General features: G+C 45.1%; 1 long non-coding RNA gene across 2 annotated transcripts; it reads left to right on the plus strand.

Annotated features, from left to right (window-relative positions):
* Positions 1 to 1,497: 1,497 nt before the first annotated feature.
* Positions 1,498 to 42,170, plus strand: LOC149863501 (uncharacterized). 2 transcript variants are annotated; one of them, XR_016442539.1, is made up of 3 exons: positions 1,498 to 1,630; positions 31,647 to 31,849; positions 40,740 to 42,170. It is a non-coding gene; the product is annotated as an uncharacterized LOC149863501 (long non-coding RNA). The 2 variants fall into 2 exon arrangements; XR_016442538.1 differs by lacking the exon at positions 1,498 to 1,630 and adding an exon at positions 12,051 to 12,185.
* Positions 42,171 to 72,089: the final 29,919 nt, after the last annotated feature.

Here is a 72,089-nt window from a genome sequence, read left to right on the forward strand (position 1 = left end):
TCACTACCTCTGTGAGCTGACCCAAGAATTCCTGGTCAAGCTCTTCTCCCTGGTTGGGAGGTCTGTAGTAGACCCCCACCACTGAGTCTCTTTCCCCTCGACTGCCTTGTACTCTAACCCAAAGCACTTCAGAGTGCCCCTCCCCTGACTTCTTTCTAATTGATGAGGATGTGTATTCCTCCTTAATATAGAGTGCCACGCCCCCACCTCTCTTTCCTATTCTGTCCCTCCTGTACAGCCTATAGTCCTTCACATTCACCACCCAATCATGTGTTGTGTCTCACCATGTTTCTGTAATCCCCACTATGTCCAGGCTGGTGTTAGCCAGCAGGAGGGTGAGTTCCTTCTGCTTGTTGCCCATACAACGAGCGTTTGTATAGAGGCATTTGAGGCCTCCCGTGGATGTGTGTACTGAACCCCTAGTCCCAGCGTTGCCCTGGCCCCTATCTCTTACCTGTTTATTCGCTTCGCTCGTTGGTCTGGGCTGGGCTGTAGTTGTGGGTGCTGTTTGGTCTGGCAGTCTCATGTTTCTTCCGCCCTCATCTTCCCCTTCCCCCAACGAGCGTAGTTTAAAGTAGTTTAATGTAGCTGTACAGAGAAATTTGGATGGGTGAATCTTACTGCCACTTGCCTCCTTTCACAGACTAATTAGGCAAGGCATGGTCAGGTTTCTGGGAATATTCCAATACCAGCACCTCTGGGTATTAGCTGACTAAAGAGATTTGAGATTTATAGTTTATTTTAATGAATTCCTGAAGAAAAACTATGTTCCCAATACTGCTTCAGTTTTTTATGAAGTCAAACTCAGACAAACTCAAATCCAGCAATGTCTATGAAACTATTGTGCATTTCCAGTAGGGCAAGTGAGGATAGAATGTGGAATTTGCCTCAGAAAATGGCCTCACCAGGGCAGGAGAGACAACACATAAGTGTCAGAATTAATACAAGCTCCAAAAAGCTTCACAGAAGCAAAGTGCTTCCAGAAGTACAGAAAGAGAATAGGGACCTACAGCCCTTGGGCATTTGTACACGCCACGAGATTTCCCGTTTACACTGACGTAACTGCGTTTGTGTTTGCACGAGTGGGATTTCCAGCTGCTTTAAAAGCTTGCCAAAATAAGGCTGTTTGCAGCACATGGACAGGAGTCATGCCATGAGTAGCACCATTAGCCTCACAGTCTTCTGTACCCAAGAAAAATGCAGGACTTACCACTAGGCTTGCCTCTGCATATTGAGGTAGTATGATGAGAGGGATGGGAGAAAGTGGGATGGGGGTGCTTGAGGAACTTTGCTTGGTGTAGCACAGGCTAAAGATGGCCAGGATGCAGAGAAGCTTGTTTGCATGTAACATTGATATGTTTATATGCTTTAAAAAATTCGTCCTACAATCCTGTCTGCTGCATTGCTAATTGCTATGAAACCATGGCCATGTGGAAAAATAGATTTCTTGTTCTCTCTCTCTCCCTAATTTACATATCCATGAAAACGTCTCTGACAGAACTGAGCCTGGACATCTCAGATCCAAAGGAACATTGCCTCTTCATGTCTTTGGATTGAGCTTGCCTTAAATGCTGAAAATGTAAAGAAAGACTGTTGAAAGCAACAGATCCTCAGCTTTCCTGAAAACAAGGTAAAAATGTTATCTAAGCCAGTTATTCAAATAGAAAGATAGCTGATTTATAGTCAGGCCTTTTCTCATTTAAAAGATGGGCAGTGCAGCCCAATAAGATAGCAGAAGCGACCAGAAAGATGTGTGGACTTTAAAGTCAAGCCAAAGCAATGCAAAAGGGGGATGCATAGTTTTGGCATGTTGAATGGTGGGCGGGGAGGATGATGTATTTTGTTTCCGATAGGGAATACAGCAAAACAACCTTTGCCAGGTCTCTGATTTTTCTCTCCCTAATATCAAGCAACAAAATGAACTGCAAAGGCTAGGATATGAAAGCAACGGGTGTCGTTTCTTGGATGTATACAATTTGATGATTAAAATAATTGACACACATTGACAACACAGCTACAGTGAAATTCCAATAAGACTTGAAATGAAAAATAATGTATAATTGAAAGTTACAGGGGTAATCCTACAGGATTTTACTGATATGCAGTCTTACATGAAGCCAACATGTCATGGGAGTGAAGCCTGTAGTGCTGGCATTAAGCCCTAGATCCTATGATAGTCCCTTATAATAAACTGTCTATGTGCATGGTCTACTGAAGTGTCCCATCTAAGCAACACTCACAGCTATAGCACAGACCAAAGTATTGAAGACAATGAGGTTACAGGCAGGCATGCTCCTATTGCTGTCTAGGTAGGAGCACGGCACAAGTCTATATCTTAACTAACATGTTTATACAGTGCAATTAGTTCAATTGATAAATGAATAGAGATGAGAGATGATCTGCAATACTACGTGTAATACACTTTGGCAATGCATCATTCAGAAGGTGGCATATTTTCTTAATCAACCTTAGAACAGCTGTTTTTCTCACTCTTGCACTATTTTATTGTTTTAAAGTGAGACTGTTGATTTAGCATGAAAACTTACATTTTTCTAAAGAGAGTCAGGTTTTGCCAAATCCAGCAGGAATGGAAATTGAAAACTTTTCATTTATAAATATTCTTCAATGAATATTTCACATGCTTGTTTAGCAGTTCCCTATCTAACCCTGGACTAATGCACCAGAACCAGAATGCAAAGCCATTTGCATCTGTAAAGTGAAAATGATCAATGCCATTTTATTGAGCAAAGTGCAAAAATCAAACTAATGGCAGAAACTGTGAAATGTAAGTGAAGGGGGAGAAAGGGTGATTGTATGGGATATTTTTATCTTGATACTGTCATTTGAAGTCAGATTTTTGAAAGATCTTTGGCTTGTCACTACTTACTTAATTTTGTGGCACTTTTTGACTATAGCCTATCACTGGCACTGAAAAACTGGAACAAACTTGTGTTTCCTCCATTATTTCTGTTGTAATCATTTTCTATTTGTTTGGCTATTGGCATGTTAGAAGACAAAAGCGGAGCAATCATTTGGAACACCAGAAAGCTTGCATTTCCCGTTCTTGTTTGTCACCCAGGCACTTCGGGAAGCGCCGAATGAATTGCATTATTATTATTTTATAACTAAATAGGGTATTGTCTTTTAACCAAAACAAGCAGTCCTTCCCCAGTACTTGGCGAAATAACCAGACATGTCACGGGCCAAATAAGGGTCAAAGCATTACCTTTTCTTTCAAACAACATTGCCTCGACCCTGTTGTGTTCAGTGTTTTCATTTATTGCTCTTGAAGCTGAAATACATTCCAGATGTGCCTTGCAAGAGCTCCCGCAAGGTCATAGCCAAGTTGAGGTGCTCTGGATGACTCTTGGTGACCTCAAGGTGTCCTATAATAGAGAGGCCCCACTCCCTGCTGCCTTAGTTGAGCTGGGACTGTCATTACAGATAAATTCTAACTTCTCCTTCTGCTGAAAGCTCCTAATTTTTTTTTTTTTTTTTTAATATTACAGGCTTCCCTGCCACCACCTGGTTCGTTCCTTAATGAGCATACTGAAACCAAGGTGGTTAAAAAGGGTTCCAGTTCTCTCACATTTCCCAGTCTTACCTCGGTCTCTGAATACTATGGGTAGGGGATGTTTGTACTTGGGTGAAAGGACAGAGCAAACAAGATTTATACAGCTGAGGTACAGTATTTGTGGGGGAGGATGGGAAGGGAGAAGTGACTTCTTTGTAGCTCTACTTCAGGCTTCTTAATGAATAAAAAATGGAATTACTTCAGTGGCAACTCACCAACTCACCAACAAAGCCAATTTCTGTAAAAGGATAGTCCTCTGGTCAAACGGCTTCCTTATAACTGCCCTAAATACAAGCTCATGACTGGTGGGATTTTTCTAAGGTACTGAGTACTTGCAGCTCCCATTGCAGTCAAGAATGGGTAGGGGTGCTTAGCACCTTGGATAATCAAGTAGCAAATTTGTAGTTCTACACACACTTGCAGAAGGATGTTTCAGCCTGGCTACCTGTATGTGTACAGCAGGGTACATGCACAGCTGTTTGCAGGACTGAGGGTTAAACCTTCAACAGTGTCAGTGTGCAATGATGCTTTGGCCACTCCTGGCCCTCTTTCACAGCTGATGCATTGCCCAAGGTGACCCTATGCATGCCAATTTAAGGCGCTTTAGCCAATTTAAGGTGCATTAAGGGCACACGTCTACATATGGGTGCCCTTAATGTGCCTTAAAATGGTGATTTTAGGCTATTTGCACCTAAATTTTATAACTGCAAAACCAGGTGTCAAATTTAGGCATGAATAGCTAAAGTGCATTAATGTAAGTGGAGATGCATTAAGGCACATTAACGCTGTGTATGAACTGACTTGGGACCAACTTTAGTCCATGAGTCTGCACACATGGCGTTAATACGCTTTAATGCGTGCATGTGTAGATGTGAGCCTAAATTGTCTTAATGCCTGTTAAGCTAATGTACATTAAATTTAGGTGTGCCTAAATGCATGTGTAGACATGCCCACAGAATCCCGCCATTGGCTAATGCCATACTTTGTGAGAGGACTTTGTTCCCATGGATTAGGAGCATGTCCACCAAACAGTTGGGGCTGCATCAGAGGGCAGGACAATGATGCGCTAAAATGTACAGATTCCTAATTATCCATCTTATTACACAATATATTTCTATAGTTCTGACTGCAGAGCACCAGCGTCTCTCTGAATGCACAGGAAAAACAAGATCCTAGTGATTGGTTTCCAACCTACAGCTGACCCGTTTTATATTAAGTGAATGCTAGAAAATATTTGCAATAAGCAGATTTAGACTTCTTATATGTGCCGTTTTGTACCAAAGTTCAACCTAGAAATAAAAAACAAATGTTGGGCAAGCAGGGTTCAGTTCTATCGATCTTTGGGACAGGTGACCAAAGTCATACTTAACCTTCCATGGTTAAAGTCTTGAAACCATGACTGAATGCCTTTCTAAAATAACCCTGCATAATAAGAATGATTAAACTGTGATCACTATGAAACTGGAGGCAAAAGAGGTTATCTTAATAGTCCTTTATTGATTTAAGATTGACCCAAAAACATTGTTTCTGAGAGAGGCATTAATCCAATTAGGGAACCAGAAACCAATACCTTGTGACTTGTCTAACCCATCAGAACTAGTCAATGCCGAGCAAACTTCTTGAATGTTGACAGGGGGCCGGTACTGAACAAGGCACAGTATAAATAGTGACTGTACTGGTTGCGACTCATATCTGCTCTGTGGTCCAGGACTAGAGGGAGGAGGTGGCCACAACTGGTGATTAGTGTGATGAGATTGGTGTAATTAACCAGCATGCAATCTGCCACACCCATTGCTGTAGCCCTTTTAATATTCTGTTTTCTATTCTGAAATCACCCTGTCTCTTCCATGCCACCAACATGAATTTTCCTTTTTCTTGAGAACTGCTCCCTTACCCTCTGTTTTTGTATGTTGAATTTTGATATGAAAAATCTAGCTGTGTTGGTTTCTGAACATAAGCTGGAGAAAATGATTCTCAAGAAATTATCAGCAAACTTTACCAACGTAGCAGCCAGCTGTGCACAATAGAGAAGTGGAGAATCTTTCTTGGGATTTTTTTAATGGTTTACTGGACATTATAGACTTGTGGCTATGAACCTCCTGGGTCTTTTCCATCTCTATCTTGTCTACCTCCTGCTAATGCAGGATTGCTCCCTGTAGCATTTCTCTCAAGCCCTCCATCCAGTCTAGTTTGAAATGACCCAAGCAATTTGGAGTGAGGGGCTGCCACAGATTCCTCTGAATGAAAAATAGCTTTGCATCTGTGAAGAGTTTAAAGCTGCACCCCAGCAATGGCAACAAATTGCACTGAGAGAGTGCAGTGGAAGGAAATGCCCTGTAGCTAAGCTTCACTTCAGTGTACAGTATTAGAACATGTGCAACCCATTATGATAAACCTCTTGCTGGAAAATGCCTAACCTATGCACTGTAAAAACCTAATTAGGGGGTTCCTTAGAAAACAAACTTACCAACCAATATCAAGGAATGGGTAATGAGAGGCTGCTTTGTGAAATCCTCCCCTTCATCTTATTCCTTAAGGGTGTCTGTGGCAAGGGCCTGTCTCGTTGTTGCTAAAATCTTTGTATTAATTACAGGCCCCTCCGGCCCAAGAACAATTCATCTAGCCCTTACAAAATTGACTGACTGTAGTTGGGTTTCTCAATACATGCAGCTGTTAATTCCTTAGTCAGGCCTGACCGGTATGACCCTAAGAATAACATTTTCAGCTTAGCACATGAGTTACAACATGCAGAAAACTGATTTTAACAATGGGCTTCAGCTCCCCCAGCCTGAAGGCAGAGAAAAGATGATGAATTTAGCTTGAGAGGGCAGGTAAGATGCTGAAAACTTCTGTAAAGGAGCTTATTTCCTTATCATCATTGGCAATCCCTCACTGTGATTGTGTTATCTTTGGGTCTGAAGATGGCTGATGAGGCCTATCTGGGATCAACAGTGTTATGCCTGTGGTTCTGATGATGGATAGGCTGCAAGCACCCTGGCTGGGCTCCCTCCCCTCCCCCCCACTCGCCTGCCACATCTTGGTTATACTAAAGATAGGAGGATTCAGTGCTGTACTCAACGGACCCCTGAAAGGGAACTCACATTACAGCGGCAACTGACTTGGGGCTCTGCCTCCCCCACACTCTTTCCACTTGCCAACTGTAGAGACAAGAGGGCAGGGAATTGCATGGAGGGGTTCTGGCCCCCCATACCTGCCCCCACAGGGACCGTGCCCCATGGGTATCACGCTGATCCAGCACCTACCAGCCCACTCTCCTACCAGGCTGCACTTGCCTGGTGTTTATGTCCCTTCACTCTGTCTCCAGCACCTCCTCAGTGCCTTTTAAACCCTGCATGGTATTGCATGGGGCTGATGTCATTTCCCAGGCACCATCCAGGCAGAAAGACAATTAGTTTGTAAAGTGATGTGGCTGCGTCTTGTGCTGTGCCAGTCTGTGCTCTCCCTCTCCAACAGGTAAGTTTTCTGGGTCCCTCACCAGTACTGGGCTGCTTTTCACAGGTCCCAGTGGGGTCCTCGGAGGGCTGGGTGGTCCTACCCAGTTCTCGTTGCCATGAACTGATTCTTGCAGCTCAGGCACATGTTTCCATGGGAGAATGGGTGGCTTCTGGGTTCTTGATTCAAACCATGACACTATTTCTACTGCTCCTGTTTTTCCATTTTTTGTTGTTGTGAGGTTTCAAAGTACTTAGATCTTTGCAGCAGACTCTTCCTCCATTTGGGGTGGTCCTGGGTGATGGTCTCCCACAAGCTGATTTTGATATTGCATTTTTTCAAGTTGGCCTTAAGGATATCCTTGATATTATTTCTCTGTCCTCCTCTTGGGAGCACACTTTGACTGAGATGAGAGAATAAAACTTGCTTCAGGAGTTGGACATCTGGGTGATGTGGCCAATAGGCCTGTGCAAAATGGCTAGTATTTGCTTTGGATTTGGATTTGGATTTGGATTTGGCCAGTTTTGGGGAACAGTGATTAAATTAGGGGATTCAAATCAGTGTCCCGGTTCATAGTTTCATAGTTTCTAGGGTCGGAAGGGACCTGAGCAGATCATCTAGTCCGACTCAGATCATCTAGTCTGGTTCAGTTCAGCTGAAACAGCCAGGCCAGGCCCATCCCCTGCCTGCTTTCCCAGCCTGGCAATGGCTGCCCCACCCACAGCAGCTCCCAGCACCAGTTAAAAAAAAAAGCCGCAACTCAGCGGGTGCTGCTGGGCAGGGAGGGGGCAATCCCTGCTGCTCCCCACTGCTCCACACTATGCAGGGGGCTCTACATGAGCCCCCTGACCCTCTCCTTGCTCCCCCAGCCCCACCATGGATGCCCTGCCAGGGCCAGCTCTGGCCCTTTAAGGAAAAAAAAACAAAATGAAAAAAACCCCAGACTCACTGATCCTGTTGGTGGGGGTGGGGCAATACCCAGTGCCCTGCACCATGTGGGGGGCTGTGCATGAGCCCCCGAAGCCCTGAGGCCACTGCAGGAGCGGTGAGTCCTGGGGCTTTGTTTGTTGTTTTTTTCTTAAAGGGCTGGAGCTGGCCCGGGCAGGGCACCAGTGAGAGGGCCAGGGGAGCAGGGGCGGGGGGGCTGGTGCAGAGCTCCTCATGCAGTGGGGATTGTCCCCCCACCTGGCAGCACCTGGTGAGCGCTGGGGCTTTTTATTAAAGTACTGAGTTGGGGGGTCAGGGCAGCTATGGTGGGGAGGGCTGGGGGGCCAGGGGAGCAGGCAGGGGTTACCCATGGTCTTTTCCTCCCTCCCCTAGCCACCCCTCCCATTCCCCTAGTACTTACCAGCTCAGAGTGGCTGCAGCTCCCTGCTGCAGCCACTGGGGACTGCCTGAATCATCAAAGGTCCACAAATCTCTTCCCTGATTCAATTGGTTCCCTGATTCAATTCAGATTTGGAGATTCGGCCACTAAATCGGGCCGAATCTCCTCCAAATTGAATCACCACCCAAAGCTTCGCACAACCCTAGTGGCCAACCCAGTGAATTTGATATTGGATGATCATTGCCTCAGTGCTCATGGTGTTTGCTTGCAAAAGGACACTAATGTTGATGCATGTGTCTATACCGGGGCAGGCAAAGTATTGCCCGCAGGGCAGATCTGGCCCACCAGGCCATTCTAATTGGCTCAAGGAGCCCCTAAAAATTTTAGTAAATTAATATTCATTTGCCCTGGCTCCCTGTCAAAGCTGACTGGAGACAGGGGCAGTAGGACCCTGCAGGCTTGAGCAGCCCAGCCCTGCCCACTCCCAGCTAGTTCCATGCTTTTCTGCCCTCACCCTGCTCCAGCACTGCCACCACCACCACCACCACCACCACCACGTGGCTGTGGCTCCCAGCTGCATCCCTGGACTGCAGAGCATGGGACTGTGCTGGTAGGGGTGTGTATGTGTGTGCATGTGTGTTGGCAGGCACAGAGGCAGAGAGTGTGTGTGTGTATGTGTCTGCAGGCACAGGGGTAGTGTGTGTGTTCGTTCATAGGGTGAGTCCCACACCCACACCCCTCCATATACACCACCTACGCCTACCCCTTGCACTGCTATATGCAGACCCCAGCCACCCTCCCCACATACCCACACACCCATAGCCCCCACAAACCTATATCCACTCCCCACAATATACAAGAATAAGATTTCATTTTAAGCTATTGTGCAGTCATCTCTGTGTACACTACACAAACGCATGTAAATCAGGGAAAAAAAATATTGTTTGAAATCAAATTAATTATGTTGTAGATGATCACTTTTTAGATTATAATTTGGTATTTTTCTAGTTCTGAGATGGAAAAACCCGTTGCTGAAAGGAGTACTTCTGGGAGCAAGGGAAAGGAGTATTTCTGTGGCAAGGTCAGGAGTTCGGGGACGGGACTTCTGGTTACAAGATGGTAACCAGGGGGCGGAGCACCTGTCAAGGGGTAGGGCTACCCATGTGGCCCTTTTACAGCTTGCCAAAACTCAGTAAGAGGCCCTCCATCCAAAATAATTGCCCGCCCCTTGTCTACACACTGGATTTGAAGGATCTTCTGCAGGCAGCATTGATGATACTTCTCCCATGACTTGAGGTGTTTCCTGTACATTGTCCGTATCTCAGCTCTTTAAACTAAGGTGGGGATCATGACTGCTTGATAAACCAGGAGCTTGGTTTCAGATCTGATGTCATGATCTTCAAACACTTGCTTCCTAAGGCGTCCAAAGGCTGCAATTGTGCATTTGAGGCGATGTTGGATTTCTTGGCTGATGTCAGCCTTCTGCGAGAGATGGCTTCTGAAATATGGGGAATATTCAACATTCTCCAGAGTTTCACCATGCTCATTGAAGCTGGGGATTGCTCATTAACAGCTTGCTGGTGGAGAACCTTAGTCTTCTGAATGTTAAACATTAGTCCCATTTTCTTGCATTCCTCAGTAAAGATGTTGATAATTGCCTAACAGTCTGCTTCCAAGTGAGCACAGAGTACAGCATCACCAGCCTACTGGAACTCAATGATTGAGCTTGGGGAGGTCTTTGTTTTGGCTCAGATTCAGCTGAGATTAAACAGTTTTACCATCCATTTGGCAGTTTAGCTCCACTCTGCTTGGATGGTTGTTGGAGGTCAGATGTAGCATCATGGTAACGAATATTAAGAAGAGTGTTGGAGCAACGATGCAGCTTTCCTTGACTGTTGTCTTAGCCTCAAAAGGATCTGTGATAGATCCATTATTGAGAACCACTGTTCTTATACTGTCATGGAGCAGGCAAAGAATGGTGATGAATTTTGGTGGGCATCCGTACTTCACATGTAGTAAGATCCTTCACAGAGCTTATCGGCTAACAGTCGAAGGCTTTCACGAGGTCAGAGAAGGCCATGTAGAGAGGTTTATGTTGTTCCTGGCATTTTTCCTGCAGCTGGCAAACAGTGAAGATCATGTCAGTTGTGCTGCTTGATGCCTGAACCCACACTGAGATTCCCGGAGGAGCTCTTCAGCAAGTGGAAGCATGAGCGGTTAAGCCGGCCACCCCGAAGGAAGGTAAAGGGAAGTAGGAAGGCTCCAAAGAAAATGAATAAGGTCAATGGCAAGCCCAACCTTTTTAAAGAGGAAATGCCATGGCTGTTGTGGCTCGTTTGCAAGGAGACACAGAAGTTTACACAGCTTAAGGAAACACGGAGGCTTTACCTCATGGAGCAGCTGTTGCCCGGCCAGTGTAGAGGAATCGCAAAAGCCAGCAAAATGGAGCACAATGCAACTTCGATGTCTATGTACTCTCCCAAGCATAAAGATTGGCTTGTGCAGTAGCAAGGAATAAAAACAGCTTTTTTGAGATGGCAGGAAAGGATATGGGGGCCTCTATCCCCACTAACAATGAGCTTCCTGCTTTCTAAGGGACAGTGCATGAACTCAATTCACCATTGGTGTGCCTCTTAACCCCTGTGTACTTGGGGCTGGACTATAGCGGCACAACAGTCCCTTTCCTGTATGCCAGTGAGCTGCTTCAAAAGACAGTGACTTTATTCATGGGCAAACCACTGAAGCAGTGATACTGGAGGTACAGGGTATGCATAATCCTATCTGTGGTAGCAGGAAGAAACAATTATTCACCCTAGCAGTAACTGTAGTTCTTCCAGATGTGTAATCCCTATATAAGCTCACCCACTGGGGCACGTGTGCTTGAGTCCGGACTCTTTTTTTTTTTGGTCATCGGTGCCTGTTGGGGTCACACCAGGGCTGTGTGCCTACAGTGGAAGATGGGCAAAGGGTGTGATCACTCCTCCATTATAATCTGGACTATATATCAGGAAATGCACTAAAGGAAGAGCCAGAATGGCTTATTACAGCAGTGAAGGAAGAGAGTGGTGCACATATGGACATTTTATTTGCTAAGCAGGTAACACGTAAATGGTCATTTTTGCAATTAAACACACCACTTTATTACAAAGAGTTTCCCATAAAGTTTACTGCAGTTAACCAAGGGATAAATCTTGAAGTCCTTCCCCGATCTCCACTCGGGCAAAATGACCATGGAAGCCAATAGGAATGAAGAACTTCAGAGCTTGGCCCTACATCAGCTTTCTGTTATCACTGTATAATCTCACGCCCTTCAAGCCCTGCAGTTCAGGCATGCTAACAGCTAAGCTTATTTTTACAATATCTGTAATTAGTCATTTTTATAGTGTACTTGTTTGCAATATTGTAGTTAGGGATCTGTCCGTGTTTCCATTACAGACTCTCCTGTTTCCAGGGGTTTATAAGTGGGCTATAAAAACTAACTCTGGGTCAAATCTTGCTGTGTACAGTCTCGGCAGAGAAGTAATTTTTTTTTTTTTAAAGATGAATGTGGCAAAAGGGATTCATTTCTTTGGGCAGCACAAGAATAAGACATCTGCTATAAGGTAAATGAAAGGCTATTTAAAAGCTAGTGCCTGAATTTAGGGTTATAGTTAACATCCACAGGCTAATTAAAGTGCTCACTGTCAACAGGGCAGTTGTATTCCCTCATCATTAACTACAACAAGGAAAATGCAGAACTTTGAACTCTACAGGCCGCAGTCACCTGCCATTTCACTGGCAGGACTCTGCAGCAGTCAATAGGAGATTCAATGTGGTCTCAGATCTGGGCACGTAAGTAGAAGATGAACTGATTTTAAAACCTTTTGCTTTCATTTGAGGTCTGTGATATTTTGGTAAAGTGCTAGGAACTTCTTTCCACTCTGAAATGAATAAAACCCAACGTCCATACAGTGCTTGAAACAAATGGGCACTGCACACTGTGAGGTTTTGAATCGTGGGACTGCTGGATCTGAAACGATTAGCCTCTACTGACTGAATGAAAAGAATGCCTTGGTTATCCTGAAGCCAGTAAGAGACTCTTATATATCTTTTGTGATGGAGTCAGTAGACCTGGGCAGAGAGACTTGATGTGTCAATGTGAGGCTAAAATAACTGGGCTGTGAGCACATGATGTTCAAGAATCTCTCCAAGCCAGTTCCTCCAGCCTGTGGGTTAGAATAGCAGGCCATAGTCAACTGAATATTAAGGCACTTGTCCTGGATAAACACACATCCTTTGGCCCCTTCCTTAACTTGCCTCTCTTGCTTTCCTCCGTGTCTGACTTCCAGCTAGCACAAAGAAGCCTTCCGTAGTTTGCAAATGGCCCTTGTGAGACTGGGCTTTGCTGGCTTCCATACACAATCCGAATGCAAGGTTTAAATGGTACAGAAGATGCTGGCCCTCCACGTGGGTGTGAATGCCTTCCCAGATGTGTAACAGATGTCTAATGATGTTGACTGGCTTGTGTGCCCACAGGCAGTTATCACAAGGTGGGCCCAGTTGTTCCTGGCACCTATGCAACTGTGAAAAGTGAAGGAAACATTGGGGAACCACCCCCCTTGTCGAGGGGGTTGGCTCAGTGGAAGCCATTCCTCCGAGATCCGGCTCCTGTTCTTGGTGAAATAAATGGTGCTGGATTCACTAGCACGCAGCACTTCTTTTCTTATTGTACTTCTTTCTGAGTAGGGCCAGATCCTTCCACCCTTTTCTCACTCAACAAGTAAACAACTAGCTCACCCAGCAGGTGGAAAGCTTATACAAACTGCCCTGTATTTTCTTTTCTTTTGATGAATTTGGTGCACAGTCTTGTATGGTTCAGTGTCTGCTGGCCTGCTCATTTCTTTTCAGAGGCCTTTCTTCATCCCTCCCTACAGCAAGCTTACCTGCTGGTTTTGCAGTCTAGTTTTTATGCTGATTGATTTGTTAAAAGCGAGGCTATTTTAAGATGCAACAGGATGTGTTTTGTTTAATAGTCATGGTGCATGGTACAAGTCACTCAGAAGTGTCGTTTCTTGTAATCAAAGGATGTATTAATAGAGCACTTACCCAATGTCCTGTTGCGTGATGTACCAGTGAGTAAATAAAAATAACCCCTAGCAGTCTGGGTCTAAACTCTTACCATACTAGAAAGTGTAACCTAGGTGAAACTGGATTAGCGTTCGCAAGAGTGACATGGAAACACTTAAATGTCATGATCCAGTATCTGCAAGCATGTCTCAATAGTCGGAGGGCTGTCTGATAGAGGTTAGGTTCTTTCAATATAGGTTGACGTGATGCATCAACTTGCCAGAGCGTGATTGAATAGGGGCAGGCTACAGCCAGCTAAATGGTGTCCCTCCTGCAGGTTTAATGAAGTGAGTGAGAACCACTTCTCCAGGACCATTTCCCTTGTCAGAGGGCAGAAATGAGTTTCATGTGACTTCTCTGAGCTAAACGTAACTAAGAGGCACTTAAAGGGAGTCCACAAAAACTCTTCTGTTTGTTGTAAAATATGCAAGAGGATAAGTTTTTTTTATCACCAGGCTGAATAAATTTCCTTAACTGTTCCCAACTAAGATAGGCACTGGGCTACAAAAGACTAGCCAGAGTCAATCTATATACATGGTTCAAATTCGTATCTCCTTCCTTTCATCTGAGCCCCATAGAATCTACTTTTTCTTGATTGAAATATAATAGCACAATTTGAGCTGTATTATCTCTGCTATATTGATTTCTTGGCATTCATGCCCTCATCTTTTAGTATTAGAAATATTATTTATTTCCTCCAATCCCCTTTATTAAATATCTCTGCCAAAAAGCTGTCTTCTAGCTCCCTATTGCATGGGCCAAGAGAGAGATTTATTGGCAAAAATAATCGTCTCTTTCTTGCTTGATCTAAGTCCAATGATTTGAACATAAAGGATGGTTTAGCAAGAAATTGCCTGGATCCATATTCATGTTGCATTTTTAACATGGAAATGAAACAAGTGGTAAATATTTTTTTTTACAGTAAAATAAAAATAGCTATGACATATTTTATTTTCCTTCAGTTTGGTAATGACATAAATGGGTTCTTTCCCCCCAAGAGAATGGGGGCTAATTTTGAGGGTAGATATGTATACGCGCGCGCGCGCGCGCGCGCGCGCGCGTGTGTGTGTATGCATGCGTGTGTGTATGAACTTTGAATTTTTAATATATATATTTAAAACTGTTTCAGATTCTGGGTTCCATACATGCAAAAATGGCACAGATGTGCACTTTATTCTTTATGACGTAAACACCTTTTTGTACTTTAACAAAAGCCTAACGTCTATGTGCACGCATTTTAGAATTGCACCCATTGGAAGTGAGCTGTACTGCGAAAACATGAGAAGGGTTTCGCATTTTTAAAATACACAGAGCTGGATTATATGATTGCTGGTGCCTGGGCATGCCCTAAAAAGATGAAGAAGGTAGCGGCTAAATGTTTCCAATTACATGCTGAATTTACGACCAGATTTAGGGGCAAACTCTGCTCTTGGCTATTCATTCACTCTCAGCTCCTAGTGAGAACGACAGAACCGTTGGTCTATGTTCAACAATACAAGATTAGTGTTTCCTTTTTACTTATCCAGGGAAGATAATAATGTACCTAGTAAGTCAGTCCACAGTGTAGCCAGAGTGGGGGAAGAACTACGATAGGATGAACAAAGACATCTTTTATTTCCATTTACAGAAGAATACAGCAGCACAGTTGAAAGACACTAGCTAAATATCTCTGTCACTTAAGTTATAACTGCCTTCTTTACTGAAACACTCACTCTTGGTCTTTTATCTATCTTGGCTTGTTCTAATGCTCTTTTAGTTGTTTTGCAAAGTGAAGTGCTGTTTAAAACCTCTAGCCTAGTGGTGACGTACTTTAGGGGGTCATTCTTACTATGCATCTTCTAGTCTAGTTCAAAGGAAAATAAACCCCTACGGTTCTCTAAGTCAATACCACTTTCATAAAATAATTTTGTCTTTCTCTCAATAAGGTACTTATTATTCTAATGATCCTAATCATCCTACTCTCTGAGTAATCTTATGTTTCTGCACTAGGGTTGTTTTGTGAGCAAAGGTTACTTGTATAGAGGCTGCATATGGGGGTTATTTAAACAAGGTATTTTGACTGAATGATTTCTGCATTTCTGTTCTCATCAAATTTGACTGTTTTCTTGGGGCCTTGGACTTGGGAGCCAAACATGAAAGCTTTTTAGGTTTTGTTTTTGCTGAAAACATGAAAAACGTTGACGCAAGTGACTGAGAAGAAAAATGTTTATTTAGATTTTTTTTCCACAGGAACAATTTGTCAAGTTCTGGCCCTGCCAAAAGTGCCCAAGTACTTTGCTAACAGAAGAACATGTGGGGAAGTCTCTGATTAGCTCAGAGGAGATGTGGGCCTTGAAGACATTCATCTATAGGTTTCCAGTTGGAAGCTTATCCCAAGTTGGTAGGAATTTGACGGTTGTTCAACGACTTATATTAACCATGCACTTAGCTTTCTGTATGCGAGGAGTTCCACCAGATTCAGTAGGAACAATGCATTTTATGCTCCCCTGGTCAGCACCTTGCACTTTGCTTTGATGCATCACCAGTTGTCCAGACAATTTGGCATGATGGAACAGTTTCTGCTGAGTGGAGAACAGTGTGCAAGAGCCAGGCGGTTGAAAGGGAGGGTTAAGGCATAGGGCTGCATGGGAAAATTTCACTTGAAAGCATTTTCAAAACCACTAAGTTAATTTGGTAATGTGGGGGAAAACCCCACAGCTGCAGTGTCAAAAATGAAAACATAAGGAAACAAGTCGCACATGAAAAAGCTCTCCTGAGATGAACCAAGGGGCATTAGACAGAAACAGATCCCTTGCCTCACTGGGATCTGTGTATGTGAGAACTGATGTTTTGTCTGATCTCGAAATGACAGACGTGATACTCGAGAGAAACGTGGGGTAACATCAGGCAGCAACAGCACTTGGGGGTGTACTTTTTTGGGAACCTAACAATAAAACGTTGTAGCTTTCTGATGTCAGTGGCAGGAGCAGGAGACTCCAGGCACGTTCCTGGCAGCTGATCGTATTTATTGAGTTCACGTTCCTCGTTTTTTAGGATATCAAGGTCTGGGAGCCACAAGATGGATGTGTTCCAGCTCAGGCCCCTTTGAGCACAGAGAAATGCATGCTGAGGGCTGCAGCAGGGACATGCTTTCTCCATGTGAGCCGGCAGAACAAACAGCAGAGTCCTCCGCTGGGGATGATTGTTGACATGTTTATGATGATGAAGTGAGGCAGAGCTCTCAAAGGAGATGCAAAAAATGAAGAAGTAAAGTGTGGCACTACTGGCGGGCCTATAGAATGCTAAATATTATAGGAAACTGCCGTTTCTTCCTATTTGTGACCTCTTTACTGAGGAGTTAAGGAGGTCCCTACCCTACCATACATCACGCATTCCCCACGTAGAGCTGCAGCTTTAACAACAACAACAACAACCCAGCAGGCGCCAGTAGTATGGAGTTACTGGGCTGAAGGTTCAGAGACTCCAGCCATAATTTATAGCCCTGCTTGGTAAGTGCAAAAGACGTGGTGCTGCATGCCTGAAAATCTGACCCAGAGGACAATTTATAAAAGCTAAGTGGGTATCAGAATACCCCAGCTAGTAGGGGCTTGTCAAACTGCTCGGGGTCATGATCCAAGCTACCGCATGACACGGAGCGTGTGTGTAACGTGGAGGGTCTTTGGGAGGCTGCTCGAGTCTAATGCCCCAGTAAACACCACCCACTTAGTATTTGAAAAGGGGGAAAGGGTGAGCGAGCCCTGGCTGAACTCACGATGGCCAAAAGGTGTCTCCCACCATGATGGCCATAAGGTGTCTCCTACCTCCAAATGGCAGAGACTTGTTGCATCCCTCCATCTCGCTCGCTCTCTGGTTCACATTTTTTTTTCTAGAGGAGGCAGTCAGAGTTTGCATTGGCTTCCTTTAGCAGAAGCCTGTCTACTTCAAAGAGACTATAGCAGCTCTAAGCTAGAGGCCCAAGGCACAGACGTGTTCTTCCTAGTGGTTCCTCTGGCGCTGAGCGCTCATTTCCTTCTCTGTTGGCTGCTTCTGTGGCACAGCAAATGTTATCCTGCTAAAATGAAGCCATCGGTAGACTACTAACATCTATCATAGATTTCCAAGTGCAACCTTAGGTTGCCATGCTATGGAGCACCGTTGCACATGGTAATGAATGCGGAGCAGAACAAAGATCAAACTCTCCAATGCTGAAATACAGATGATGCTCAAACACAGATACGCACACTGAATTTATTGGCACGTTAAAAGAAAGTAAATGAACATCTCCAGTAACCAGAAAAAAGGTCCTCTGCTTGCCTGTAGAGCACCCACATTGAAGGCTTTTAACTATCTGTTAAGTTCAACCTATGAATTTGCCTAGCGTAGCAAAAGCTGAATTAGAATTTACCAAAAGTATATGCAGAAGGCAGGGCAGGGTAGTACTTTAGAGACTAACTTGTTCAGAGAGGCAAGAGGTTTTGTAGGCGACATCCTACTTTTGCCAGATGCTATGGACATATTCCTATAAAAATATTAGGTAGAAACAATTGAAAATGTTCTGTTTTTGCATGGTTTTTCCATGGGGAAAATTAGTGTTTCAAACAACGGATTTGTGTACGTCAAAAAAAGTCTTGATTCTTCTTGTTTTTTGTTTTTTTTCAACAACAATAACCTACACTTGGATATGACCCATGCTATTAGAAAAGGTACTGATAGCCACAGTATCAGAGGATAGCAGTGCCAGTCATTTAAAAAGCTTAACTAATGCTTGAGTTGCTTCATTTAGCCAACGCTAACATATTATGATGTGGCTGGCTCCTACCTGGGGGTCTTTAAGAGGAGGTTAGATGTACACCTTGCTGGGGTCATTTGACCCCAGTACTCTTTCCTGCCTAGGGCAGGGGGTCGGACTTGATGATCTACTAAGGTCCCTTCTGACCCTAGAAACTATGAAACAAAATCCTAAAAAAAGAGTTAAAGTTTCTGATGGTTATATAAGAAATGATTGAAAGGTAGCACCCTGCCATATCCTACAAATACATGTGATCTAGTTTTGTTCCCCCCATGATGGCTGTTTTCATAAGTAAGGGGGTGGGGAATTGCATCAGCCTTGGCTTTGTGGCAAAATTACTGTACCAATAATTTAAAACAGTCTCTGCCTTGCCCCCTGAAGTTTCAACAAGATATAATAATCTTCATTTCAGGTCCCAAGTAGATGTGTTGCATATTTTCAAATAGCTCCCATAGCTCAGGTAGCTATGTTTTAGGTTACATCTACATTGACGGTTGATCTTAAGGCCATCCTGAAATCCATATCTGCCAAGTATTTGAAAAACACTTAGCTTAGGCTGCAGCCTCAGTCCAACCTGATTCTTGCTGATACTTGTACTTACAGGTAGGGGGAGGTTGACTTGCCTTCCTTTGCCTCCTCATTTTCTCCTTCTGCAGTGTGGCCTGTCAACGTAGATATAACTGGAAAACATTGGCATCTAAAGATGGGAGCTATTTGACAACATGGAGCACATCTAATTGGGACAGGAAGTTAAGACTATTGTCTTGAAACTGCCAGGGGAGTTGAGATAGTTTAAATGATTGATACAGGTATTTTTCCGCAACACAAAGACTGATACCATCAAACTTTGATGGTATGCACAGGAAGTATGCTACTAAATAACCCACGACTTCCAGGTCCTGACTTCCACCCCTTCTGCATCTAGTTCCTCCTCTTATGACCCATAAATAGAAAAAAAACCCTGGAAAGACACAGTAGCAGTTCACACCTTGGTTCCTGGAAGGGCTCCACCAGGAAATCCAAGATATGTCTTAGGGGTGCACTCAAGAAATAAGTCTAATGTAGATGCTGGCCTTGGTGTGGGTTACGAGGTATGATACAGAACTGCCTTGGTTCTGTACAGGTCTACAATGTGGGGGTTATTAGACCTGTACGAGGTATGATAGAGAGCTGACGGGAAGGGAGGCTGACTTGGTTCAGGCTGGTTGCGAGTGATTTCAAGGCCAGCCCTTAATCTTCGCATTGCCATGCACTTAGCAATGAGGGAAGAGATGCCACTGTGTTTTTTTAGTATTAAGTTCTACTCTTGGAAGATCAGGTGCCATTTGAATGGAAGAAAAAATCATAGCTTTTACGTTAAACCTCAAACATTTTTCAAGTGTTTTGACACCATTTCAGTATTCCTTTGGGAAGCAGTGCATGGCACTGTTTTGGCTCCTGATGTATTAATGTATGCCGAATGTGATCTGTGAAAAGAGCACGGAAATGTTCCACCTGGAAAATCCAGTGCGTTTACAGCTTTGTTGTCTTCATCTCCATTTTAAGAGACTTTCTCTTTCTAGCCTTTCCATAGGTCTTTAACAAAAAACCCCAACCAAACAAAACCCCCCTCCAAAATAAAAACCAAAAATCTGGAGACACTTTTTGTTTTCCTGCCCTCCTCCTCTTTCTCCTTGGCAGTGATTTCTTTTCCATCCTTTCTGTATCACTGCTCTAGGAATTTAGGGCCTGTTCCAAAAACCCATTAAAGTTGATGGCCGAGTTTTCGGGCTTTGGTGGGCTCTGAGTGAGGCCTTCAGAATGTGTTAATAATGAGGGGGTGTGAAAGCCTAGTTTAGGATGGCCACCACCTCCTAGGTTCAAACTCTTCGGCCAATAATAGGCAAAGTTAGATACCAAAGTCCATGCTTAGGCTTCTAAAAATAAGCACCTTTCTTTCAAGAGGTGCTGAGCACCTACGACTGTTACTTCCTTGAACGGCAATTATCCAGCTGACCTCAGTGGCAGCCCAGCTTATATTTGTACAGCTATGCTTTATATACTTGGCTGCTGGTTCTCATTCCATGGTTTCTGGTTTCTCCACCTGTTGCGTATTTTGTTGGTTTATTTTTCCTCCATGTAGATGAATCCACATTTTAATCTCATTTCCCTATATCCAGCCCATTTCTTCAGCCATCACTTTGTTATATTTCAGTCCATTCATTTTGTAGTGGGGTGCATGGGAAGCATTAGAGAAAGAGTAATAAACATGCTCTTTCTGGCTGTGTCCAGGCGAGCACAGGTGTTCGCTTCCCTGGGGACAAGTAGCTGCGGCATTACCGTGTGCCGCTGCTACTTGTCCCCGGAGAAAGCCCATGCCATGTGCCCTCTGGCGCTCGGCATATTACCTGAATGGGGTAGGGGAGACTGGGACCAGCAACTATGTTGGCCCCAGCAGCCTTATCTGGGGTGCTAGGGGACTGGGAGACCTGCAGCTGCCACTTCTGCAGCTAGAAGCCTGGCTGGCAGCTGGAGTGTGGCTCTGGCCAGCCAGGCTCTCATTACGGGTGGCATGCTCTGCCACCATGTGCACAGCCTGGTTTTTTTTTTGGCATGGGTTTTTTTTTGACCCTTGGATCTCCCAGGGCCAACCAAGCAAGGTAGCGCAGGGAATGCCTGCATTTGCAGTGTCTGGCACCGCGCTCATCTGGACTTGACCACTCTGTCCTCCCTGATAGTTGCAACTCCTCCCAGTTCAGTATTACCTGTCCTTCATCTCCTCTACCAGATCATTTATATAGAGGTTAATATAGAGGTCAGACCTAGTAGAGATCAGCGCGAGATGTAGTCATTTCCCTCCTCCTTTTGAAACATTTCTGCTAGGTACTCTTTGTTTAACGTCCACAAGTCCATTGAAATGCAGCGATACACTAATGTAGTTTACTGCATGCCCTGTATCCCCCCAAGGACACGATTCTCAGGATCCTGAGTGCCTCTTGGGAGGCGGTGAGAGATGTCCTGCCTATTTTAGTATCAGGCCGCAAGTTTGTAAATCTGTCAAAAAAGTATTCCAGTGCATCTGTCGTGCTCGGGTCTTTTTGCACCCCCCAGTCCTGGTGCTGATTCGATAATCTTTAGATGTTTTAAATTTTGTACCTGAGCTGCTATACCAAGTCACCAAGCTTTCTTAACAGGAAGACTGACAAGCAAAATGTGTCTAGAAAATATGTAAGATTGTAAGTGTGGGCAGTGCACAGGCTGACATTAATGGACAACATATTTGTTATCAAATCCAGTCCACATAAACCAATCTGAAACAGATGTGAAGATCAGTGGTATTAATAAATGGGCAAACTCCAGGGTTCCTGAAGGTGCAGCTTCAAGGGGGATGGGGGCACATCTTTGCTATGGCCTTGTTGCATGGATTTTACGTTCAAAGAACATTTGTTCCTATTGCTCCTTGTTTTGCATTTCCCGTTGGGCTTAGCAAATGCAGCATGCATTATGGATATGGATTGAGAATATGGAATAGATATGGAATTACAAGGATCAAACTGAAGGGGGACAGATCTGCTTTCAGAAGCTGAGAGAGAGAAGAGCCAGGGTTTGGCATAGCACTGGCTGCAAATGAATTTTCCTTCTGAGAGAAAATGTCAAGTTTTCAGATTTTGTTTTGTCCCATGTCTGGCTGCAAAGTTAAAAACCTTGAAAGCTTTTCTGAAATGGAGCATTCACAACTTATTTCTTTGACCTGTATGTGCAAGTTTCATTTTGACTTTAGTGTTTTAACTTCCTAACATAATTTATTTTTGTTACTATTATATTATAGAAATAAGTCTCCCACTCCAGTCCTACTTTCCTGGCTGAACAAGTCATAGTTAACAGCAAAACATACCTCCTTGGTATAAAGGCCACCCCACAGTTAAGTTTTAAGTCCTTGCTTTAAAATGTAGAGGCTCTGGAGCATCTCAAAGAAAAGGTTATTGGAATTTTCTAATGTTGCAAAGTGACGCATTTTCCCCATGCCGCTGTGTCTGAAACTGTCCAAAAGGAAAAAAAAAACAAACCATTCAGCCTATGGCAGATACTTGTCATGGAAAATTCCAGCCCAAGTCGGTTAATTTTCAACAAAATTATTAGCAATTGAAAACAGGGTTCTGTAACTGGAAGTGGTTGGCAAACTTAATGCTGGGCTATACTACTGGCTTTGCCTGTGAGGTGTACGTGCAACATAAACACATAAGAGGAACGTATTTTTCAGCACGTCTACACATCGCCCTCTGGTGACGTAGCGATGTGCTACATTGCTGTGCGGTGCAGTACAGCGACATAGCCATCATGCAGGTCTACATGTGATCAGCAGCTGTGTCGCCGTAGTGGCAAAATCTAACCGTGCACCACGTGCACGGTGCAGTAACCACCCATACTGTGCTGTGCTTTAGTACTTCCAGAAGGAAGCATGGTGCCATAGCAATGTTGTCATACGGCAACATGTAGATGCGCCCTATCTCGACTTCTGGAGTTCTAGCTTGCTGCATGTACATACGTGCACACAAGCATGCGTGCACAGAAACACCAAGACGTGCACATATGCTGTGTGTGACAGTAAAGCTACAACCCTTCTTTGCATTTGTGCCGTTTGTTTGTTCATGATTCCTGCTCCTTATGCCATGGATAGTATTCAGCTGCGAGCTCTTTGGAGTGAGGACCCGCCTTTCCCTCCGTATTGTAATACAGTGCCCAGTGCCCTTCTGGGAGTTGTACAGAATTTGGATTAATAACCAGTAACTGCTTTGCAGTGATAAAACACCACACTGTCAGGCTTGTGAATTTGTGCCCTCCTACCAGGGTCAGATTGATGTTTCCATGGTATCTATGTAAGGATGATACAACTCTCATTGTGGCATCCAAGCAACTATAAGGACATATGGGTAGCCTATTTGGACTGCTTCTTATTCAGTGGCATGCTCACGCCTGGTGGGCAACTCTTGCCACCCACATGTGGGCATGGAAAATATTAGACCTGGCTGTTGCTGAGTCTGCCAGTCTGATCATTTCGCAGCACCGTCAGCCTTGATTAGGGTTTTCTCCGTAGGCCTGTGGTGCTGCTCCATCAGGAGTCTCAATAAAGTTTAAACACTTGAATACCACAAGCCCTGCTGAAGCCAGGAAACTCAAGTTGAGCCGTCATATTGTTTGAATTATAGCAATATGAAAATACACGAAAGCCACAGGGAGCCAGCATTTCCCCGTATATATAAAACAGGGTTATGACCATATTAAAAAACCCAACTTTAAAAGTACATGGTGGAATTTGGAGCTTAAATATTACTGAAAGAGAAGAGCATGAAAATAATCAAACGTTAGAAAAGTCCCCACTTAGGTTTCACTTTTTCATTTGCTGTTATTTGTCACTCAGTTTTGGAACAGGGAGACAACAGAGAGTGAGCGATGCCCTTTAAACTGATGACATCTACCTTAGACTCAATACAAAACCTTGATTCCCAGACTTTGGGGGAGTTTGAAGCTGGATTTGGGTGCAAGCTTTTCAGGGTCTTTCTATGGGATCAGAGTGAATGCAACAAGTATATTGCATTCTAATAATTACATTGTAATTATGGTGTTATTACTGCTTGGTTCAAAAAAAGGGTGTCGAGAAATAAGGCCTGTTACTTTAGGGCAGGGTAGGACATAATGCCCTATACTACATAGATCCCACCAGCTATTCCTTTGGATGCCGGTTCGAAACCATAGCTTGCTGCATTGTGCTCATTGTACCTTTAGTTCCACCCTAGGCAATAGTGAAGCTTGCTTTGTCTACTGTTGTTCACAGTCATGTGTATACATGTAATGCACAAGCCAAAGGGGCAGTTGTTCGCACTGTAAGCAATGCAAACTCCCACTGAGTTCAGTACTGCAGGATCAGGCACATCATTACTCTCTGAAAATTGCTGCTGAGAGGTTTTTTTGCCCCTAACCAGTGAATGGTGTTCATCAATTGGCAACAAAACTAGAACTCGCAGAGCAGAAATGTGTCCGGAAAAGGCACTGTAAATTATCTGAGGCTCTGGATGGTAACGTGGGGAAAATACCATGAGTGATATTGTTGGGAAGAGATGGGATCCACCTGACAAAGAGAGGGAAGAGCATCTTTGCAGACAGGCTCACTAACTTAGCAAGGAAGCCTTTCAACTAGGTTTGCCAGGGGATGGAGACCAAAGCCCTGAGGTAAGTGGGGAAGCGGAAGACCAGGAGGGAGCACAGAGGAGGTGCTCTCGTACCTCCTGAGAAATCAGGGCAATCACCTAGTTAACTCAGCTGCCTGTAGACAAATGACGGAGCCTGGAAAAGAAGCAGGAAGAGTCGGTCGTCCTCGCACAGTCACGGAGGTATGACAGAATGGGAATACCAGAGACCTGGTGGAGCTTGCATGACTGGAGCATGGTCATGGATGCGTACAAACTGTTCAGGAAGGAGAGGCAGGGGACAAGAGGAGGAGGAGTTGCACTTTATGTAAAAGAGCCATATGATTCCTCAGTATAAAGCTGGAGATAGGTCTGTTGAAAGTCTCTGGGTTAAGGTTAGAGGGGAAATCACCAAAGTTAATGTCATGGTAGGGGTCTGCTATAGACCACCAGACTGGGAGGAAGTGGTGGATGAGGCTTTCTTCAAACAGCTAGAGGGAATTTCCTGATCACAGGCCCTGGTTCTCATGGGGGACTTCAATCACCCTGACATCTGTTGGAAGAACTGAGCAGTGTGCAGGCAATCCAGGAATTTTTTGGAAAGTGTTGGGGACAATTTCCTGGTGCAGGTGCTACAGCAGCCAACTAGAAGCCATGCTCTTCTCGACCCGGTGCTCACAAACAGGGCAGAATTGGTGGAGAATGTTGTAGCAGGTGGCAACTTAGGCAGCAGTGACCATGAGATGATTGAGTTTAGGATACTGAGGAAAGGAAGGATGAAGAGCAGCAGAGTAAGGACCCAGAACTTCAGAAAAGCAGATTTTGACTCACTCAGGGAACTCATGGGCAGGATCCTGTGGGAAGCCAGTCTGAGGGAGAGAGGAGTCCAGGAGAGCTGGCTGTACTTTAAAGAAGCCTTACTGAGAGTGCAGGAACAAACCATCCTGATGCACAGGAAGACCAGTAAGTATGGCAGAAGACCAGCTTGGCTTAGCAGGAAACTCTTCAGTAAACTAGATCACAAAAAGGAAGCTTATAAGAAGTGGAAACTCGGACAAATAACTAGGGAAGAATAGAAGAGCATTGCTAGGGCATGCGGGGATGAAGTCAGGAAGGCCACAGTACAACTGGAGTTGCAGCTAGCAAGCAATGTGAAGGGTAACAAGAAGGGTTTCTGCAAGTATGTCAGTAACAAGAAGACAATCAGGGAGAGTGTGGGTCCCTTACTGAATGGGGGAGGCAACCTTGTGACAGAGGATGCAGAAAAGGCTGAAAGGCTTAATGCCTTTTTTGCCTTAGCTTTCACAGGCTAAGGGCAGCTCCCAGACTACTGCACCGGGCAGCACAGTTTGGGGAGGAAGTGAGCAGCCCTCAGTGGTGAAAGAACAGATTAGGGACTACTTAGAAAGGCTGGATGTGTCCAAGTTCATGGGGCCAGATGTGATGCACCCAGGGGTGCTGAGGGAGCAGCTAATATGACTGTAGAGCCTTTGGCCATCATCTCTGAATACTCAGGGCGATCAGGAGAGGTCCCAGATGACTGAAGAAGGGGAAACATAGTGCCCACATTTAAGAAAGGGAAAAAGGAGGATCCAGGGAACTACAGACCAGTCAGGCTCACCTCAGTCCCTGGAAAAACCATGGAGCAGATCCTCAAGGAATCCATTTCTAAGTACCTGGCGGAGAAAAAGTAATTACAAACAGTCAGTATGCAGTCACCAGGGGAAAGTCATGCCTGGCTACCAAGGATGCAAGCAACTCTGAGTGCCGTAGTAATGGAAAACAACCACCTCTACACATAGTTCACATAAGATTATTAGAGAGACACCTTGTTGACATACAATAAAAAAATATATTGCTTGGGAATACAAAATGGTACTGTTGGATGATAATTAACCTAGAAATACTACAGGGTTAATACTTGAAATTCCGAAGTCTGGAAACTTGGCAGCAGGGGAGGAACAATTAACACTGCCAGCACTACCCCCCACCCTCCCACCACCACATTTCTGGCCGTGCAGGAAGACCCACATGCTGGATGACACTGGTCCAGGGACCAGGTCTGGCCAATGGACAGGGGGCTGAGCACTCCTGATTTAGACCATTTGGAGACAAGGGACTTGTTGGCTACTCTTTCAATGTACAGCAAGATGCCAGAATGCCATGCAGCTAAAGTTCATTCACTTACTGTGTATAATTAAGGAAAAGTCATGCCATACCAACCTGACTGCCTTCTGTGATGAGATGACTGGCTCTGTGGATGCAGATAGACCAGTGGATGTGGTTTACCTTGATTTTAGCAAGGCTTTTGATACAGTCTCCCACAACATTCTCACAGGCAAGCTAAGCAAGTACGGGATGGATGAATGGACTGTAAGGTGGATAGAATACTGGCTGGATCATCGGGCTCAGAGGGTAGTAATCAATGGCTCAATGTCTAGCTGGCAGCCAGTATCAAGTGGAGTGCCCCAGGAGTCAGTCCTGGGGCCAGTTTTGTTCAATGTCTTTATCAATGACCTGGAAGATGGCATAGAGTGCACCCTCAGCAAGTTCGCAGATGACACCAAGCGGGGGGGGAGAGTAGTAGATATGCTGGAGGGTAGGAGTAGGATTCAGAGAGACCTAGACAACTTGGAGGATTGGGCCAAAAAAATCTCATGAAGGTTCAACAAGGACAAGTGCAAAATCCTGCACTTAGGATGGAAGAATCCCATGCACCAGTACAGCCTGGGGGCTGACGGGCTGAGCAGCAGCTCTGCAGAAAAGGACCTGGGAGTTAAAGTAGACAATAAGCTGAATATGAGCCAGCAGTGTGCCCTTGTTGCAAAGAAGGCTAATGGCATACTGGGCTGCACTAGTAGGTGTGTTGCCAGCAGGTCAAGGGAAGTGATTATTCCCCTCTATTCAGCACTGTTGAGGCTACATCTGGAGTACTGTGTTTAGTTTTGGGTCCCCCACTACAGACAGGATGTGGGTAAACTGGAGAGAGTCCAGTGGAAGGCAACACAAATGGTTTGGGGTCAGGGACACATGACTTTTGAAAATTATGACACATGAACACATGACATAAAAATTATCCAGGAGCACATCTGTGAGGGACCAACAGGGGAGATTATGCTTAGGGGCAATCAACATGGGTTCATTAGAGGCAGGTCCTGTCAGACCAACCTGATTGCCTTCTATGACCAGGTCACAAAATCCTTGGATGCAGGTGTCGTTGTTGCAGGTGTCGCGGTGGATGTAGTCTTTCTGGACTTTAGGAAGGCCTTTGACACTGTCTTTCATACCAATCTCATTAAAAAATTAGGCGACTGTGGTGTCAATGCCTACACAGTCAGATGGGTTGCAAATTGGCTGGAGGGCCGCACCCAGAGGGTGGTGGTGGACGGGTCATTTTCGACCTGGAGGGATGTGGGCAGTGAGGTCCCCCAGGGCTCGGTCCTCGGGCCTGCACTGTTCAACATCTTCATCAGTGACTTGGATGAGAGGGTGAAAAGCACTTTATTCAAATTTGTGGATGACACTAAGCTGTAGGGAGAAGTGGGCATGCTAGAAGAGAAGGACAGGCTACAACTAGACCTGGACAGATTACGGAAGTGGGCGGATGAGAACAGGATGGGATTCAACACTGACAAGTGCAAGGTGCCGCACCTGTGGAGGAAGAACCAGCACCATACCCACAGTCTGGGGAACTCACTTTTCATCCATGCAGAGGCAGAAAAGGATCTTGGAGTCATTAATGACTCCAAGATGAACATGGGCTGCCAATGTAAGGACACAGTTAGGAAGGCTAACTGTCCCTTATCATGCATCCAGAGATGCATCTCGAGCAGGTCCAGGGAGGTGATCCTCCCCCTCTATGCGGCACTGGTCAGGCCGCAGCTGCAGTACTGAGTCCAGTTCTGGGCACCGCACTTCAGGAGGGATGTGGACAGCATGGAGAGGGTCCAGAGGAGGCCACCCGCATGATCGGGGGCAGCAGGGCAGGCCCTACGAGGAGAGGCTATGGGACCTGAACCTGTTCAGCCTCTGCAAGAGAAGGCTGAGAGGGGATCTGGTGGCCTTCTATAAATTGGCCAAGGGGACCAGCAGGCACTGGGGGAGTCCCTGTTCCCCCGAGCACTACTGGGAGTAACAAGGAATAACGGCCATAAGTTGACTGAGAGTAGATTCAGGCTAGACATCAGGAGGCGCTACTTCACTGTCAGGGTGGCTAGGATCTGGAACCAACTTCCAAGAGAAGTGGTGCTGGCTCCTACCCTGGGGGTCTTCAAAAGGAGGCTGGATAATTACCTAGCTGGGGTCGTTTGACCCCAGCATCCTTTCTTGCCCATGGCAGGGTGTCAGACTTGATGATATGCTCAGGTCCCTTCCGACCCTACCAGTTATGAAACTAAAACTTCTGAGGAGATGCTGAGAGAACTGGGCTTTTTTAGTGTAGAGAAGAGAAGATTGAGAGGGGATTTAATAGCAGCCTTCAGCTACCTGAAGAGGGTTCAACAGAGGATGGAGAGAGAGACTGTTCTCAGTAGTGGCAGATGACAGAACAAGGAGCAATAGTCTCAAGTTGCCACAAGTGAAGTTTAGGTTAGATATTAGGAAGAATTATTTCACCTGGAGGGTAGTAAAATACAGGAACAGGTCACCCAGAGAGGTGGTGGAATCTCCATCCTTGGAGGTTTTCAAGACCTGGATAGAAAAAGCTTTGGCTGGGATGATCTAGTTGGGGATGGTCCTGTTCTGACCAGGAGCTTAGATGTGATGACCTCCTGATGTCCCTTCTAACCCTAATTTTCTATGATTCTATGAGACAGAACTAGTTCTCTGGGGAAAAAACCCAAATAAACCTGAGAGCATGTCCAAAAAGATGCATTCTAGTCCCTGGGACTTCTATATGTTTAGTTGGACAATTGCAAAAGGAATACAACCATGTAGAGATGACATGACAGAACTTGTAACAATGCCCCATACTCACTTGGAGCAAGAGAGCCTTGCTGGATCCAAATTTGATGTCTATGTAACATTACTGGGAGATTGGTTGAACAAAGAAAAGTCATACTACTCTCAAGGCAAAGGGAAAGATCTCCATTTAACATGCCATAGCAATTCAAGGAGTCCAGCTGAAGCACGTAGTAAAGATATATGTGCACAGGGAAACCAGACTCAGCAAATCAACCCAAAGCTTGATTCTCCATTGCCTATTCATTGCCTTCCAGGAGTAGAAGATTTGGCTAAAAGAAAGAATGGTCTTGCTTAGTTGTCTCCTACTTTACAGCCAGGCATCATTATTGATAGTGTTGGACCACACCAGATAACACAACACCCAAATACCAAGAACTACAAAAGGAATATTGAGAAGACCTTGAGGGGATTTAATAGTAACTTTCGACTACCTGAGGGGGGATTCGAAAGAGGATGGAGCTGGCCTGTTCTCAGCGGGGACAGATGGCAGAACAAGGAGCAATGGACTCAAGTTGCAACAAGAGAAGTTGAGGTTAGATATTAGGGAGAACTTTCTCACTAGGAGGGTAATAAAGCACTGGAACAGGTTACTCAGAGAGGTGGTGGCGTCTCCATCCTTGGAGGTTTTTAAGACCCGGCTAGACAAAGCTTTGGCTGGGAGGACCTAGTTGGGGATGGTCCTGCTTTGAGCAGAGGGTTGGACTTGATGTGACCTCCTGAGGTCCCTTCCAGCCCTCGTTTTCTCTGATTTTTATGAATCACTTCTATCCCTTTTTAAAAAGGTACTTAACCCCTGAGATGCCATAGCTGTTAATAACTGGTTTAGAGCACTCACCACCATATTGTGATGTGTTCAAATGTTCTGATTTCAAGGCAAAATGATTTCTACCCAAATAAAAAGGATCTTTATCCTTCCAGGCTTTTGTTTGTCAGTGTTATTAATGGAGCTTGCAAGCTTTGTAATCATCATGGCTCATGGAGTCTTATCCCTTTGCTATTAGTAATTTTGATGTCACTACCATGCTACACTCCAAGGGGGGTGCAGCATATTTACCTCCGCATGTGTGTGTTTTCAGGAACAATTACTAATGTCAATCAAATATCCTTGCTAGATCCCCCTTTCCTCCTTTCCCGGCATCAGCCATGCAGTAAATCATTTTCACATTTACAACATGAAGGCGGCGCTTGGAGCAATCACTCTTGTGGTCAACAAACTCTTACTGCTTCTCCATTGTCTTGGGTCACTACTTAATTACTAAATTTCGCTCCCCGTTAAATCCATTAATTGCATCTCCACCAGCTTGGGCTGGGGCCCCTTGCTCTTTTATGTTTTACATTAAGTGTGTGTACAACTCCAGTCACTGCTGTTTTTCACACGTGCAGATAACCCTGATCTCTAGCAGCATTTCAGTCTATTTAAGTGACAGTGACTTGACTTGGTTTGCACAGCTACCAATACACTGCCTTATGGTAGGCTGGCACTTCAATTTTCAGAAGAAGCCAGACAGGTAGAGGGGGCACAAAATGAAAATTGAAGGGGAAAGGGAGGAGAAAACTCTGTTCTGGTGCATTGTATCTATTATGGCTAAGGCTTATTCTTCCAGGCTCTTCTGCAATTCATATGGTGGAATGAGCAGCATGGGTGTGAGGACAAACAAGAGAGGAAGGGGAGCAGGTAGAGAAGGTTGACTGTTAACTTTATTGAAATAAGGTTTTATCAGAATTTGAACTTGCCTATGAAATGTAACACCCCCCCGAACTTAACATGGTAGGATTTTAATCTTAGTGTGGATAGAAATGGGGATAGACTCTGGCCCCCAATCCTTTGTGAGCCCTCATGGGAATTCATAGGTGTTACATTAGATAGAAAAGGCTGTTGTCCGCTACATGAAATTGCAACAAAAACATATGGAGAATGACATGTCTAACATTTGAACATAAGGGCTACAGAATTCAAACAAAGCTTGTTTCATAGCCCGTATTACAATCTACGGTATGTTCACGAAAACGCCACATGAATTGCACTTAATTTGCTACAGAATGTGTTTTGCTTTTTCCGTTAAAAAAATGGAAACTGTGAAGGACAAGAATTTTTCTACAGCTCAGTTGTAAAAGTTCCATAAATATGGAGTCTATTAAAACTATTATTTGTTTATGATGTGATTGTGATTAGTTGCCTGTAAAAGTAAAAGCAAGAAACTGCCACACGCTGGAGCTGTTAGGCTCAGTTCCCAAAATTATAATTCTGTTTATAATTATTAAGAACTGAAGTATCTCCTTGCCCACACCAAGGTTAGAGCCCGATTGGTCTAATCACGGCGCACCGATATCGCAGACAGAATCCAAGTCCCGTGGAGCGTACGCTGTACATAAACCACGTTCAGAAGAAAGGAATTAGAACATCATTATTACAGCTGGGAAACCGGGATGCAGAGTGAAGAAGTGACTGGCTGCAGAATGCCCAAAGGATCTCCATGGCTGGCCTGGTGAACCTAGTAAGTATCTACCTGAGTGCAAAGGTCTTGTCAATGTGGATCCAGTTACAGCCATGGGGCCCTTTGTTAGGTTCACTCCCTGACTCGGAGACAGTCATGGGTCACTGGGTTGCATTCGATGCAGGGTCTGTTATTTCTTCCTTTAAAAACACAAAAGACTGACAGTGTCAACTAGAAACCTAGTGTCAACGAAGTATTTATTTGGGTATTTGGTTAGGTTAGCCAAACTTACCTCTGGGACCTAAATTTTACCGACTGTAAAGGGTTATAGATCTAGACCCCTTCTCCTTCACTTCCTTTCCCATTGTTCCTGCTTGCTGATATAAACCTACCTTAAAGAGCAGTTTGGGGCAATTCATTGTTTCCTACCCCACTTCTACTGGCAATTGTCACCTTGAAGTTCCAGCCGTCCTATATGTCTGCTAATCTACAGAGCTTGCAGACATACAAGGTTTATTATTTCCCATTATTCAAAGAGTTCAGGAACAAGTTGCTGCACCTATAATAGTGCATACTCCCTGTGTATTCATTCCCTCTTCATCTGTCATGTCTAACATGCTGAGCTGAGCTGCACCAAAGCTACATCCAGACTTCAGGTGAATGATACCTCAGCACTAGATAGGAACTGTTTAGTCAATGTTAAGTTTCAGTTGTATAGGATAGCATGGGGGTGGGCAAAATGCGGCCTGGGGGCTGGATGCGGCCCACCAGGCCATTCTATCCAGCCCATGGGGCCCCTAAAAAATTTAGAAAATTAATATTTATCTGCCCTGGGCTACCTGTCATGTTGCCCTCAATGGCTTGCCAAAACTCAGTAAGCAGCCCTCTGCCCAAAATAATTGCCCACCCCTGCGATAGCATGTATGTGAGATGTTTTATCAATAGGTTATCAGATGGGATATGATTTATAGGTGACAATATTGAGAAAAAGGGCAGATTGTAATAGCCCCCAGTTGTTCCTATGAATTGTCATTGGGACCTTTACAAAAATAAATCTTGGCACAGAGAATAGTTCCGAAAGTCACATCAGGCACCTTCCTTGATTATTCACAGGCCATGAGGCAGGGTCTTGAAACCTGTCCTGACAAAATGTCCTGGCTGGTTGTCATCCTCACTTTGGATTGGAACTTAGTTAAAAATCCTTCAGCATTTTCCTCTAATCCTAGCAGTAAGGATGACTTCCTTTTCTTTAGCAGGAACAGCCATGCCGGGCTTATTCACATAGTTGTAATTCCAGGCACTGCACTTGAGAAGCATAAAATTCAATTGGTTTTGCCTTGAGAGAGAGTCTCCTCGCGCCTCTGTTTGGAAGTTTGTGCTCTAAGTGCCATCAAGAAAGGAAGGTCACAGTCTTCAGGTGTCCTTTGGAATGGTTAGTAGTTCAAACAGAGCTCATCTGAAACTACGACACAGGAAATGTAGGCTTCAGCTGAACCTCCTGGGGCAGCGATTCCACTCCTCTGCTAGAGGAGGTGACCATGTCCTATAATCCCTTTCACAAAATCCTTTCACTTCATCTCTCAGCCAATTCCTGCATTTGCTCCAACTTTCATATTCAAAGACAGTTGCAGAATCTCACTCCATTGATAGTTAGAAACCTTCCTTCAATTTTCAGGTTGAATTTCATTGGGCTTGGTGAATACCAAGCACTGTCCCTTAAGTAGTTTTTTTCTTGCCCTGGTATTCACCTCCCAGCTGCATTTATAGAAGGCAAACCTGCCCTTTCTCAGCTTTCATTTTACAGAGCTAAATAAATTAACCTCTGTAGTACCCTCTCCTAGGATAGACTGACCTTTCCCTTGATCACCCTACCAGCCCTTCTCCGAAGCTGGTCCAGTGGAAATTGATTGTTCTTGAATACAGGTGACCAGAATTGAGCACTATAATACAGGAAAAGTATTTTATACAGTAGAAGTAATATTTCCCCATCTGCTGAAAATCGCTTGCTTTATAGTTGCATTGCACTGTTATCTTTATAGTCAATTAGTACATCTAAGGTCTTTTCCCATTTTTTATTTCCAAAAGATTCACTCTCAGGATACAGCAAAAGTTCTTATCAGCTCCTTAGCACATGACCTTGGACTTAGAAATTAGGTGAAATGCAATTAGTGCAATTACTTCAGTCTAATGGATCATGCAACGTGTTCTGACATCCCAGTTCTCCCATATATGGACAATGCCTCCTGTTTTATTATCAAATCTTATTAATGCATGTTGCACTTTTTCCTATTTTCCATTTACCTCTCTGCTGTTCGTTGTCCCTTTTTTTGAAAATGTGTATTTAAGACCCTGCAAATTATTACTAGCGGTTAACACGGCTCAAAGTCTGATTTACCAGCTGTTTAAAAACAGGTTAATTTCCCCCTTTCTTCCCTGGACCACGAACAAATATCCATCTTTTGGAAGCCTCAGCACTGACTTCACAAACCAAAACAGAGATTGAATTATGGACCCAATCCTGCAAATTATGGGTAGGGTTCTGTGTGAACTGAGTCTCAGGCTATCTATACTGCAATGTGTACCTTTGGAAGTGGGGGTGCTCCATACTGGTTTACACATGCAAATCAAAGGCTAGAATTTGGATCTCATTGCTGTCATAATTTGAAGGTTATGACTTTAATCTTGGTGCATTGGTGCATCCCTTGGTGGATTGGTGCGTCCCTTTGACTTCAGTGCTTAATAACAAAGACTTCTTTGGTCCCCTGAAAGACCAGTTCTTCACAACGTCACTACAGTCATGTTGTTGCATAGTTACTTGGGAGGAAAAGAGGTTCACTTTCCTCCTTTCCTTATGCCCAGCCAACTTCTTTTTGAGTTCAATTTGGTTTTGTAGGTTTGTTTCCCAAATGAGTACTCTTTTAATGGAGTCACTCTCAGGTGAATGTAGACAGGGGAAGTTTATTGCCATTTTCCCATCAAATTGAGAAACACCATTTTGAATGTGAAACACCCCTCTGTTTCAACTGGAAGAAATGAGAGGTGGTTTGCCCAGCTTGAAAATACCAGCAGAAAGAGAGAGGGGAATAAGTCTGGGTAAAATAAAGAGTCTAAATAAAATTGTCAGAAATGAAAAGATTGAATTTGGCAGGTGGCAACCCAAATACAACAAAAGGGAAATTGGGAGCTTACAAGGAGTGTAGCAACAGGAGAATAATGAATAGCTCAGAACAGGAAGGTGTGGGTTTGATCTGGAAAAGAGACTGGAGAGAAAGGAAGGCAAGTTCAGGTCTTTGAGAGCTGTGTGGAGAAAAGTCTTTCCAAGGAGTTTGGCACAGAGACAGAGCCTGAATGGATGAGAGTTTGCAACTAGAAGCAACAGCAAATGTCAAAGAATGGAAAGGGAGATAAAGACTTAAGTGTAGGAAGAAGAAACTATAAAGGAAAACAACAGGCTCAAACAGGTTCAAAGTTCACAGGAAGAAACTGTGTTTGAGTTAAAAATAAGGAAGTTGGCAAAATGTTTTTTTCCGTTTTCTTCTTAGAAACCAACGATGTTTTCTTTTGGTGATATCTTTCCATGAGTAGGGTTCATATCACATTAATGTGTGTAGACTCCGATCACTCACATACCATCTCCTTGATGTGCTGGGTGAAATTCTCCCATGTCAATGGCAAGGAACAATGGTCACAAGCTGACAGAGAGCAGATTTAGGTTAGATATCAGGAAAAACTTCTTCACGGTACAGGTGGCCAAAATTTGGAACAGGCTTCCAAGGGAGGTGGTACTCTCCCCTACCTTGGGGGTCTTCACAAGAAGGCTGGAGAGGCATCTGGCTGGGGTCACTGGACCCCAGCACTCTTTCCTGCCTAGGCAGGGGGTCAGACTCGATGATCCCTTCCTACCCTACCATCTATGAATCTATGTCCACCCAGTTGGCCTTAAATAAGGCCTTCATGCACAATCCCAGCCCCAATCAAATCCATGACAGAAACTGCTTCTGAAGTAGGACTGGAGTCTCAAAGCAAGATCATTGCAGCTTCTGATGCTGCAGTGATCTCTTTTCTTTTAGGGCCTTTGTCTGAGCCTTCTGTACTAGGGCCAGTTTAAACATTAACAAGTGACTCAACTTTTATTTCACACTCGGTTCCCCAAATGATCTTAGGTAACTTTCCCATTAATGTAATCAGTAGCTTAACCGATGCACATGTTTACGCGTGCGTGGGTTCTCTATAAATACTTAAGTCAAATGGATAGATGGAATTTGTAAAGGATATTAGGAACTGCTGATTAGAAAGGCTAAAGCAGTATCCAGAAAATCCTGATTCCGGTCTTTGTCTTTCCAAAAAAAAAAAAAAAATCCCTTCCATGTTGTGTTGGGAGAATGAGGATCAGATTTAACAGCTGGAGAGCAGCTGTTCACCCCCCTCCTCCACATCACTTGGCAACTTTACCTTAAATTACAGGTATTAACTGTAATCAGTCTTCCTTCATAACATGGTGTCAAGCTAAAGATTGCCCTGAATTTCTACCACATACGGTGTGTAGCTAAATTGCACCCAGATCCACATAGCATAGTAGAGTTTGTATCATGAATAAGATACCCCACACTACTTACAATATAACCTCTGTGCAAGGCTGTCTGTGAAAAACCCAGACTCAATCTGTGGGGCCAAACCTTAAAAGCATTACTTACTTTTTACTCCGTTCTTCCTCTAGCAAGTGCCTGCTAGGGTCAATAAAGGTTTTGATTGAGTCAGGCTGGAACAAAGACCATTACTGAATAAATAATGTCATATTTCTTTCTATGTTTATACGAATTCACTTTGGTCATGCTCCCCTCTCTATTACTTTTACACTAATATTTAAGCCATGAATTTTACTGGCTGAGGCTTTTCAGAAAGTTTAATGTCACATCTGTATATTCGGAAATTGCATTCTGAATTCAAGTATACAAATATACTGGGAAGTATCTGCCCACTCACCCAATCCGGGAAGAGAAAAAAAGCCATGCGACTTCTGTAATCAATATTAGCTAGCTAGCACAGCTAATCTTGAATGCATGCCATCCACTGCTGTGTGAAATTCCTTCAGTAAATACATGGAGGGCAGAAAAAAAGGGGTAGAAGGGAACAAAAATATTAGTTGTTATGACCTCTCTGCTCAGTGCTAGTCAAGATGAAGGTAAAAACTGAGTCAGGATATGGCTCAAAATGAAGCAGCTGTGTCATTATCGTTGACCTCTGAACTCCTAGCCCTTCAACGAGGCTGATCACATGAAAAAGGATTTGTTGAGTAAATCCTCAGTAAAAGTGAGGAACCTTTAATGACAAGTGGTTGGGCCTGAGTTGATAGGCTTCCTCTGAAGAGTGATAAATGGATTAGTTGAACGGACACCCATTCTCCCCCACCTGATTGCTTTGATTCTACATGAATCTGTCTATCATCTCTCTGGTGACTTGGTATGAGAGAGGGCCAACACAACCGGAGGAGCTGAGCCCCAAGTGCCTTCTCTGCGCTGGCTGAATATCGGCCAGATTTGCCAGCATTAAGTGCAAGGAAGCGTTCAGCCTGAGCTGTGCTCTGCCTCTCACACTCAGCCAGCATGGCACTGCCCCGGAAAACCTAATGAAAACCTAATGGCATGGACCGTGTCTTGACTCAAAAGGGAAAGCTGCAGTATTCGGTCAGGTATTTCATAATGAACAAAATCTTTTCTGCCTGATAAGACTTTGGAAGTACATTATAAATGTACAGATAATGGGTGAGCCAGCTGTTAAGGTACTTGCCTGGGAAACAGGAAACACTGTCCTACCAAAGACTTCCTGCATAACCTTAGGCAAGTCTTATAGTCTCTCTATACCTTCACTTCCCACGTATACAATTAGATAACTGTATTTTCTACTAATGATTTTGGGCCAGTCTGGGGCGTACTTGCTGATGGATTCAATGCCTGGGAGATGTTAGGCTACTACTAAGACTGCACCATATAGGATGTGACGTTACAAACAGCTGTGCGACTAACTGACTTGCTGGGTTAATTTTTTTTCTGACTCTATTTATTTATTTATTTTCGGTTTGCTGGCTGCTCGGAAAAATAACTTCATTTAGATTTAAAGCATTTTGAAACTTCTTTTTTCCTCCCACGCAGCAGAGAGAGATTTCAAAATGAAAAGCTGCCTGGTTTGTTTACAAAATGTTAAAATTGTGACTAATTTGGACTTTTTGAGGTTTTTTTCTCTTCCAAGAAGAACCCTTCAGTAAAATTTATGTGCCTTTGCCAAGCTTTGGGGCGGCACTAAAATCTACACTTTTGGGGTAAAAGAAAAATGTTGGCCAGAAAAGTCACCTGGGCATACATAGATAAGTACCCGAGAGAGATCTTAAGGTAGCTGCAGCTGCTATTCCTAAGTAAGGTAAAATTACTAGGGCCCCTGTGCTTTGGGGCGTAAAGAGATCACCACCTGTGATGGGGAAGATATTCCTCTCCCAGCGTTATACACTTAGATGTATTATCTTCTCTGCTGAAGCATCTGCCATAATTATCTGTAAGAGTCTGATAGGACTTCTGATAATGGACCCAATTATACCTGGGTCTCAGACCATCAGATACTAAGATCTCTTGGGGCACTTTCAAGTAGGACAAATAATGGTCATATTTATAAGTCCCATAAACCAACTGGCTTGCAAATCTCCAGAGACAGGAACATTTGAATAAAAAAGAGTGACTGGTTCAAAGGACAGATGCAACGTTGTTTTCTGCCATAGGAAACAGATCTTGGTTGCTGTTGCACAGACAAATATGGTAGTGCTCAAATATACCACACCTTTTGTGATCCAAATATTGCTTGGATTTGTAGTTACACAGACTGACTTCAGGTCAGGCGAGCCCATATAGTTTGAGAGAAACTAGTTTTACGAGCAAATAGCTTGTGGTACTGTCATAGATTTGATAGTTAAAAGACACTATCAACGTCTTTATATGTCTGCTGAATCAGTGTAGCATTAAAAACCCTGCAATTTTACAAGACCCTCCCTTTCTTTGAAGCCTTTCTTCTTGGCAAGTAGAAGTTATAGATCAAAGAGGCAACCTGGTCTTGTAAAGCGTTTAGCATTTACGGGAGCAAGGAGTTGGGTTTCTTGACTAGGCTGGTAGTTTCCAGGGAATAAAATAATAATTACTTGTGTCCTGTGGAAAGAGAACTGGAGCACCCAGCAATGATGGAGGGAATCTCTCTGCTGCCACACATGTTCCCAGGGAAGTCTCTTGTTGCATACACACACAAGTAGGGCAAACAATAGCAACAAGAGTTGTGATTCTCAGACATGATCTGGAATGGAACTAGTCCAGATAAATTTATTTTTCCTTTGAAACAATTCAATGTAAAAAGAAGAAATCATCAGAATTGTTCTACTTTTTGGGGGGATTTGAATATTAAAAAAAATGCTCCCCTTGTAATACTTTAATTGCCTGGGCAGAACTCTTTCATTTAGTAAAACTTTGCATCCATCTTTTAGACGGTATAAATTTATATAAGTTAGACATTTTATAAATGTATAAGTAATGGGCCCACTCCCCACACGTAATTGAGAATGGACATTTTCTGCAGATAGTCTACTTTGGAAGAAGACAGACATTGTGCTGAAAACACATTTTGAACCAAAAAATGTGGACCAGACTTGGCATGGATTTCAAAGGTGGGGTAATATAGAGCTCAAAGGAAGACATTGCCTGCCTTAATCGGTGGCTTTTAGCATGTACCTCCACTGACAGTACCAAGGCACCGCTACCTTTGTGTTGTCTATTCACTATCTTTACTACAAGGTTTTAATACTCAACCTTGTTCGGGCAAACTGCATAGCTGTGATGTAAAGAATTTATTTTTTTTGAGGGAATTCACCCATTCTGAGTCCGTCAGCAGAACAACCCAACTGCCACCGTTTCAGTTCTCCAACCCTTCAGGAACACTAAATTCATGATTTAAGAGAGCTGAAAGGGTAGCATAAAATTCCCCGGATGTACAGTTCTTCTGTACAGAATTGAATGAATAATGTGTATATGCATCTGTGGTATATTTGTGGTACTGAAGTAAGTTCCCTGGGGTGTGTCTATTTTGTTCCAAGCAGTTCATAAATCTAGTAATTACTAACAAAGCATATTCTGTTACAGGTAAATAATATTTGAAATATAATCTCCATAAATGTTGTTTCAGCCATTAATTTTATAGATTGTTAAAGTAATTAACAGTGCATAAAGAGGACTTCCTGCAAAGTAAGTACAATCTTTCACTGAATGGATCTTTATAATGCTCTCTTAGACAGTATCTCAGAGTGGGGATTTGAATTTTGCTGTGTACATTTATTAATTTTAATATTTAGAAAATATCTTAAGATCAGCAATACTTATTGTCCAGAGTTTAACTTTACTTTAGTAAGTCAATATGAACCATTTTAAGATTCATAGCTTGGAGTCTCTTCCACTGTACGTTACATTAAAATATATCATGACTGTCACATACAGTGAAGCTGTTATGTTGCCCATACTAAACAAAATCTACTGCATGATTAGTGCACAATATTTTTTTAAGCATTTTTCTTTTCACTTTAATGCTTTTTAAATTTTTTAAATATTTTGCTTGGTTTTTTTTTAAATGTCTCATAGGTAGTTAACCGTGGCTTAACACTGCATCAAAAATGAAGGTCTCTATTCATTAAATGTTATTTGGGCTACTTCTATATAAAAGTTGCTTTCTTTCAGTGGAAAATAGCCCAGAGACTAGAATGCTTATCCAGTTTTTTCTGCCTATGTTTGATTTCACCATTGGCCTTCGCCACAATTTTTACTTATACGGTGCTTTGACAGCTGAACACATCACTGAGTGCTAAGTCCTGCCCACCTTTAGTTTTCCATCTTGTGGGTATTTTCTTTTCTTTCTTTTTTTTTGTCCACAGATCACTCTGAATGCTCAGAGAAGAGCAAAACAAAGCAACGTTAACAATTAGCACTGCCCATCATTGGCCCATGCTGAATGACGTGGAAGGTAGACCATGTGCCAAAATAGCTGCTAGCCACCAGAGATTGGAAGAACCATGGCTCCACTGCACATCGTTCTCTTCATGGCCCTCCATGGAGGAAGCATCTGTGCAGCTGAGCCATGCAGCACCGAGGAGGTTGAGCTGGTTTTGAGGAGCGGTTGGATGGATTTTCAAGGAACCTCTTTTTTGAGCTGTCAACTTTCATGATTACTGAGAGAAGGACCCTCAACCATGGGAAAGTGGCTGACTCAGGACTGCTGTGTAGTAACAGGGACTTCCATACAAACTCCTCTATACTTTGAATCACCCATGAGTTCCACAGAGCTTGCTACGTCCAGTGAATCCCATGATATGATGAATCCAAGGGAGAACAGAACAGCTTCTAGCTGCCATTTTCATAGGTCCTGCATAGGTGTCTGTAATAGGGATGCCTACAATCCCCTGTGACCACTGTTTCTTCAAAGGATGCATGCTTGGGGCAAAATTTTATGTCGCTGCTAAGATGAATAAGGGTCATAGTTTTTAGGCCTCTAAGGATGCATCTACATGTCACCCTATGTCACCATAGTGATGCGCTATGCTGCCGTATGACACGCTATGGCGATGTAGTGATCACGTGACTCTATACGTGACCAGCAGCTACTTCACCGTAGTGGCACACTCCCTCCATTTTTGTGTGCTGCTATGGCAAAGTAGTGGCTAAAATTAACTCTGCATCGTGCTCATGGTGCAGTATGGGCAGTTACTGCGCTGTGCTTTAGTACATCCAAAAGGATTTATATTCAAATCCTTTTGGATGTACTAAAGAATGGCGCAGTAACAACATCGCCATAGGATGACATGTAGATGCGCCCTAAATCATCAAACAAGAGTCCTGCTTTGCCTTGCATAATCGCCTGAATTATGCTAAGATGGCTACGTTTTCATCGTATATGAATGCTGTATGTGCTCAGAAGTGATATGCTATGGGCCTAGAACGTTTTAACTCCATTTACACTCCATGGTGATTTGCCTTTGCCACAGATGTACAGAAGAGCTGCACAAACCGGTGAAACTGTAGATGACCAACAGCTGTAACGAACAACCGTGATGAAGAGCCACACATCATGAGAGTAGGGCCCACGCTTTGCTCAGTAGCGTAGGGGTTGAGCATGTGTCCAGTGCGGCCAGAACAGATGCCCAGTCTGTACTATTACAGTCTTCATTACAGCAGGTGAAATAGAATTAATTCCCATTGACTATACTAGAAGTTGCATGAATAGATTTCAGAATTAGGGTTGCTTTATTCAGAGAAACAGTGTAACCCCCTGATGTTATTATTGACTTATAATTAAAGGCTGAACCTTTGACTGCACTTTGTCTTGCTTCCTTCTTAAAATACATTCAGGAGGAACTCCAGGAAAAAGAATTCAGTCACGCCTTTCTTTTCTATTCAAATTAGTATTGTTTAGTCCCCAAAATGTTCTTTGCCGCCGGAGAGGCAGCATCTGTTTTTATAAAGACTTTGCTTAATAGGTAGCTGCGGTTCAAAGGCTCTTGCTATCATAATACCCTCAATCTTTCAGAAATTAACTGGTTTATTACTGGAACTCTTCCTTCCCTGTGTGAAGGAAATTATACCTCATTTCTCTCATTAGAGTAAAATATAACCCTGTTTAATGCATTGGTATATTGTTGTATAAATTATGAGGGCTTCTTTTAGTTTATATGGAATGCAGACATTTCATACATGGAGTGCAAAGACTCCTGGGCTATGCAAATAAAATAAAAAGCAGATGTCTTTCTCTCTCCTCTCTCATGAGGCTAATGCTCATCATGGAACTTTAACTCATGATGTTCTGTGCGGGGAAACACAGGTAACCTATATGGGACTGGTAGCAAGCTTAGAGTTCAACCAAATGAACTCAATTTCTCCCTGGATTCTTCACTACATTTACCAATGGACCAAATTTGGTAGAACATCTAAAGGAGTGAACTTCTGCTGTCATTTACTGCTTCACATTAATTTCACATGTAGATATGCCCTGCATCTCCAGATTCACTCCTGTGTAAACTCTGGCGCATATTGCTGGCAGGGGACTTGGGGGAGGGGGTGGGAGGTCAGCTTTTCAGCCCGGGGCTTCTCCGACCTGGCTTAACATGCTGTGGAAGGGTTGGCTGGGGTACACGGGTGCTTCAGTGCAGGGCTAGCCCCATAAGCAGCTACACATGCAGTGTTGCACAGTAAAGAACTCCACCACATGATAGCACTTATATTTACAAGTACTAACCTATGGCAGAAACAATTAATTTACTGCTGCCTAATAGGGCCGCACATATAGACACGGAGACTATGGGCAAGAAGGAGGCCCCAGGTCCTGGGCATAACCTAAAACTGCACCCTGGCAGGGTAGGAAAGCCTGGTGGGACTGCTGGTGGCATGGCAGCCCCAGGAAAGGCAAGGGTGGTGAACCTCCCTGGTGAAAGGCAGGCAGGGGGCACAGAATAACCTCCAGCCTCTGCACAGTCCTGGCTGGGGAAAGCCTAGGCCCATGAGATCCTTTAAAGGTCTGAGGCTAATTTGATCTGGTGGAGTTGTGAGGGTTAAAAGCAGGCATTCAGCTTAGATCTGACCCGAGGGACGTTGACCCCGGGGGTAGGGGAGTCCAGGAAGTGTGGCTGCTCCTCAAGGGAGCGATCCTCAGTGCACAAGCTAATTCTATTCCATCTCAGAGGAAAGGCAGCAAAAGGGCACAGCAGCCCCCCCGGCTCTCTAGGGACCTAGCAGACCTCCTGAGGCTAAAAAGAAAGGCCTACAAAGGATGGAGGATGGGATTCACTTCCAAGGATGAATATTTTGTACTGGTCTGGTCCTGCAGGGAGCAAAACAGGAAATCCAAGACTGCAACTGAACTCCAACTAGCTCTGAGCATCAAGGACAATAAAAAGTTCTTTTTCAGATATGTGGGGAGCCAGAGGAAAAGCAAGGGCCATGTTGGATCTCTGCTGAACCAGGTGGGACAACTGACACCCAGGAAAAAGCCAATCTATTAAATGAGTACTTTGTGTCGGTCTTCCATCAGTCCCATGGGATGCCTATGCCCACCACAGGACAAGGAGGTCCTGGTGAGGGAGATCCCTTGCCCTCCATTAATGCTGACCTCGTGAAGGAACACCTTGAGAGGCTGGATACATTCAAGTCGCTGGCCCTGACAAGCTACATCCCAGGGTACTCAAGGAGCTGGCAAGCATCATAGCCCAGCCCCTGGCACGGATCTTCAAGAACTCCTGGTGCTCTGGTGTAGTGCCTGAAGACTGGAAGAAGGCCAGTGTGGTACCTATCTTCAAGAAAGGGAGGAAACTGGATCTGGCTAGCCTTATTTCTATCCTGGGGAAGGTCTTAGAAAAGTTTATTAAAGAGGCCATCCTTAATGGACTGGCAGATGCCAACATCCTGAGGGACAGCCAGCACAGGTTTGTTGTCGGTAGGTCTTCTTTGACCAATCTCATTACCTTCTATGACCAGGTGATGTAGCATCTGGACAAGGGAGAAGAGATCAATGTCATATATCTTGATTTCAAAAAAGCCTTCAATTTGGTATCCCATGATCACCTCTTGGCGACACTGGCCAATTGTGGCCTTGCATCCACCACAATCTGCTGGCTGGAGAACTGGCTCCGTGGTCGAACCCAGAGGGTGGTAATTGATGAAAGTCAATCATCATGGTGCTCTGTGACTGGTGGGGTCCCCCAAGGCTCTGTCCTTGGACCCATATTGTTCGACATCTTCATTAATGATGTGGACATTGGAGTCAGGAGTGGACTGGCCCAGTTCGCCAATGACACCGAACTTTGGGGCAAAGCATCTACACCAGAAGACAGGCAGGTGATGCAGGCTGACCTGGACAGGCTCAGCAAATGGGTGGATGAGAACCTTGATGCTGTTTAACACTGAAAAATGCAAGGTTTTCCACCTTGGGAGGAAAAACCGTATAGGCTTGGCAGTGCTACACTGGCTAGCACTACGGAAGAAAGAGACTTGGGGGTCATCATTGACCACAAGATGAACATGAGCCTGCAATGCGATGCTGCAGCTACTAAAGTGACCAAAACACTGGCTTGCATCCATAGATACTTCTCAAGCAAATCCCGGGACGTCATTCTCCCCTTGTACTCGGCCTTGGTGAGGCCGCAGCTGGAGTACTGCATCCAGTTTTGGGCTCCACAATTCAAAAAGGATGTGGAGAAGCTTGAGAGAGTCCAGAGAAGAGCCACGTGCATGATCAGAGGTCAGGAAAACAGACCTTACGACGACAGGCTGAGAGTCATGGGGCTGTTTAGCTTGGAAAAGTGCAGGCTCAGGGGTGATCTGATGGCCACCTACAAGTTTATCAGGGTGACCACCAGCATCTGGGGGAACATTTGTTCACCAGCGCGCCCCAAGGGATGACAAGGTCCAACGGTTATAAACTACTACAAGACTGTTTCAGGCTGGACATAAGGAAGAATTTCTTTACTGTTCGAGCCCCCAAAGTCTGGAACAGCCTGCCATCGGTGGTTCAGACACCTACATTGAACACCTTCAAGAGTAAATTGGATGCTTATCTTGCTGGCATCCTATGACCCCAGCTGACTTCCTGCCCTTTGGGTGAGGGGGCTGGACTCGATGATCTTCCGAGGTCCCTTCCAGCCCTAATGTCTATGAAATCTATGCTGGGGCCAGGACCCCAAAGGGGGTGTGTGGTGTTGAAGGGCCAGAGGCCTACTACGAGGGATGCCCAGACAGCAAGAGGCTCACGATCCCAACTGGCCTAAGATGGGGCTAGGGCTTAAGGGGGAGCTGAAGGTCCCAGAGAGGGGACCACAGCTAGTTGGGTGAAGGGTACAGCTATGTTTAGCTGCCTGGGATGCCATCTGCAAGGCTTAGGCTACAGTGTAGGGGTAGAACGGAACTGCCAATATTCCCCTTAACATCGGGGTTCAGATTGGGCAGCCTCCCACCTGAGTAACACCATAATCATGTACCATCACGGCATGGCAGACGAGAAAGGCCGGCAGTTAACCCAGAGACGGGTGGGCAGGCCAACATCGAACTGGCCCCAGGAAGTCCCCCCTGTTACACCATGGATTTTAAGGAGCAAGAAAGACTCCAAGCTATTGTAACTTAAATCAGTGCTGTCCAACTGGCTTCCCATGGGCTACATGCAGCCCCTAAGGAATTAACATACAGCCCCTGGGCCATAGGCAAACTAATGCAGCAGTCAGCTGGGCCTAGGCCATGCCCAGCAAAGGCACCTAGATACATAGATTTCCCCCCCATTTGCCTGGCCTCCCCTGTGCAAATGCCTGGGTTCAGTATTGGCAAATAGAAAATTTTTCTTCAATTTTGACCCAGTTCCTATTCACTCATTGAACAGTTAGGGTTAGCAATATAATGCAAAAAAGAAGATGACTTATTTGCTTAGCATACCCCAGAAATATGCAAATAACTATGCAAATAAGTCCTATTCTTATTAGCCTTATATTGTTCACTATAAATCTCCAGTGAGTGAGTGATAAGGGGGTCTCAGACCTTTGCAGCGGCAGCAACAGGACACAAGAAGTAGAAGAGAGGAAGAGGCCCCCTTTCCCTGATGGAGCCCTCTAATTCTTTTCTTGCCCATGGCCCTAAAAAGTCTTAATCTGCCTCTGGCCTCGTCCAGGAACTGTTCTCTCTGTTTTGTTCTCCAGCTGCTGCTTCTGAAGTTCCTGGGCTCCTCTTGCCTTCTACTATGCTGGCAGTGCATCAGGGACCTGTGTGTAGTGGGGTGGGGCCCTGTGGTCTTGCCTGCAGCCCCTGTGGCATGTGTATGGGGTGGGTGCAGCATTTGTGGCATGGGTTGTGGAGGGGTCTGCAGTCCCCAGCCACTCAGAAGTTGGACAGCACTGGTTTAAATTGTAAAGTGCAGAGGGAGAGGGATGGAACAAAATAGGCAGCAGAAAAGGTGCGAATTAAAGCAGGCTTTGCCTTACTTGCAGCCTCCGTAGGGAGAACAGCTGCCAGAGAACCAGCAACCCCAATTTTATAGCTCCCCATTAATTATTCTAACCTCATCTGTCTCTTTAGGGGAGCTTTCAACCTCAGACAGTGACAAGTAACCCAGAGAGCTGAGGACTGAATCTCCTGTCTGTATCTTAAATAATCTGCTATGTCTTTATTATATTTAATAAAGCAGTCAGAAAAAAATCACCAAAAATCACCAAAATAATTAAAGTTGAAATATTTTGATTCTAAAGTGTTGCCTTGGTGCTTTGCAGGGTTTGTAGTTTGGGTGATTCAGAGTCTTATAGGATAGGTTTATCACCTCTCCCCTGAGCCAGCAATGTATTATTTCCTCTCATGGTGATGGGACACGGTGCACTATGGGAGTTACAGTGCATCAAGGGAAATGAAAACTAAATGGGGAACCTGAATGTCTGTAAGAATGAGTGAAATGGGCAAATTAATTCCTATGGTAATGGCCAGATGTAACACTTAGACTGGTTTAAATGCGGTTTAAACCTGAAATGAACAGATACACAAGCCCATTAAGCCAGTTTTTAGCCACCTGGAACAGTTCTAAAGCCTGCCTGGAAAATCAGATACTCTTTTCAACCAGTGCACTGTGAATTGCGTATGTGTCATGTGGACACCAAGCATTTCATACCAAAGGTCTTGTTGGTCCTCCAGGCATCCCACACTACACTGTTTCTTACCCCTTCCCAATGCTGCAACCGGACACTCCTGTATGCAGCCAGAACTCTATTGTCCTTTTATTTTTCCTTTTGTTGGCACTTTTTGTTGGGGAGTCTCCTTGCATGGCTTGTTCAATAAAAGCTATCTTTCTAACAGCCAGCTGTATTCTCACTCTCTACTCAACCACTGTCCCTCTCCCCTGCCCCCTGGAAGCCCCAAAACATGGGTCCAAGCACTTCCCAACTCCTCACCCACCCTAAGTCGGGCAAACACGCTGTGGAGTTCAGCAAGTAGAGACTGTTGAACTGTTATTTATCTTTAGGAGGGAAGGGGCAACAGAAAAGTGAAAACTGTCCCATCCACAGGTCACCCACCCCCAGGACCCCCAAAGCATGGGTGCAAACATTCAGCCACTTTCACCACTGCAAGGCATGCTGGGCTGGGTGATCGCTCCCACCACCTCATGTTGGAGCCGCAGCACTTCAGCACCTAAAAGGTGACCGTTCTAACTGGAATGGCAGGCACTGTACTTGTGGACACTCCTGACCCATGACAATCGGGGACCAATTCTCTATCAGAGACATTCGGGCATGTTTCAGTGGCTTAGCAAAATAGAAACATGGAGTTTTTAGGCAGTATATTTTTGTAACAAACATTCAAAAATTTCTGTGGAGAACCAATACTTCTCATGAAGAAAAACATGCTTGTCATGGAAAACTCAAGTCTCTTCTGAAAAACAGTTTGGACAGAAAAATGCCAGTCTTTAGTCCTTAATGTAATACAATAGCTCCAATAGTCTTTCTTTCCTTTTTTTCCAAAGGAAAGATCCTTTAAAACAAACTGTGTTAACCAGGCAGATGACTGTAAGCCATGCGGTTGACCTGCACTTCATGGTATTGTCACAAGTGGTTTATTATGTTTGGTGGGAGAGTTACGAAGCAGAACGAACGAGATACAAAACTGGTTTGAGTGCGATTAAATGGGCCTAAAAGCTGCACATTTTATGGGAAGGATTTGTGGGCCTGGTGCCAAGCTGCAGTACATTGTATGGTACTTAGGTTCTCTTTACCCATATGGGTTGCTTCAAAAGAACCTGTTTAAAAGTCACCAAACAGTTTACAGCTGTTTTCATAACTGGGTCGGTATACTTGAGGGAGTTGTCCAGGAACTTCTTAACAACTTACCGAGATCATATTTTTTCTAACATAGCACTGTATGCCTTCCAAATGGTTATCCCTTGATATCACAGCTGTACCCATTAATGTCTCTGTATGCAGAGTTCTTGACATTACCAATAACAAACACCAATTATCAGCAGATAGCTCAAGTATTTTAAAAAAAGCATTGTTTTGATCAAAACCTGGCAAAATGGGGGTCGGACAGCTGAGCAATGAGAACAATGCAGTCAGCTGATAATTGGCTTGAGATTCTTTTTCATGGGAGTAGAACTGGATGAAAATTTTCTGGAAAATGCTGGTTTGCTGAGGCCAAAATATTTCATTTAATTCTTGAATTTGACACACTTGCTCTGAATTTCTAAGGCAGGTTCCCAGGGAAGTCAGAAGCTGCTGGTCACTGGCCCTAGGGCAGATGTACAGAGGCTGAGAGTCTCCATCAGATGTCCCCTGAAATTCCTACCCACTGTGAATGTCAGTGAACATCTACAGAGGCTGTCAGGACCTTCTGGTCCCGAGGGAATTTTGAGAAAGTTTAGCAGTGGTTAGTTTTAGACTGACCAAATGAAAACAAAAGTTCTAGTCCAAGTGGGTTTGGAAGAATGACCCTCTGTAACCAGTCCAGCCGAGAGGGTGGTTGTGTTGTTCCTCCCGATCCTTCCACGCATTCATTCTGACCTCTCCAGGGTCCACCCTCCTGTCTCGCCTGCCATGTCTTGACATTAAAATTAAACATGGAGACTGCCCTTTGTGCTATGCAGCAGGGCCCCAAATCGTGCCAGCCCAGTTGAGTATGAAGAGAAGCTGGGAAGAAAGGGTGCCCCAGGTGCACTGATCTCTGTCTTTCCATCTCAAGGGCATGGCCTTGAGGGGCTTTTCAGATTGTCTGGGTTTTGGTATTCTGGCTTTGGGCCCCTTGCTCTAGCTGGGCCCCTCAGCCCCAGGTCCACTGTCCCGGACCCTGGGTTCTTGGGCACATGTTCCAGCCTCATTCTCCTGGATTGGTCTTGCACCCTTGGGCTCCGGGCTTGTGCTCTCAGTCTTTGGGGTTTCAGGCCCTCCCTCACACTTCATTCCCTTGGGCTGTGGGCCTGCATCCTCAGTCTATTTCGTTACAGACTCAGATCCTCAGCTGCAGCCTGGTCCTCCAGTAATAGCAGCAGCGCACCTGCCTGGCATTGCTTGTGGCCTCCAAGCCTGCCCCTACAGCTGCTCCTGGTTCTCTGGTATTTAAACACAAACACAGGCCTAAGCCAAAACTGCTTCCAAACTAAACTCCTTCCCCACACCCCCAGCCTGGGGTTGTCACCACCACAGTAATGAACAAACATATAACCAGAATGACCTAGGGTTGATGCCTGGTACTGCTGGGGATTCCCTTCCCACACACTCAAGCAGCTCTTACCTTATGAAGACTATAGCCCCCCTCTCTGTGTCACCTGACCCACCACTTTCACCCCAGGTCTATCAGTCACCACCCTGATTACACTTTCTGCACCTGGGACAAGCAACCATTTTTCTTAAAGAGCTCTCCACCTCTTCCGGTCCCTCCAGGGATGTGGAGCCAGGTGGTTGCTCCCTGGCTCTCTTCCTCTTCAGTAAAGGGTAGGAGCCCCATTGCACCCTCTTCTTTAACACTGGGTACTCCAAGGTGCATAGTGTGGATAAATGGAATGATAGCTTTCCTAGACTGTTGAAGTACCTGCTTAATGGAGCTGATGTATAGGTGCGATTGTGACACCCATTCTACTTTTTTAGGAAGTTCTTACCAAGGCAAAATTCCAACTGAGCCAAGGATAAGGATTTCAGAATTAGGCCCCATGACAGCTGCAGAACACTTGTTTCAATTAGGTTTGCCTGAGGAACAAGAAGAGTATGGATTGGCTTATCCATAATATAGATTTCCATTTTCATGCTTTTGTCATTTTGGGTTTGCTTTTGGGGTCAGCCACTCCCATCCTAATGCCAACTTCCCAGAGTTTCTCCTGGAAATTATTTTTAGGACGGATGTTGTACTGGGTATTTTTCCAGATGGCAACTTTCCATTTATGATTTATACACATCTCCAACACACCCAAGCCTGTATTAGCAGCTTTATGCAGAGTGATTTTAGCTGTGGGACTCCTGCTGATCTTAGTGCCTTATGTTTTATGGGGCTCTTGCAGATTGCACAGAAAATGGATTCCTTAGTTAAAGCCATGCAAAGAAGGGGAGAGAAATTATTCAAAACATTTTGACATGATGTTAGTTGAACATTTATTCAAAAAATATGACTAGCCAGTGCTGCTGTTAGCACACCATGGGATAGAAGACAGATGCCTTCTTAGATTAAAAACCTTTGTAAAACCTGTAGTCCAATGAGAATTTAGGGCCAGATTTTCATGAACACTGAAGTCCCTAATCACTAAAGCCAGGATGGCATAAATTATACCCACTTACACACTGCCAGATCCTTGGTGTCAGTATGTGTTACCCTCTGTTACCTACCTTGTCTGTTTTATTCACCTGCTGTTTTCCAATTTAACTTGGGTTGTAAGCTCTCTTAGGCAATATCTGCAGTCTCAGTGCTTAGCACAGCAGGGCTCTGGTTTCTAGGTACTATGACAGAAAATAAAGTAATAGTGTCCTCTCACAAAACTCTGTCCTTGTAAATGTAATGGGCCAGACTGTGGCCTCCAGAACTATGCATGATGGGGACTATTCATATTCAGGAGTTTTTATTTCTATTGAAGTCTTGGTTTGGGGAATCTCAGGACAAAGGGAAGGTCAGGTAGGGATTGAATACTAGGGATCAGACCTGGTGTAGAGACACAGCGGGTGCTTGTACACATCACAGGTTTTAATCTTCATTAAATTAAATAGGTTTATAAAATTTAAATCTGCTTATTTTGGAGCATCACATCTGTGTTTACACGCACTAGGTTTTCAAATGAATTAAGCCGGGTCCTGGCCAGCACCACAGGAGAGTGGGATGGTCCAGCACTGCTCTCCTGACCTAGGGCCCCCCACCCAGCCTGTGCCGGTGCAGCTGTGGAAGGAGGGAGCCAGCAAGCGAGAAAAAAAAAGCCACACAAAATAAGAAAATAAGTGGAAGCAATTGGAAAGTGAAAGCAATTGGAAGGGGTGAACTACAACAAAGTTGCACCGCCATCTGGTGGACAAAGAGGCTCATTACACATCTTTGAGTGCCTTTGTGTTTGCATGCAATGAATTCGTGGACGCAATGCTTTAATTCCTGCTGAGCCAAACTAAAACTAGGTCCAAGGAGTTTGTTTAATGCACAAGAAAAACTTTTAAAACTTTGGAAAATCCCGCTCATGCAAGTAGACACTTGCAGCACATGAAAGAGCAAAAATTGTGGTGTGTACATGAGCCCAGCATTTCTGGGATGGATCCCATGGGCTTCTATGGAAGAAGGTAGGCTTCAGCCCCTAAAATAACAAGATGATGGACTCTGGGAGGCTTTCTTAGCCTCAAGATCCCCAGGCTACATGTTTTGGGACAGACTGACCAGGGGCAATGAAGCTGTGAGCCGTTGGCCATTGGAAAAAGGCTGATTTGAGCTTATTTGCATAATTACTCTGAAGATGGGTAACTGATTAATTAACAGAGCTAATGGCCAGAGAGATTGTGATCTAGTCCTATCCCCATGCATGTTACAGACCATTACATTTCATCTGGTTACTCTTGTATTAAGTTCAATAACTTGTGTTTGACTAAAGCACCACTTCCAGAAAGGCTTCGAGTCTTGATCAAAAGACATTAAGACATGGTGAAACCATCATTCCACTTAGCAGCTTGTTTTATAAATTAACTGTGCCCACTGCCAACAACCCTAGGTTGTTACGAAAAATATAAACCAATTTTTTTTTGTGCCATCTGAATACGTGAAATAGGCAGGTAAGAAAGGAAATTCCGTTGCAAAATCCCTCCCCCCACTTCCCTGAAGCATGCAAACATGGCAAAAATATGATTTTAAATTAAAGCAGAGTTTCCCCTTTCCCCCCAAAATGATTAAAAAGTCAGTTCTTGACCAGATTTATAAAAAAAAATGAACACTCCCTTAGCCCCTTTACCACCTTCAATTTGCAGGACTTATTTTTCAGTATCTCTAGGGAAGAAAGATTCACAGTTTGAAGATCTTGGCCTTCATCAAATATTCTAAATGGAGATCCTTCTTCGGCCCCGTCATTGTCATCGTTATTGTCATCATCATTGTTTGAGTAGCTCAGCCTTGCAATGCTGCTCAGCTTCCATAAAAATAGTTAGAATTTCTTAGTTTGTTGTCACTGTATAATAATGTAATTTTGATGGCAGCTTTAGAAAACAATAGCTCTCAAGCTATTGATTTCTGAGCTTGTATGTTTCAATTAGTCTGATATTGTTTAGTGTTTTAAGCTGTATAAATTACTCCCCTTCCTGATATCCATTTGAAACAGAAATTGAAAACTGATTTGGTTTATCATGCATGTAATGCAATTTATAGGAGAGCGCACAATTTCACAGAAGGGCTGAGGCACTATTCATCGCTTTTTGAGAGTCAGCTCTCTAAAAAAAAAAAGCTTGTTTTTCTTTTTTGATAGAATGCAAGGGGAGGGACTCAGTTCAGAGTAGACATCTGTGAAAAATCTGTTCGGGTCTTATTACTATTATGTTATATAGTCAGCTGTGCTCTACTGTGCTGAGCACATTTGGAATGTGGATGTGCACACAACAGGCATGCACAACCCTCACTGTGGCAGCAAAAAGCAAAGTCAACTTGTCAGTTATGTGGTAGTAGTGGATTTACAAAATGTAATCTGTCCCATGCTGGATGTAATGTTTGACCTGAATGGCTAAACCCAGCAATTAATTCTCACCTTTTCCTGTGACAGGGTGTGTGTTGTGGAAGACTGGACGTGATGCTCTGGAGTTCTGGTGGGAATTGTTTGTAGCTGTCAATTGGTTTTCGTTCTACTTAGGTTGTCGTTAGCTCATTTGATTGGACTGGGGTGACTGATGGGGTCTGTTTGTTTGATCATTGTTCGGACACACTTTAACTGTACAGGCAACCCCCGCATAACGCCGTTTTGCTTAGTGCTATTTTGCTATCGGGCTCATTTTAAATACCTGCCTCATTCTACTTAGCACTCAGTGAGTTTTGCTACACCACTGAGCCGGCTGGTGAGGGGTTGGGAGAAGCGGTGATGGTGGCGGCGATGAGAAAGGGCGAGTGGGCATGCGGGCATGGGTGCGGGGCCTGCACCAGTGTCCCGGGGTCAGGGCCAGCAGGTTCCACGGAGGGACAGCGGGAGTGCAGGGCTTGGGTTGGCATGTAGTGCTGGAGCAGCTGGCTGGCCAGTCAGTGAGTGGGTGGGAGGATGGGGAGAAGTGGCAAGTGGGTGCACAGGCGTGAGTGTGGGGCCCGCACTGGTGCCCGGGGCCAGGGCTGGCTGGGACCCAGGGCAGGGCAGTAGGAATGCAGGGCCTGTGCTGGCACATAGCTGAAGAAGCGGTGGCAGTGGCAGCAAGAGGGAGCAGTAACCAATTATATCTATTTACATTAATTCCTATGGAGAAAATGGGTTTCGATTAGTGTAGTTATGCTTAACGCTTGGTTTTTCCGTAAGCAATTAAGAGTGTTAAGCAGGGGTTGCCTGTAGTTTCAATAATTTGTATACAAAATTGATAGAAATTACTTCATTTGTAAATAAAAGGTTATTTTTCACCTTCCTTCCAGCAGGGAGAATGAGTGCTTATATCTGTTACATCACTTGAACAGCTTTCTTTGTGAAGAAGAGCAGAATATATTTTTTTATGCAAGGAACTGTTTGCAGTCTTGATACTCTTGCATATTCATTGAGTAGTAAATCTTATCTTGATCTGAAATTCTTGCAGTACACCTAAGTTTGCATAGCTGGATGGTGCAGGAAGTGCTGCCAAGAAAGAAAGCCCAAGCAAAGGAATGTTTTGTAGCTTTTAAAAGAGGGACAAAAAATTGATCCTGCACAATAAATCAATTTGTTACAAATCTGTCACGTTTGTCTCAGTGAATTCTGGCTTAACAGTTGCATGGGTGCAACACTCATCCCCAAAAATTATATGTAACATTTATGTCAATAAATCAGGAGGATAGTTGTGCCAATACCAAGGATTGGAGCTAGACTGATAGGTCTTCAAATTGTGAAACATACAGGATTTGGGACAATCCTTTCAAATCAGATCATTTAATTTCCAGACAGCAGAGCAAAGTATAATTCTGATTTGGTAACTGTATTTTGTCCATCCTGTGGCCCCACTTCAGATAACTTGCACATGACCTTTTGTATGGGAAGAGGGTGACGTTCTAATGTAAGTAAGCACCACGAGACACTGGAGGACCACCCTGCTGAAGTTAATTGAACGTTTATTTTGAAGATGACAAAGTCAAGAATGTGCACTAGTTTTGAAAAGAATGCAATGCATGAAAAGCATTTGCCATATCTGATTGTGATGCTTGAACACAACAATAGGGAAAACTGTTCTGTAAAGGTGTCTAATTTATCAAAATACACTGACTGGTGTGTAACTGTCACTGCCTTCTACTGAATAGAACCAGAGCTGTTCAGGTGCATGTCACAAACCCAACACTGTTAAGGTGACTCGTCTTCAGCTAAAGTAACATGGTGCTTTTAGTGCAGGAAGATTTTGCCTCGTCTCTGTTCTGGCTGGCCATAGTGTATGGGGAAGCGATGATATGACACACTTCATGAACACAGATTTGCAATAATGTGACAATCAAGATCTTGCCCATAAATCAGAGGAGTTTGCAGAGAGCTTGGCCTAATGCACCAAGTTCTATGCAGGTTGTTCCATCTTTGAACTATTTATGACATTTGATATATTTTGTGTACAAACATGCTGACTTGCTGGGTCCAGAGACTACTAGTACGCAGTCCTCCATAGGTAGGACCTTATCACAGACTGAATGCAGCCTGTTTGCCCTCATAGGCTAGGGACAGAAGTTACAAACCAGTTTAAGTCATCAGAAATTGGTTTAAACCTGTAACAGAACGTAAGTTCAGTGCACATAAGCCAGTTTTAAAATGACTGAAACAGGTTTAAGATAAACCTGGTTGAATATAGTATCAGACTTAACTGATTTGGGTCAAACCGGTTTATGAAACTTCTGTCCCAGACACCTTGCTGGTACAAGTTAAATCAGAGTCCCCCAGCATCCCAGCATGCTTTCCAGCCCTGGGCTGGGCTGTGCTGTCTGCTCTAGCAGAGAAGGGTTGGTGGGGGGAGAAGGGGGAGATAGGCAAGGACTGCTCCCCACCCCCGGCTGGGGTCTGACCCAGGGAAGAGGGTTAAATGCCTCCTTCCCCCAGTTTAACCACCTCCCCCCAGAAATACAGAGCTGCCCTGCCCCACTAAACTTACTGCTGGCTGCAACTGAGGGCTACATATCCCAGGGGCACCTGGAAGCAGGAAAAGGAAGTGATGAGCAACCCTGCAGTCCTGCTTCTCTGATGCCGGCCTGCCAATCCAAAATCCTCAGGGTCAGCAGGAAGAGCAAGTGCCGGAGAGCCATGCTAGCGCCCCCCAGCTTCTGGCCTGAGCCACTGCAGGAAAGTGGCTGCATTTCCTGAATGAAAGGTAAACATGTGTCCAGTTGTTTCTCAGTTCAATCTTTGCAGCTTAGACTAACCTGCAAAGACTGAATCAATTCAATCTGGGACTTTTTGACTGTCTGTACTTAGCCATAGAGAATTTTATTAGTAGTTGTTAAGAACTATGTGTCCAAAAAGATGACAAAGCCGGTAGGGAAATACAGATTGCCCAAGCAAGGCACTAAAATAAGAGGGATGGGGGTTAGGAGGGGAATGCAACTAGGTTACAGAAAATACAATGTTAGCCAACTAAGCCTAAGGGTGGGGGAGAGGGGTGGGGGAAGGGGAGGGATGGGGTTCGCAATGCTGGAAGAGAAAGAAGATAGATATACACAAACCCATACAATGGTCTGCGACGGTGGAGGAAGTAGGCTGAAGCAAGCTTCTCAGTCCATTTAGAGTCTCATTGTGGGGGTCCTCTTTGGGTGGACCGGGGTGGTCCGTTGCTCAAGATCCTTCTCGAAGTGAAGTCCGTCAGGTGCGGAGCGGGGTTCAGGTGGTCCCCTCTGGTTCTGGTCTGGAGGCGGTCAGTCTGGTGGGGTCGGTGTACTGGCAGTGGCCCGTGGGGTGCTGCACATAGGTGTGTGTCACAGGACCAGTGGATTGCGTTGGACGCCATGAGGCAGTGCATCAGCTTGGACATCTACATGATGTGCCTGGCATGTCCTGGCAGACTTCCCCTCAAGCATGCCCAGCTCCTGCTTGTGCAAGCCAAAACTCAGAAATGCAGTGGTGAAGCAACTCTAAGGCATTCCCCCCCCCACCGACTCAGTTGCTCATGAGATTTCAGTCTATAGTGTGCTAGAAAGTGGCCATTGAGGATGCAGTAATAGCAGAGCCAAAGCTGGAGAAGAAGAAGAGGATATGTGCAGTATGGATGATGCACAAGGGAGAAGTCAAAAGAATGCCTAAACCAGATTTCCTTCTGAAGGCACTCTAGCTGCCTGTAGTTACAGTCTCTGCTGCTGACAGAATCATCCCAAATTCAGGTTACAAATGCTGATGCAAGCTGGCTGTTAGATGATGTGCAGTGCTGGGCAGTGGAGACAGTCTGGGCTCCTCAGGGTTGATCTACTGCATAACGTAGGATGGAAAATATTCTTCCCTTCAGTAAACAAAGATAATGTTAACCCACCTCCACGCTTTACTTTAAAAGGATCTGTAGAAACCTGGGGGATGGATTTAAAAAAAAAATGGAAGAGACAGGGAAGCCTGAGAGTAAAATGCTTCATTGCAACATCATACTCAATCACGTTGCCTCATTATTCATAAAAAATCAGCCTTATGCTTGTTTCTGTTGCCATTCACAGCAGACAACATAGAGTGCTTTAACCAGCAGAAGGCATAAATGTTTAATAGCATACAGTAAAATCCCCAGTTCTCTAAAATAGGGAAGTTTGTATTTTTCCTGCAGGCTACCCAGGTAGAAAAAATAATTCTAACTTTTCCCAAAAGCATGTTAATGGATCTACCTGCATGTCTCCTTAGCTGTAAAAGGAGAAAGACCATACTCCACAGTTAAATGTTATTTATCTCATGTTGCAGGAGCAAATCAATAGGAAAATGGCTCTATTACTTCTCTACTTAAATATCTATTTCCTGAATGAGACCACACTCTTTCTGGTGTTTGTGGCATAAGCAGTTTTGGACTCGTCAGCTCTTACTTTTAATTGCATCATTACAGTTTTTAGAAATCTGTTGCCTGTAGGGGGTGGCCTCCATTTTCTGAGGTCCATTAATGCATCATGGTACAGAAAGGGCACAAATGGCTTTCCTTTCAGTCTGCATCTCTTTGATACTTTTTTTGCATTTATTCTAAAATAAGTCTTTCAAGTTAAAAATAGATTAACATTTCCCAGCATCAAGAAACTTGTTTTAGTGTTAAAGTTCCTTGATTTGAAAGCCTACCCACCCTCCATTCCCAAAATAAAATGTCCAGTGATAGGAACCTCCTTTAACTTACATTAACATCTGGTTCTGCCATTAAACAGTATGCTACCAGATGCAAGAAATAGCTCATTTACACTGTTTTGCCTTGTCTTATCGACTTTTCCTAATAGTATCTGGCTATCTTGCAGTAACACATCAAGCAACATAACTAATATCCATCATGTGTCATTCATTCTTTCTCATTCTCTTCACTGGGGGAGACTGTATAATATAGGGATCTGCATTTATGTCAGATAAGTCAGGCAGGAGATGTAGACCTTTCTCTTGGAGCAGAAGCTGGTGAGGTTTGGGATAGTGTTTAGCTTTTGCGGGAGCTCATTCTGCAGTCTTGCAGAACTGTTTCATTGTTGTAGAGCCTTCCACTGTGCCTCCGGGATACCAGTTACAGGTATCATCCCACAGCTTTCTGCTTTTCTTAGCTTTTCTTTTACTATGCCAGTTCCAAGTATTGGAAAAATGATCTGAACCCCTGGTAGAGGTGATATTTTTTATTAGACCAACTAGATTTTTGTAAACAAACCTGATCTTGTTCTTGACTTGATTATCTATGGCAGGGGTGGGCAAAACATGGCTCGCGGGCTGCAAGCGGCCTGCCAGGCCATTCTATCCAGCTTGCAGGGCCGCTAAAAAATGTAGAAAATTAATAGTTATCTGACCCTGGCTGCCTGTTATGTGGCCCTCCATGGCTTGCCAAAACTCAGTAAGTGGCCCTCCGCCTGAAATAATTGCCTGCCCCTGGCCTCTGGGATACTAACGTAGGCAGAGGTTTGATGGGCTCAGGGCAGCCTCCTGTGCTGCTGAGTTAACTTGTTTCAGGGTTTGGTACCAGCTTACATTCCCCTGACTGATGGCTCTGTGCTCAAGCAGATCTTTGCTTTCATCCAGGTGGATGCTGACAAACATGTATGAATGGAGTCCAGGTCATCTTCTGCCAGGATGGGAATGAATTTTCTAATAGATGGATAAGTAGACTGTATTGCCCATGAATTCTGTTTTATGAGATCTTAGTATTAAGCAGTTTGCAGGTACTCCTCAATTATGGATTGAATTGACCCAGTAGTGGGTGTGTACATGGAAATGGCACTCTCTCCAAAAAAGATCTTCCCTCTGCCTGGCTTTGGCTTCAACCATCTGTTTTTTTTCAAGCTGCTTTTCATCCCTTCCGCTATATCACAAAACACAGTACACGCGGCCAGGTTCCTTAGAATTACCCTCTAATGCAAAATCTTAATGACCACCGAAGAGATTTTACACTATGTTATAGACATACTCATGCTGATATAGGTTTCACAGTTTCATAGTAGCTAGGGTCAGGAGGGACCTGAACAGATCATTTAGCCTGACCCCTGTCACAGGCGGGAATGAATGCTGGGGTCACAAGACCCCAGGCAGGTGATCATCCAACCTCCTCTTGAATTTGCCCAAGGTAGGGGCGAGGACCACTTCCCTGGGAAGTTGGTTCCAGATTTTGGCCACCCTAACTGTAAAATATTGCCTTCTGATCTCTAACCTAAACCTATTCTCCATCAGCTTATTACCATTGTTCCTCATCACCCCAGGTGGTGCTGGGGAGAAAAGGGCTCTTCCTATTTGCTGTTGATCTCCCCTGATGAGTTTGTAGGCACTAGGGGAGCAGGCTCCAGTCTCACCAGATCCCCCCCAGTGGGGGTGCTCAGGGGGCGGGATCATTGACAGGCACTTCCGGTGACACCGGAGCGCCTGATTGGTGGGTAAGGCAGCGGCGGGTAATTCAAACCGCCTCCTTTATAAACGGCGGTTTGACGTAGCTTCCGCCACTTGGAGGTCAGGAGCAGCGGGGAGAAGAGGGACTCAGGCGCACGTGTGTCCTTCCCACACGTGTGCCTCCTTTCTGGACCCGGAGCGGAGGAGAGTGCAGCAGTAGCAGCGGCGGCGGCGAGCGGAGCAGCTGAGGGGGCAGCAGCAGCTGATCCCCCTAAGGTAAGTGGGGCTGAGGGACTGAGGGGCCGGCGCAGCTGAGCCGGATCCGGAGGGGAAGCCCCCCGGGTCCCTCTTAGCTGAGCCGGTAGGGAGCCGCGCTCCCGAGCCGCGCGAACAGAGCGCGCAAACAGGCGCGGTCTGTAAGAGCGCGCCGGCGTTTGCGGCGGCGTTCGCGCCGGCGGGCGAGCAGGCGGGGCCCAGAGGCTGACCCCTGCTCTGCTAGTAAGGGCAGCAACTCCTGCGATGGTGTCGACACGGAGTTCTGCCAGGGCCCCTGCCCGGGGGGCGCGGCCTTCCCGGGGCTTGTCCGAGGCCTCCACCCAGACAGAGCCCTCGGGGGGGCTGCCGTCCTCCAACCCCCTGGCCTGCGGGAACTGCCTGGCAAGGTCTGGGGGGGCAGGGACTGGGGACTCCTGCACCTGTCCTGTAGGTATCCGCCTTAGGACCCTGGAGGAGCGGGTGCAGGAGCTCCTGGAGGAGGTTAGCAGGCTGAGGGGAATCCGTGAGGCAGAGGAGGAAATCGATAGGTATTTTCTTTCTCTGCAGGGTGATACAACAGAGGAGAGGGCAGCCCGGGATGAGCCCTCCACTGCTGAGTGGCAGACAGTCTCCCGCGCCAGGGCTATTAACCATGTTGCGGCACCAGTTCCTCCTGTCCATCTGGAGAACAGATATGAGGTCCTGGCAGCCCTGGAGGAGGAGGGAGCAGTGGAAGATTCCAGGGAGGAGACTTTGTGCACACAATGTCCTGTGCGGGCGGCGGGAGTCAAGAGGCCTAAGAGGAGGAAGCGTCGCGTCATCGTGATTGGTGACTCCATCCTGAGAGGTACGGAGGGCCCCATCTGTCGCCAGGATCCCTCAGCACGTGAGGTCTACTGCCTGCCCGGAGCGAAGATTCAGGATGTGAAGGGGATGCTCCAGTCCATCATCCAGCCCTCCGATTATTACCCCATGGTCCTTGTCCATGTGGGTACTAACGATGCGGCCAGGAGAGCCCCTGATTGCCTGATGGAGGACTACCATGCTCTGGGAGGCGTGCTGAGGGAGATGGGCGCACAGGCGGTCTTCTCTTCCATCCTGCCAGTGAGCGGACGCGGCAGACGTCACGAGATGTGCATTGCGGAGACCAACTGGAGGCTACAGGAATGGTGCTTCGAGGCGGGCTTTGGCTTCCTCAGCCATGACCGGCACATCGTGATGAGAGACATGCTGGGATGGGATGGGCTCCACCTTTCCCCTAAAGGTAAGCGTGTGTTCTCTTCCAGGTTGGTGAACCTCCTTCGGCGGGCTTTAAACTAGGCTCGTCGGGGGAGGGGGAAGATGAGGGCGGAGGAGACGATGAGATACCAGGCCCAGCAACAGCCAGCGAGCCCAGACCAATGGTCAAAAGGGAGAAACAGGTAAGCGATGGGGGACGGGGCATTGCTGAGACTAGGGGGTCAGTGGGCACAACCGCTGAAGGCCTCAAATGCCTCTACACGAATGCTCGAAGTATGGGGAAGAAGCAGGAGGAACTCGCCCTCCTCCTAGCTGTCACCAGCCCTGACATAGTAGGGATCACAGAAACGTGGTGGGACTCATCGCATGACAAGGCGGTGAGTGTCAAGGGCTATAGGCTATACAGGAAGGACAGGATAGGAAGGAAAGGTGGAGGAGTAGCACTCTACATCAAGGAGGAATATACTTCCTCGTTAATTAGCATGGGGGTAGAGGGGGGGCACTCTGAGGTGCTCTGGGTTAGAGTAAAAGGCAGTCCAGGGGAGAGAGACTTAACGGTGGGAGTCTACTATAGACCTCCCAACCAGGGAGAAGAGCTCGACCTGGAATTCTTAGGTCAGCTTACAGAGGCAGTGAGGGCTAAGGATGTGGTCATCATGGGGGACCTGAACTTCCCAGACATCTGCTGGGAGGAGCAGTCAGCCAAGTCTGATCGCTCACGTCGGTTCTTAGCCAGACTGCAGGACCTCCATCTAACCCAGGAGGTGCACAGTCCCACCAGGGGAGACGCCTTGTTGGACCTGGTGCTGGCCACGGGTGATGACCTGGTGAGGGGGCTGCGGGTGATGGGCCACCTGGGAGACAGTGATCATCGCTTGCTGGAATTCACCATCCAGCGTAAGGTGGCAAAGGGCTGCAGCAAGGCAACAGCCCTAGACTTTAGGAGGGCTGACTTCAACAAGCTAAGGAGGATAGTTGGGGAAGCGCTGAGGACCCAGAGGGGAAGGGAATCAGATGTCGAAGGTGAGTGGTTGCTCCTTAAGGAGACGATCCTCCATGCCCAAAGGGAGGTAATCCCAACAAGGGTCAAAGGGAGCAGGAGGGCACATAAACCCCCATGGCTCACTAAGAGCATCCGGGAATGTCTCCTTGCTAAAAGGGAGGCATATACCCAATGGAGAGATGGGGTCATCGCCAAGAAGGACTATGTTATAGTCGCCCGAGGATGTAGGGGGGCAGTCAGGAGGGCCAAGGCAGAGTTGGAGATAGGACTAGCTTCCCGGATTAAGGACAATAAGAAGTCCTTCTTCAAATACATAGGGGGTAAAAAGAGGGTCCCGGGTAATGTGGGGCCCCTGCAGGACACGATGGGCAACTTAGTCATCACGCCAGATGACAAAGCTAACATATTTAACGATTTCTTTGCCTCTGTCTTCCTAAGTAGGGACCAGTTCAGCCACCTCCCTGCTGGGCCCCCCTCGGGCCCCGAGAGAGACATGCCTGGGCCAGGGGTTAGCGAGGAGTTAGTTAGGGTACTTCTGGAGAGGCTGGACGTGTTCAAGTCCGCTGGTCCGGACGATCTTCACCCTAGGGTTCTACAGGAACTGGCTGAGGTCATTGCGGGACCCCTGGCGCGGCTCTATGAGCACTCGTGGTGCTCTGGCGAGGTGCCGGAGGACTGGAAGAGGGCCAATGTGGTCCCTATCTTCAAAAAGGGAAAAAAAGAGGACCCGGGAAATTACAGGCCAGTTAGTCTGACCTCAATCCCGGGTAAGCTCTTTGAAAAAATTATCCTGGCACACATCCAGGAGGGCCTTGCGGGGGAATGCATGCTCAGGGGCAACCAACATGGGTTTATCAGTGGCAGGTCTTGTCAGACCAACCTGGTGGCCTTTTACGATCAGGTCACCAAATCATTAGACGCAGGGGTTGCTGTGGATGTAGTCTTTCTGGACTTCTGGAAGGCTTTCGACACTGTCTCTCACCCTGTCCTCATCAAAAAGCTGGGAGACTGTGGTGTCGATGCCCACACGGTCAAATGGGTCGCCAACTGGTTGGAGGGCCGCACCCAGAGGGTGGTAGTGGATGGGTTCTTCTCGACCTGGAAGGATGTGGGCAGTGGGGTTCCGCAGGGCTCGGTCCTCGGGCCCGCACTGTTCAACATCTTCATCAGTGACTTGGATGAGGGGGTAGAAAGCACCCTGTTCAAGTTTGCTGATGACACTAAGATGTGGGGGGATGTGGGTGCACTAGAAGGGTGCAATAGGCTACAAGCTGACCTTGACAGGTTGCAACGGTGGGCGGATGAGAATAGGATGGGGTTTAACACTGATAAGTGCAAGGTGTTGCACATGGGGAGGAAGAACCGGCACCACACTTACAGGTTGGGGAACTCCCCTCTTGCCAGCACGGAGACGGAAAAGGATCTTGGAGTCGTCATTGACTCCACGATGAACATGGGCCGGCAGTGTGGGGAGGCAGTCAAGAAGGCCAACCGTACCCTGTCATGCATCCACAGATGCATCTCGAGCAGGTCCAGGGAGGTGAGCCTCCCCCTCTATGCGGCACTGGTCAGGCCGCAGCTGGAGTACTGCGTCCAGTTCTGGGCGCCACACTTCAAGAGGGACGTGGACAATATGGAAAGAGTTCAGAGGAGGGCCACTCGTATGATCAGGGGTCAGCAGGGCAGGCCTTATGAGGAGAGGCTACGGGACCTGAACCTGTTTAGCCTCCACAAGAGAAGGTTAAGGAGGAACCTTGTGGCCTGCTACAAACTGGTCAGGGGGGATCAGCAGGTATTGGGGGAGTCCCTGTTCCCCCGTGCGCTGCCAGGAGTGACCAGGAATAACGGTCACAAACTGGCGGAGGGTAAGTTTAGATTAGATATTAGGAGGCGCTACTTCACAGTCAGGGTGGCTAGGGCCTGGAACCAGCTTCCAGGGGAAGTGGTGCAGGCTCCTAGCCTGGGGATTTTTAAAAGGAAGTTAGATGAGCACCTTGCCGGGGTCATCTGACCCCGGTGCTCTTTCCTGCTAAGGCAGGGGGTCGGACTAGATGATCTACCTAGGTCCCTTCCGACTCTAGCTACTATGAAACTATGAAACTATGAAACCAGGTCCCCCTCAGCCTTCTCTTGTGGAGGCTCAACTGGTTCAGGTCCTTCAGCCTCTCCTCATAGGGCCTGTCCTGTTGCCCTCTCACCAAGCGGGTGGCCCTCCTCTGAACCGTCTCCAGGCTGGCCACATCCTTTTTAAAGTGTGGAGCCCAGTACTGGACACAGTACTCCAATTGTGGCCTGACCAGAGTCGCACAGAGGGGGAGGATCACCTCTCTGGACCGGCTTGAGATGCACATTTGGATGCATGACAAGGTATGGCTGGCCTTGCTGGCTGCAGTCTGGGATTGGCGGCTCATGTGCATCTTGGAGTCAATAATGACTCCAAAATCCCATTCTGCCTCTGTGCTTTCAGGAGGAGAACTCCCCAGCCTGTATGTATACTGTGGATACACACAGGCTGGTATGTGCATGCAAATATAATGATATATATGTGGGGAAAGTGGGAGGTCAGCATTCAGGCTTTGCACTGAGGAAACTGGTATGGGCATTGTGTTACTTTCAATAGTATCTGACCTCCAGGAGTGACCAACTGCTAATAGTACTCTGCCTCCAAGATTGGGCTAATCCTCCAATGGAAAGGAAATACAATAATAATGCCATGCAAAACCAACTGTGTGAAGATACGCGGAAGAACAAATCTTTCCTTTCCCTCAAGTTAAGGATTGAGATAGACAAGACAAGGAAAGTTACTTTTGTTAGGTCAAGTTCATCCTACAAAATTTAAAATTCCTGTAGGAAAGCACTGTATTTTCCATAGCTGTGAATATTATCTGTGTTCATAAAACTGCCAGTTCCTTTTATCTCATGTAATGATTATTACAGTGCTCCATGTTAGGCTACAGTTGATCTGGAAATCTGAGCTCAAGATGGATCCAGCCAATGTTTCTGACTGTAATTTGAGAGGGAAGGAGGGGGAAAACTGCCTGGGTCATGGCCCAGTCTGTCCCTGAAATACAGAGACTTTCACTGACATTGTGTAACAGGGTCCCAGGGCGTGGCCATGATGTCCCCTGGTGGTCACTGAGCCCTGGCTTGTTCTGCCCTTCTGGGGAACTCTTCCCTTGCATGCCTGGTCTCACTCGCTGGCTCATGGGATAATTATGTGTCTCGAGGTACCCGTATATGCCTGTCTTTCTTTTGGTTGGCTCCCATAACCTAGGTCCACTGTACCACATGTGGCTTCTGGGTCCCAGCCTTGTCCCAGTCAGTCCTTGGCTTTTGTCTACACCTGGATCCGTGCTCGCTGGCCCTGAACTTGGCCCTGCTCTGTGCTCCAGGCTTGCTGGTTGCCAAATGCTGCCCTGCTCAAGGATCTGGGCTCCCCAGACCCAGTCACTGCCCTGGTCTGTGCTCTTGGGGACGCCTATCTATATGTAATTACAGTGTGTTGGAGCAGACTCAATCAAGTCACCTGGAGTGTGGTAATTACTGCATTCCAGCAGACTCCAGTGTCATGTGTATCAGCGTCCCCGCACTGAAAAATGGCAGCAGGGGCACTTTAACTAAAGTTTGTTAACACATACACGAGACAGATCTACAGTTGCACAAATAATGTTTTGGGTAGCTGACAAAACAAATATTTCAGGCTTATTCAAAGGGAAATGTATTTGAAGTTTTTGGCAAACGATAAAAAAAGGAAAACACTTCTTTTTGGCTTGTATAAAATGATTTGCTTGATTTGAAATGAAATGGTTCATTTTGCTTTTGAGCTTTTATTATAGTTTTAACATTAAAAATTAAATGAAAGGAAAAGTTTAAGAAGTCATTTCAGATCAATAATGTTCAAATGAAATGTCTTAGTGTTTTTCCAAATACGTGAATATATATTCATATATATATATATATATATGAAACGATCGATTCTTGCACGGCTGAATCTGCGTTTTCCATTGAAAAAGTTTTTGGCTGAAACAAATTGCACAGCTCTAGTTAGAGGGGAGGGACGTTGTTAAATTAGTCTAAAAAGAAACCTTATAAAGCTTTTATTAGAGCCTCTTTCCAAACTCTGCAAGTAGATGCTGAGATCAAAAGGAAATAATAAAGTAAAGATGAACTGTCCAGTTAATGTTGCTTCCTTTTGGATGCGATGGAATTGTCATTCCCTTCTTCCTTGTGAAGAAAGGAGTCTTTCACAGACAGTCCTGGACTGATGCAGAGGCTGTAGAAACCCAGCTTTGTGGGAAAATAGAGCAAAGTGGTCCTCTGCTTTTGTTAATAAGGGCTTTCCAAATGTGATCGAACATCTATTAAAGTTTATCAGGGACAACTGATGATTTCCTATTGCAATCTGCAGTTCTTAGTGACCCAGTCAGCTGATGATGGATTGGCCATTCCTTTTTAAAGGCTTCTCAGTATCTGGCACGATATGGCATTAACCCAATTTCTGCTTGGGTTAAATCCACTGTTATAGAATATTACTGAATTTGTTGAAGTCAAATTATAGTTACAGGCCTGACAAGGCTCTCACTCACACCAGTGTTAAGCAGGAGTAATTTTATTGAAGGCAATGGAGTTGCACCAGTTTAAATCACTTATCATGCTATAGGAAGTTGCTCAGACTGGATAGTAATTAGAGAGTTGTAGGGAATGATATAAAACAGAAAATGCAAAGCAGAGACTGGATTATGGGGTAAAGACTTTGGAAGCTGAAAAATACTCTATTTGTGCGTGTGTCTGAAACACTGTAGTGCATTAGAGAAGGAGCTACCCTTACCCCTGTATTTAGGTTGTCTGATTCTTGAGACAAGCCTTCAAGAGCTCTGCCTCCCTGTTTTACAACAAGAGCTTTAAAGTTGTCAGGTCATTTAATCCTGGGTCAGGGAAATGATTTTTGCTGGATCCAAGTATTTAGAGGCAGGGTCGTCTGTGTCATGATCTGTTGAATGATATATTTATATAACTCACTGAGCAAACTAGTCTTTTATACATCCTCTTTAAATAATAATTTCCTCAAGCCCAGAGCCAACCTAGAACCCAGGAAGCCTGATTCCAGTGCTGTTATGTCTGTTAGTCAAAGGCTTTTCTCTTCATTATGAATAATTTAAATTGGCATTGGCAGTAGGGTTAAGGCTGCTTGCCTGTGGCTGCTTTTAAAATTTATATTGTCTTTAAAACTCACAATTAAGCATTTTAAAGGCTTCCAATAATTCTTGGTAAATTTAAAACAAGAAGGCTGAAAGTTCCCATCCACAACAGGTTTCTTCTGGGTGGGGGAGAGGGCCATTTCTTTAATATTGCTTTTAAAAAAGACCCCCAAAATTGGAGGAATTGAACAATTTTTTTGGTCTCTTGACCAAAATGAATAGGATGAAATAATTGAAATGCACAATGCATTAACTAAATGGAATTCACTGGATGGTATAGGAGGCTCAGGCTTCATCAGGGGCTTGTGCTATTACAGAATTCAATCATTTATGACATCACAGGGAAGAGGAATGTGACCACCCCGTCATAAAATGATGTTCTGGATCACTGAAGGAAATGGGAATTTTGTAGTTAAAATTTAGGTTAAGATTTCACCCCTATTATTTGCAGCCAGAAGGGACTATTGTCATTCACTCTGGTGTTCTGCATAATCCAGGATTTTCACCACCTTATTTCTGCAGTTTTTTCCTTGTTTTGACTTCTACTGGAAATCTCCAAAGAAGCATTGTGTGCCTCCCACTGCTTGAGTGAGAGAGAGAGATTTCCTAATGTTTAATCAGGGTCTCCCATCCAAACAATTTTTACCCTCTCCAAGAGCACGCCTCTTCTTCTGTCTTTCCAGATTTAATCCCGTGTGGTGGTGAATGCCGGACTACTCCAACAGGCCTCTTATCTTGCCTTAGTATGCCTGATGAATAACGATGCTCAGCAACTTGAAAAACCAGGCTTTTTATAGTCCGTCATTAAAGGACAGAAATCTCTGGCTCTGATATGGACTGAAATTGCCTATGAAAAATCTCTTAAATGTTTCCCCTTATTTCAAGCGGGTTTGTCATAGTCACTGACCTGAATGCAGGAAGCCGACTTTGTCGCCAGTTAGTGCCTAATTTGAATGACTTCGTGAAAGATTAACGCATTTGGTGCCCATGTAGAAAGGATTCTTTTGCTACCTACACATTTCTAACATTTGGATCATGTGCTAAGCAATTACGATGACTTCTTGTTCTTGTTCCAGAACTGCTTTCCAAGCATTCTTTATAGTGCTAACATTACTCATACGGGATGCAAGAAAGGAAAACCGTGTAAGACTTTTATGGGGCAGGGCCGAGTGATGAAAACTGGAAACGTGACAAGGTTGTATCAGATCAGTTCAGCATAATTCAGGGCTCTTGAAGTCTGTGCTCAGGAACTCACACAGAGCACAGACAGACCAACCTCGATGTGTGGAATATTAGGTATGTCCCCTGTATACCCAGCTACATTTACAGTGAACCTCCAAGCCACAGTAGCCAAACTTGTGGGCATGGCTATTTGTGAACACAGAATTGGGCAATACTACATGCAAAGTGGTATGAGGAGAAAATCTGGCCCTAGGTAGTGCTAGTCAGAGCCTGATCAAAAGCCTATTGAAGTCAACGGGAGTCTTTCCACTGACTCGAAGGCTGTCGGATGAGGTCCAAAGAATGCAACCCATCATTTGCAACTGGCTCTGCAAAATCAGTTTAGGTTCCTGCTAGTAAGTTAGGGCTAAGCTCTGCAGCTCTTCCACCCACCAAGCAGCAAAAACCCATGTTCTTAATCAAAGGGAATAATTAGTGCCTGGGTAAGAGAAACCAGAAAAAAAAAAATTGGATGTGCTTCAGCAGCGTAACAAGCTCCTGGCTAAACGGATAAGTATTCTCCTCTCTCAACCATGTTTCATACTATAATAGAAGCTTTTCTCAGTTGAATTCACGTTACCTTGGAAGTTAAAAATATACCACGTTTTCCTTAATAACTAGATGTCTACAGCCCCTCCGGCCAGGGAGACTTTCCACTGTGGGGTTGGCCTGCTTGCTGTGGTCATTCTACCAGGCATGAGATAGGATCGGTGAAGTGTCCCTACCTCACCCCAAAGTTTGGGTGATAAATTGAAAACGAGGGTGCAGATGTCTTTGGGTCATTGCCACTCTCCCCTGCAACAGGTGCGTTAGACTCCTTTTGGTTCTTCTGAGATATGGATCCAGCTGCCAGTACTAAATAAGATGGGTCCAAAAGCTACACCCAGGTGACTGTGGGATGGGCACTAGGATTAACCCTTGATTGATGGCAGAGATTAGTGAGCAGTTCATATTTGTCTAAAGAAAAGGGACAAAAAGTGACTTTAAAGGAAGGAGGAAACACTGAGATTAGCCTTAATATTTGAAGCATCCCCAGCATTAGAAAGTCCTTTGTGAGGTGGTTTCTGGGTCTCAAGTCTTGTACGACTTACCACTCTTTGGGTCTAAACCTGCTGAAGTCACTGGAGGGACTCACGTGGACCCCTGGGTTCTGGGTCTGGTTCTCTGCACTCTGCCAAAGCTCATCTCCCAGCTTCATCCTGAATCTCCCTTGCTTCCTTCAGGATTTACAACTTCTCTCATGCCATCCTTCATGGCAGTGGCAGCTTCCTACATGGCAGAGGCATAGCTGGACAGTTTTATGCCCTAGGCATGGGGACAGTGGCACTGGCTAGGCTGGTGGCCATGCTGGGCTGATGGCAGGGCTGGCTCAGCAGTGGTTGTTATTTCTGACCCCCACCACCCAAGTCAGCCCCTGGACTGGTGTCCCACTCACCCCTCATCCTCACCCCCTTCCTTATGCTATTGCTACATGCTCCTCCTCAGCTTCCAAACATAATTCTCTGCTCTGCTATTGCTCTTTATGATCTCTGTTTGAGCGACATCGTTTTCTGCCTTCATAGTATCAGGCCATGGGGCTGTTTCTCGCTTTTCAATAGATTTCCTTCCAGAAACAGAACCAAGCATATATAGAGTGGAGTATCAGTAGCAGCGATTCCATAAGCCGCCCATGCAATTTGCAGTGAGCTAACACAACCAGATGGCTCAAACTCCGGCAGCAGGCAGTGGGTTTTTGGGGACCAGAGTGACAAAAGACCTCAGAAATTACAGAGCCCTTGGTATCCCGCAGCCATCTGAAAAGGGGAATTATCTTTAATCTGTGTACACAGGCCTGTGGTGGAGTGGGGTGGGGTGAATTGGCCTTATTTGTTGCCATACATCAAGGGGCCCAATGGTTCCTTTGGCAAGGACGCGTGTGACAACAACAGGGCATTTAGCCTATTAGCAATAAGAAGTGAAGACTATAAATGTGCTTCAGTAATGAATTAGCTTTTTAATGAATGTTGCTGGTGGAGGCATTGCGTTGCAGTGCAAAGAGGCAGAAGACCATAACCTTTCAGTGAACTTCTTCTCAACCCTGCTAGAAGCATAAATTCAAAACCTCGTAGCAGAGAAGTTTCTTGGCTTGAGCCGGTGTCGACAATCAGGATCCTGTCTGCGGATATCAGCGTACAAAATCTCTGCCTCGTGCAGCTCTGAATCCCAAGAGGTTTCTTATGTTTTGCCTTCATTTGCTGTAGCCCATGTCAGAAGGTTTCAGTGGCCTGCATCAGCTCTGGCTGCTTTTTTGTCCTCCGAGCCTTGTGTACTTCCTTTCTACCCATGGAACAAATCTTCTGGAAGGGTGACAAAAAGGCCACGGTAACTGGAGTTGAAGAGAAAGCTATGTAACATTCTCTAATGATATATAATTTTGTCTGCTACCAATTGTCATAAACAGTTAAGGCAAGTAATTTATGGGGCTGTGCCTCACTTTTGCCCTGTTAGATTCTCATCTTTGACTTATACCTGGCATGTTCCCCTGGTGCTGTCTGCCACATGACTTAGGGCAGGGCAAAAAGGATGGTCTGAAATATAGCTGCTTCCTTGCTTTAAAGATATATGTCCAAGGGTATTGGCTGTTTTGGCCTCCTCTTCCCTAAGCAAACACATTCTCTGAGAGGCAGCTGTTTTTGCTCAGAAATGGGACAGAAAAATTGGCTTTATTTTGATCTTGGGTGTTTATTGTAGGACTTTGAAGAATACACTATTTGCTGCTGTTTCTGTCCAAAGCTTTAGGGGCTGAGAAGGAAGGGGAAAGGGCTTTCAAAGTGATGTTTCACTGTTAAAAGTTCAATTTTGGTTTCACATGTGATTTTCCTGGATGGCGGTTTTATAACTAAAATCTCTGTTAGAAACTGCTGCATGCTGGTGATATCACGAACATACCACATAGCGTATGGTGTCCTTTAGCGACAGCAGATTTATAGCTTTTCCACTTACAAAAATCCAGTATCCTGCCAGAAGAGGTCCAGCTGGAGTTATGAAATCAGTAAACATGAAGAGACCATGCTGCAGTGAATAAGCCCATTATACTTGTCTGCAGAAGGCTAAGTGCCTAATCTTTGATGCTTCCAATTATGATATGCCTCAAATTATGAACTGGTCATTCAGTATGTTCACACGTACCTCTTTTCAGTCAATAAGAAAATCATGTTCTTAAATCACAAGTATGTTA

This window comes from Crocodylus siamensis, chromosome 5 (genome assembly GCF_052110815.1).
Source record: "Crocodylus siamensis isolate JL-2025a chromosome 5, ASM5211081v1, whole genome shotgun sequence".
NCBI classification, from domain to species: domain Eukaryota; kingdom Metazoa; phylum Chordata; order Crocodylia; family Crocodylidae; genus Crocodylus; species Crocodylus siamensis.